Raw genomic sequence first — 60,948 nt, 5'->3', positions numbered from 1 at the left:
TACAAAATTAATTTCAATTATATTTCATGTAATTAAAGTGTTTATCACTTTTTTGGAAAAAGTAATTGATTTACAGCGGGAGAAAAAGGGAATTTGATTGGATGCACTAATACACCTGGTGCATATAAAAATTGTCGTATATAAAATTACAATAGTATAATTAAAATAATAAAGTAATTAATATTATAAGTTTTTTATAGTATATTATATTATATATTATATTAAGTATATTATGTTAAGTTAATATTAATTAAAGTTATATTATATATACGTTATTATATTATAAGGTTATTCGATACAAATAACGATAATAATAACTCGTACAATAATTTTATTTATTTTAGTTATTTATGTGTTATTGGAAATTTGTATTTATTTATACTAGAACTACTAGATTTATACTAAAAATTATATTTATACTAGAACTAAATTCATTAAACAATTATATATACATATAATTATTTTCATTTATACATATAACAATTTTTAAAGATTTTAATTCTCCTTGAAATAACGCGAGTATCTCCGTCGAGAAAAATAAATTACAAACGGAATGCAGCTAATAAGACGTCATGGCAACACATGATCAGATTGATCATTCGAAGTTAGTTACAGTTGCGATCGCTAGCCAGAACACACTACCGCGTTACTTGTCGTTTGATTCAAAGTGCATCATATGAATATCACAAAAAATTGTGTACGAATAGTTGATTTTGAAAAGCATACGTAGTAACACAATTGCATATAGTAACACAATCATACGAACGAATTGTCATAATTACATATTTAATAAAATCAAAGATATAGTAAATATTGATGTGAATTCGATTACACGCTGCGTGTGCTTGAATATGGCTGAAAATGTTACAAGATCTATAATTCTATAACTTTTTTGATTGTTTGTAATTTGATTGTGGGTATTTTTTTATCGACGTTTTTCTACTATAATATTAGTGAAAAAGGAAAGCTGATAATAATTATATTCCTGTGTTCGCTATACAATCAAATGATCATTTTGTATCATTTTGCATTGTCATTTGTTCTCCTAAAGAAAATAGAAATTATTTATTTACCAAGAATTCCCCAATTTAATCTTAAGATATATATTGTTATCGCGACCATAAAGAGAAATCTAAAAACATAATATTAGAAGATAATAACTTACGATTCGTTAAAACTGAGTTTTAAGGAATTTATCGAAAATATATTTATATGTATGAATTAATATCAATTCGATTAACACATCAGAATTAGTAGAGTGAGAAAAACAATTAACTGAGGATTCAACGGGAACTGATTGAGTGCAAACGTTTACGAAAAATGCCAATTATGTTTGGAACAATTTTATGTGTTTTATTGAAAGGTTTAATATTGACAAAGGCAACTATCACGCCGAAGGATTATAGCCCTTCAAACAGTCTCCACAAAGAAAGTGTTTCGATGTATCCGGATTTAAGTTTCACGCAGGTAAAAGATATTTTTCGCTTGATTAAGAAACAATTGAATGTTATTGCAGCTAGTAGTGCGACTAAAAATTTAAGATAATAAATTATATATTTTACCTATAATAAGATGAGATAAAATAAAACAATTCAATATGAAAGAAAAACGTATGTACGATGTTGTAAAGAAAAGATGGATAAAGTTTCGAAATTTTGTTTACAAATGGATGTTATATTAAATTTAATTAAATATTAAATTATTTTAAAATTTGACTGTATTATTTTGTCTCTCTTTCTCTCTCTCTCTCTCTCTCCCTCCATATATATATATATCCCTCCATATATATATATATATATATATATATATAATAATAGTTTCTAAAAATAACAATTTTTAAAATTAATAAAGTTTTCTGTCTACTATCTGCTACATTAATATATACATACGATGGCACTTCAACAGCTTTTTATGTTAATTTTCTTCAATTTTTAAAATTTCTTTATTTTCCTAGATATATATAATAATATTTATTGATATATAGTAAGCTCTATATTAATGTGTATTTTATTTTATGAAATTAATTTAGAAAGTTGGCATCATTTCTTTGTGTTAAGGATAATCATATAACGGAACACAAGAGCTACTAAATATCGAGATAGAAAATCTGTCTAATAAAAAAACCATTCATTAAACATTCTTCAAGTTATATCTATTAACGCTGATATTTCGATCGACAATATATTCAATAACAATCACTAGAATTTATATTAATTTTCATTGTACATATATCCATTTATATACAATTATATCCACATATATTTATCCAGGCATTACCGGTTTATATTATCGGTTTATACTATCATTTCCAGGATTTGTTTGTGTTAAAAATATAACGACAATAGAGAAAAAACTTGTCAAAGTTATAAATAAAAGAATTTATATCATTTCTATGACTTATACTTAATAATTGTAAAGAAACAATATTTTTAACCTTTTTATTCTTGAAGTACACACATTAATATAACTTTAGTAATATCGGCAAACTTTTGAAAAGAAATTTGAGTTACGGTTGAGAAGAGTTGACTAACCTATTGAGAAGAGTTAACTAACCTATCGTGAGAAAGAATCAAATCGTTAAACAAAATTGTTTTAATAATTGCAAAGAGCTACACTTTCGCTTGTACTACTTGCTAAAAGCTGTTATGAATCCTCATTGACTCTCGTTAACCTATTGATTGATTTTATTTTTGACATGAGTAATATTTGATATACAAGATGCCTTAAAAAAAAAATAATAAGTAGATTTTACGATACGAATGAAACTACATCACATTCAATTTATATCATTTAGGAATGGTATATATCAAACCGGTATTATTGAGCAAACAAAAAACAAATTGCAATTTTTCGTTTAATTTTATAATTTATATAATTTAACATTAAAAGCACCAGAAACAACCGCTTCAACGATATTCACCTAATTTTTTTCGTATGTTATACTTTATGAAGGATATTTCAATGTCCGAGAAAAGTCATCACATACTAAATTTCAAATCTGACCGGAGTCATTCTGATAGTACTGCGAGAAATGAGCGAGAAGTCGATGAAGTTACGTTTGCAAATATTTCTATCATTCCAGAATCTATCGGTAAGTTGCAAAAAAATGCATAAAACATTAATAACAAAATCTATGACGAAAAAGTGTAAATACAATTTAAATTGAAGAGAGAGTGGATATCGAATCTAAAAATATCTTCCAGCAGTGAGAAGAATATAAATTCTAATTCCGTCCAAAAGAGAAATAGAAAAGCATAATATAAACATAACATTGTAGGGGAGACCGGGGACAAAAGTAACAGCGTCATGAAAGTAACAAGTTTCCTACTAAACTACACAATATATTGAATAATTTGTACTATATAGCCAAACGCGTACGCCCCGATTCTCTTCCTTTTCAGCTAATTGTTGTAGAACGATCGCGCCGGTTGCACATGCAGGAGTGAAATTAGTGTATTTGCATTATTCACCTAAGTATTTCTTGTTTTAGTTTTTTTGTATTTATGCCTAATTAAAGTGTATATATTGACGTAATTATTTGCCGGTGTATTCTTCTAAAATGTATTCATAAGTCTTTATAGTTGATTTGGCTGAGTCTTGCATCATATTTAAGTTATAATGCTTTTATTGTAAAAAATGTGTTTGGGGACAAAAGTAACACGACATTCTGTGGACGAAAGTAACACGTTTCAATGCTTAAAGTATAAGGGTTGGTCCCATAATAACTGTACCAAAGGCGATTCTTATTACTTATGCCATAATTGTGATTCGGAATAGATACCAATCTCTTTTGTATAAGTAGTTATCATACAATTTTTACATTATTATTTAGAATTAAACTATTATTTAGACTTAAAAAAGTACAAAACTGGTGCGATATTAAGTATAATTATTTTATGATATTACTTGTAATTATTTTGCTTAACAAAGATTATTTCTTTTAAGTTTTTCAAAGATGATAAAAATTAATATTTATTTTATTTTTTATTTTAATATAATATAATACAAATTTATAAAAAAGTTATCTTGCTTAATAAAAGATTATAATAAAAGTTGCCTTAAATTGAAAAAGTCATATTTATTTTATTTTTCCGAAAATAAGAACTGGTACTTTTATCCCCAGACTATGTTACTTTTGTCCCCGGCCCCCAGGATAAAAGTAACGATCAATGTACTTGCGAAAAACTATTGTAGCTCTTTCAATATCTATCATTTGAGATTGAAACATAGGTATAATAATAAAGCAATAAATGGAGTTTTTTTTACATATAATCTTTTTTTTTATATCTCTAACGATAATTAATTAGTGACCTATAATACAAAAAATGTTACTTTCGTTTCCGGTCTCCCCTATGTAAAAATTGTCATCATTTAAGGTAAAGTCAATTTTATTAATTTGATACTCTGTTTTAAAGCAGTCGCAAATATTATATTTCTGATTTCATAAGCTATAGGAATTTTCCGAAGAGTACTTGTCATTTTATTAAAAGTTATTTATTCGTTTTTGCCAACGATTACTTTTCTAAATCTTAAATGACGCAAAAAATTCTTATATTATTTTTTCAAAGGTCAATACTATGCTAATTTCCATATTTTGTGGTTTATATTTATTTTTTGTCTTTCCTTTATTTTCACATTAAATTGCTCTTTCTGATTTACTGAGATAATCCACTTAATCTTATATATAATTATGTTAATATGTACGATCTTAAAATCTCTAGAAAGCAGTTTGAATAAGCCAACATCTCTCAGAGCATTTGTACAATTCGACAGTCAATTCACAGCAAAAGTAAACGACATTTTTGTGACATTGAGGTAAGGAATCTAAATTCTCAGTTTGTATTCTTTCATTTTCCTCTCTTTTTCTTAAATTCAACGACATAAATATGTCAAAATGTTAATTCTGTTATAATTTTGTTAAATATAAAATGGCTAAAATTTTATTTTAATTTATTATTTTAATTTATTTTAATTTTATTTTAATTTATTTTCTAACGACATCTCGAACATTGAAAAGGATCTTGAAAAGATCGGAACGTACGTATGTATTATTTTCTGTTCACTCGAATCAATTTTTTCAGACATATTTTTTGTATCAATCGACGCGATAGCGTCGTGACGCCAAGTACATAAACAGGATCCGAGCATTGAGAGTCACTGCTCTCGACGCTGCGCTACCAAGTACCTTATCCGGAATTTCAAAGTAGAATATTTTTTATGTACTTGGCGTATTTTTTTTTATCTTTGTAAGGTTTTTTTTAGAGGGATTTTTATATCTAACTGATTATTAATATATTATGTCTCTTACTTAGAGTCTTTATTATTTCGACTTTTTTATGCTCTAACATCTTGCGCCACGGTCTTTTAGTCTTCCTTTTTATTTCGTTTTGCTAAAATTTTATGTGTTTACAGATGGAACCAACCTGAATTTACCGATGAAATAATACAAGGGTATACATTGCAATGTTTTTTCATCAAGGACTTAAAAGAGATTCAAACCTGCGACGATAAAAATATCACAACTACAAAATTGGAGCACACGGTGCACAATCTAATATCTAACACGACATATTATTTTCGAGTACGTGCGCATACTAAAATTGTTGCTGGTCCTTACACGGATTTAATCAACGTGTCGACTACACATGAAAATCCAATACCTAAATTATTACTCGCAACGGTAAAAGGTATCGGCATATTGGACGTGGATTTAAACATTACTAATTTCGTAACGTCAACGTACGTATACTGATAAAAAAAATAGTTATAATTATCATAAATTATTTTTAGCATTAACTATAAAATTGAAGTTATTATTATTATGCACAAGTTTATTATTATCAACATTATAGTAGTAATAACTATAAAATTAGAAATCTCAACTATAATTTTTTTACTATACAATTATAGTTGGTTCTTTTTTTTCAGATATGTACGATATGTCGCTTATTCGATACAAGACAATAGAATTTATTGGACCGACAAAATAAATCTAATGACATTAAAGATTAATGAAAATAATATCACAAAGATGGCTAGCTTTGATTATTATCTATTTAATCTTTACATTGACTGGATAGCAAGAAGTCTATATTTCGCCTACGATCATGAGTCAGGCTATTGTATTATAAAGTTCGACTTAACAATGTGGGAAAATGGCATAATTAAATTTGATGAGATTTTCAAACCAAAACATGATATTAAATATTCCAATGTAGCACCGTCTATGGGGTACGTTTACTAACGTTCACCTGAAAAAATAATTTTCCATTAAAGATTTATGCAAATTTCTAATTTTTCTATAATTTTACGTGGTTTTATAATTAAGATCATAAGTAAAAAAAAATAATAAGTTATTATATAATTATAAGAATTTCAAATTGTTATTACATATATAAGTTTCTGTTTTTGTTAAAATAATGTTTTATAATGAGTAAAATAATTACATATTTTTTAGAATTTTATATTTCTTATCACAGAATTTGACGAATAAAGCATATGATATGGTGCAATATAATCTCGATGGAAAAAATGAGCAAATTGTTCAGATAAATTCATCCTCTTGCCTATTTCATTATCTGAGTCCTTTTTATGATATGACAATTGATAACATGAATAATGAGGAACCGTTAATTTACTGGTTATCTCTATATTCCGCAATTGTAACAGACATTAACGTTTCTACGTGCAATAGGATTCTATACAGCGAACACATAAGTTTTTCCATCACTTTCAAACATATAACGATTGACAAAACAAACATTTACATTTCCGCATATGATTGGAATGATTATCATCACAATATATATGTTTTGAAAAAGAAATATGCAAGTCTCAAGAGCGTAAATGCAGCCGAATATGTTCAAAAGATAAGAAGATCAGATATTTTTAGTGAAATTCATGCTTTTGATAAATCTTTACAACCATATCTTCCAATGAGATGCCTGACACCTGACGAAAAAGTTTACAATTTTGAGAATGTGAATGCAACGGCAAACAGCATCGTTGTGAATCTTCCGGAGCCGGTTGTAAAGAGTGGATGCAAAAAATATAATTTACCAACTACTATATATAATATCTCCGTAAGCTGTTTAGACAACAATTTCAACAAGTCTGAGAAATTCAATGTGCAGACGTATGAGCGATATTACGAGATTCAGAACTTAACACCATTTACAGAGTACAAGTTGAAGTTTACTTTAAGCAATTTTTACTTTGATCAATTATCAATAAATCCATTGGATTCGAATGTGACACAAATAAAAACTAAGTCGGGTAAGCTTAATGCACCAGAAAACATAAGTATTCTAGCTTTGACGCCTATTATAGCAGTAGTTCATTGGATGCCACCCAAGAAAGTGAATTGCGTGGTCGTGACCTACGAAGTGCGTTGGAAGTCAGTTACATTAGTGAACGGCACGCAACAAAAGGGCAAACAATTTATCAATGTGCCGAAACGTATGGCAGACGGCAGATTTATCACAAAGATTAACTTGTTGCCACCGGTACAAGATTACTTGATATACGTGCGTGTGTATCCAATTAATTTCAGCGATTTCTACAACGAGAGTTTAAGCAAAATCATTCACATATACTCAGAACCAAACAATATTACTTTGAGCGGGGTCAACATAAATAGCATGAACATTTCATGGATCTCCAACATTAATCTGACGATCTTTTGTACACTAGAGTACAAAGATATTGCAGCAGAAAAGTGGCAAACAATGTATTATTTTAAAATGAATTATAACGATGAAGTAATATACCGTGTCGAAAATTTACAATCGGGAACTTTATACAAGTTTCGCTTGATATTGAGATACCTCGAATATGAGGAGAATTTTATATGGCCGGCTGATGAAAGATTTATTTTTTCAACACGTGGTAAGCAAACGAAGATACCCATACATCACATTAAGGTTGCATGGATATATTGAAGAATAATTTCATTGAAACATTGCAATATTGCAAATCGATTGCGAAATTCTGCTGAGTTATTGTTATAAGATTGTGATGAAGTTAAGCTGTCCACTTTTTGCAATAAAATATTGTAGCATTATTACAGTGTAATATATTGGAAAGAATGCAATGTTATTGCAACCATTTAATAATATTACGTGTAAACTGTTTTTGTTTTTGATGAATGAATATCTTGGAAACATATAATTAAATTAAAAAGCTCGATATAAATAGAAGTTTGCAATACCTAAGATAATCATGTCTAAGATAATATATTGCAGAATTGTATTTAAACATAATCATATAACATAAAATATTACATTTTTATACAAAATTAAACTTTTTTAAATTAAACAAATTTAAACTTTTACTTACGAATCACTTTTATTATTTTAAATGTTTTTTATACTGTTATAATGGGGTGTATATATATATATATATATATATATATATATATATATAAACATTATAGTTATAGAATTAATTAAACATTACTAATTATATTTTTATTTAAAAATTTTAAAGATTCGTTACAATTATATATATTTGCATGTGAAAAATGCATAGAAAAATATAATGATAGATTTAATAGTATGTAAATACTTAATATAATAAAAAGATATATTAAAAGATATATTTGAAGATTAATATTGTAATCGTACATGAAGTGAAAATATATCATAAAATATATTGTAACATTGATATAAAATGTTATCTATATTTTAATAAAAAAAATAGCAATGCTTATCTTTAGCTTAGAATTATATTTACTCGACTGATATTATTTTTGTGTCATTATTTCATTTGATTTCTGCAAAAAAGTAAAATTCATCGCATATATACAAATATAAAAAAAATATATTATTACATTATTTTTATAGATAAATTAAAGAGTGTTATAGTTTTACAATGTTTTCAAAATATAAATATCATATTGCTAATATCTAATTCATATTTTGTTAATTTATATTTCTACAATGTTTCCGTGATGTTGCAATTTGTAATATTGCAACATTGTTGCAAACTAGTTGTAATATTCTGTGCTGCATAGATATCATAATATTATGTGCTGATTTTTTTAGATATGAATAGGCCTAAAATTTAAAAAAATTAAATATTTATAATAAAGTTTTAAGTAAAAATAAATTTTTAAACACACACACGAAGATATTAAAATTATATTTTTGCGTAATATAGGTGATATTCCTGAAATAACAGAGACAAAATATCATCTACCATTGATGTTAAGTTTTATCGTTATAGTTACTATAATCTGCGTCTGCTACTTTTATTATTGTAAGTATATTTGATTTAGGTATAGACTTGAATTGTAGATTATACATATACAGGGTGACCCATTTTAACTTAGGCAGCCAAATAACTCGAAAAATAAGCAAGATAGAGAAAAATGTTTTACACAAAAGTTGTATGGTTTCGAGGGGGCCATAAGATGGTATCATTGGTTTGACCTTGAAGAGTCATTTGAAGGTCACGTGAAGGTCACTTCAATTTTTTTAAATGGAACATCCTATATATTTTTGTACATTCTTGTAGCTCATCTCGAGAGCTTTCCAAAACACTATAATTAAGTACATTTTCGTTAAGTACTTTTTGAGTTATGAGGCTTGAAATAATTTCTTAATTTTACATAAACCGTAAAATATCTTGTAAAATATTCATTTTTCGATTACCTTACCTTAATAGTTTTATGTACAAAATAATGAGAGGAATCAATTGGTGTAAAGAAAACACATAGTTGTTTCGAAGAAAAAATATGTAATTTGCAATTAACAATTCCATATTTTTTCTTAAAAACAACTATGTGTTTTCTTTACACCAATTGATTCCTCTCATTATTTTGTACATAAAAGTATTAAGGTAAGATAATCGAAAAATGAATATTTTACAAGATATTTTACGGTTTATGTAAAATTAAGAAATTATTTCAAGCATCATAACTCAAAAAGTACTTAACGGAAAGGTACTTAATTATAGTGTTTTGGAAAGCTCTCGAAATAAGCTACAAGAATGTACAAAAATATATAGGGTATTCCATTTAAAAAAATTGAAGTGACCTTCACGTGACCTTCAAATGACTCTTCAAGGTCAAACCAATGATACCATCTTATGGCCCCCTCGAAACCATACAACTTTTGTCTAAAACATTTTTCTCTATCTTGCTTATTTTTCGAGTTATTTGGCTGCCTAAGTTAAAATGGGTCACCCTGTATAGCTGATATAATATCTAGAGATTTACTAAAAATAGTAATTTACTTATATAAAACTAAACGAATAAATTTACTAAAAAATAATAGATTTTATAATACATATTATTACATAATTAACTCGAAATTTTATAACAGTGCATCGTCAAAGCAGAGCTAATAACGAACAATTTTTGTCTTCAACAATGACCGATGTAGAGTTGACGATTCTACATGAAGTACCTTATCGAAACACTCAATTCAATATGACTTACAATCCTATGTTACATTATCATCCGGATGAATGTGCGATAACTAAAATCGCACGTAAACAAATTACATTTACAAAATTTCTTGGTAGCGGCGCATTCGGAATGGTAAAAATTAATTTTTTCAAGCAATGTTTCAAATTAATTTCTGGATCAACAAAACAGATATGTATTTTCTAATAAAGATATAAATTACATGAATTTTTATAATAGATTATAAGTAATATAAAATTTAGATGAGACAACAAACATGCACTTTGTTATATATTTTTCATTGAATTATTTAATATAAAGTAAAATATAATATTACTTGACATTAAACTATACATTTTCTAATGAAGTACGCATGTAAATTTGTGTGAAATATTTCGCAGGTGTTTCAAGGAAAGGTGAAGAACTTAGAAAAATCGGGCACAGAGATATCCGTTGCAATAAAAACGCTTCGAAAAGATGCTTCTTCCCTTGAGAAAAAGAAATTATTAAAGGAAGCTAAGGTTATGAATCGTTTTCGACACAAACATATATTAAGATTGTTGGCCGTTTGTTTAGATGGGGATTCTCCGTTACTAGTGTTGGAATTGATGGAAACTGGTGATTTGTTAAAATATTTGAGAGAATGTCGAAATTTGCAAGCGTCAGATTCGCTTGCTCTGCGTTTGCAAGATTTGCTCGCCATGTGCGAAGATGTTGCGCGAGGTTGTTGCTACTTGGAAGAGTTGCGTTTCGTACATAGAGATCTAGCATGTCGCAATTGTTTAGTATCTTCGAGAAATCGCGAGAATCGTGTCATCAAAATTGGAGATTTTGGACTAGCTAGAAATATCTACAAGGATGATTATTATCGCGTGGTAAATATAATTATGAAAAAAATTAAGGATTAAAAAATGAATTCTTTTGAAAATAATTTCCATTTTTTTATCATAATAGTATCCTGCATTGTTTCTTTAAGTAATATAGAATATAAATAGTTTTTATTTATATATAGCAAGAGATAAATGAACATTCTTTATTTTGCACGTATTTTAAAAATGAACAACTCGAAACAGAAAATTAAATTTTTGTTAAACTCAATGTTTTAGAAAGGAGAAGGTTTGTTTCCTATTCGCTGGATGGCACCCGAATCTTTGATGATCAGAATATTTACTTCTCAAAGCGATGTTTGGTCATTTGGGGTATTAATGTGGGAAATTACATCGTTGGATGAGAAACCTTATATTGACAAGACTGATATAGAAGTGATGTACGTGCTGGAGGCAGGTTGTCGATGACTCTTAACTGTCCGTCACTATTGTACCAGTTGATGCTACGTTGCTGGAGTGCAGCGGATGCTAGACCAAATTTCAAATTTTGTCTGAAAAATATTATAGCATTAAGAAAGAACATGGAAGATGCCTTACTGAGTCCAGTCGATACTATTTAGCCGATATAATTAAATTAATGTTCATCTTATTTTCCAAACGATTCAATAAATCTTAATGTAGAAAAAATATTTCTAGGATATTTCTAAATTGATTCTGTTATTTTTAGGTTTAATCTTAATATTACAAGTATCAATGAAAATAAAAGAAATTTTGTAATCTTACCTTCCATAAAGTTTTGATTATTATTAAAAAATATCACATCCGTTTCAATAATTGTACAAATAATATAATTGATCAAATAATATTATGATATATCTAATTTGTGTTTTTGAGTAATCGAAGCGAAATCTAATGATTGCGATTATACATATATATGTATATGTATAAACAATATTGTTTTGAATATGGGAATATAATTAATTTTTGACATTATATATGACCGATAATTACAAACTGATTGTATAATTTATGAGTAAAAGAGGAAATGCAAATAACATCTTCTATAATTAGTTATGAATATATAAATATAATAATATAATTTATTTTTGAATTTATAACAGTTATCATGTATGAATTTTTATATTATTCGGGATAAGTTTATACATATAGTTTATCTTTATATTTAATGACTTACTATATATTCAAATTATATTGATGATTACAAGAGTATGCAGTTGTAAAAATGAATTATACTTATTGCTCTATCTCCACTAACTATATTTAATAAAGCTAATAATGTATAATATTTACACACAATTACGGTCTATCATTTCGAAAGATCACCAAATACTGACAACGTTTTATAGATATGTATGATATTATGCGTTATAGGAAATATTAAATAACATATGAGATTATAAAAACATTTCATAATCGATGCACAGATATAACGACGCAGTAATCTGGCGAGCACATTTTCCCGAATAATTCTAATCTTCGTACTACAGTATACTAATAATCATAAATCTTCAAGTTATAAATTTTAAGTAAAAATAAAGATGGATAGAATTATTGCGCGGAAATCACAAATATTTTAATATTTTAAATAATACTATATATTAAATGAAATAGTAGTACCGCTCACCAGATTTCGCGCCTTATTGGCTGTTATTTGTCAATTTTTAATTGTCTTTAATTATAGAATTGTGTAACACATTGCACATGAAGAGCGCTAAATCATCGAATCGAAATTGGATATCGCTGTTGCGAGTAGGGGAGACCGGGGACAAAAGTAACAACATCATGAAAGTAACAAGCCTCGTAATAAATTACACAATATGTTGAATAATTTGTACTATGTAGTCAAACACGCACCGATTCTCTTTCATTTCAGCTAATTGTTGTAGAACGATCGCGCCGGTTGCACATGCAGGAGTGAAATTAGTGTATTTGCATTATTCACCTAAGTATTTCTTGTTTTAGTTTTTTGTATCTATACATAATTAAAGTGTATATATTGACGTAATTATTTGCCGGTGTATTCTTCTAAAATGTATTCATAAGTTTTTATAGTTGATTTGGCTAAGTCTTGCATGATATTTAGGTTATAATGCTTTTATTCTAAAAAATGTGTTTGGGGACAAAAGTAACACGACATTCTGTGGACGAAAGTAACACGTTTCAATGCTTAAAGTATAAGGGAGCTGGTCCCATAATAACTACCAAAGGCGATTCTTATTACGTATGCCATAATTGTGATTCGGAATAGATACCAATCTCTTTTGTATCAGTAATTATCATACAATTTTTACATTATTATTTAAAATTAAACTATTATTTAGACTTAGAAAAGTACAAAACTGGTGTGATATTAAGTATAATTATTTTATGATATTACTTATAATTATTTTGCTTAACGAAGATGATTTCTTTTAAGTTTTTCAAAGATGATAAAAATAAATATTTGTTTTATTTTTTATTTTAATATAATATAATACAAAAAAACATTTATAATAAAAGTTATCTTGCTTAATAAAAGATTATAATAAAAGTTGCTTTAAATTGAAAAAAGTCATATTTATATTATTTTCCCGAAAATGAGAACTGGTACTTTTACCCCCAGACTATGTTACTTTCGTCCCAGGATAAAAGTAACAATCAACGTACTTGCGAAAATCTATAGTAGCTCTATAAATATCATTTGAGATTGAAATGTAGGTATAATAATAGAGTAATAAATGGAGTTTTATAACATATAATCTTTTTTTTATAGAAAAAAAGATAATATTCTCTAACGATAATTAATTAGTGACCTATAATACAAAAAGATAATGTTCTCTAACGATAATTAATTAGTGACCTATAATACAAAAAATGTTACTTTTGTCCCCGATCTCCCCTATATATTTATATGTACGTATGTATATGTATATGTATGTATATATCTATATATAATTTGAAATTAATAAAAATTAGTTTTTGTTTTGTCTATATTAGAAACGTGAAAAATATGTTTCCTTAAATATTTTAAGGAATTTTTTAAGGAAGTTTTAAAAATGTTTTTATAGAAACGTTTCTTATTAATGTTTTACGAATGAAAAGTATTGGATACGTTTAAGAAACGTATATAAAACGAATGCGTGCTACCTCGGGCATCATAGCATATCTTAAGTTATTTATTGACGACAGCCACATGTCATAAAACGTTGTGTTTCGTCATCTATTGGCAATTGATAATTAAAGGTTAACTGTCCATTTGATATTAATGTTGTTTTGTTACGATGTAGACGAAATTAAATCAAACTTCAAATTTTGTCTCGCAAATATTACAGTTCTAAGAAGTGACGTAGAAGAGATGATATATATTAAATCCAATAAATATTATTTTTATATGTATTATCTAACTGATATAAATAACTTATTGTTAGTTAGTGAAGAAAAAATTGTAGATGCATATGCATGTATTAATACTTGAATGTTTGTTTTCTTACGATACTTATTAGATATTCAACATGTGTACTTTTGTATTTTATATATTATATAAGATCTGCATACTTTTTAATGTAATATTAACTATTCTGTAAATTCATAAATGTTAACACACAATTGTAATTTTCTTTTCAAGTTTTTCTTATATTATGTTTTGGAGCTTATTTCAAACTGTACATATAAATCTTTGTACATATATATATATATATATATATATATATATATATATCATTGCTGTAGAGGGAATAAATTTTTATAAATTTATTAAATATTTGAAAATACGTCCATTATTATGCATGAATTTAAAAAAGAGACCATTTTATAAATACTTGTTTAATTATTCTTAGTTATTCTTAACACATAGAATTATTCTTAATTATTCTTAGCAGAATGTTTCTTTAATAATATAAAAATATTTTTGAAAATAAAAATGTTGTATATCATTTAATATATGAATGGACTGAATAAGTCACAAAAGGAGACCGGAGCATTACAAAATTATTTTCAATTATATTTCATGTAATTAAAGTGTTTATCACTTTTTTGGAAAAAGTTATTAATTTACAGCGGGAGAAAAAGGGAATTTGATTGGATGCACTAATGCACCTGGTGCATATAAAAATTGTCGTATATAAAATTACAATAGTATAATTAAAATAATAAAGTAATTAATATTATAAGTTTTTTATAGTATATTATATTATATATTATATTAAGTATATTATGTTAAGTTAATATTAAGTAAAGTTATATTATATATACGTTATTATATTATATATACGTAATTATATTATAAGGTTATTCGATGCAAATAACGATAATAATAACTCGTACAATAATTTTATTTATTTTCGTTATATATGTGCTATTGGAAGTTTGTATTTATTTATACTAGAACTGCTAGATTTATACTAAAAACGCTACGTATTGATTCAAACTGCATTATATGAATGTCACCGAAAACGTATAAATCACTTTTTTAAATCCATTATTACTTTTCTTATAATCAGAATATCTTTTTATACAGGGTGTCAGTGAAATTTTAGCCCATACGAAGTAAGGAGGTAGATTGGCTCAAATTAAGAAGGAAGGACTTGTACTATTTTGTGATATTCGCAATAATTAACGAAAAATTAAATAAAGAATATCGGCCAATCTGCGTGAGTAGAAGCGCGCGGCGACGAGAGTCGTCACACTGTAATCTTATACTAGGCGCGCGGCGAAGTGATGGGCGGATCGCTCTCCGAGACATGATGGTGGCGTGCGATATATCGCAATACCGCGCCGAAAAATGACCCGTCCTTTTAGTGGCGAGAAAATGATGCGCTATCATTTCCACACCACCTTGCGGTAGATAGCATGGTGCGCTTTTTTTATAGTGGTTTCCCCCATAGGCCTATTCCACTCTCAATTTAAATATTTGTGAAAATTGTTCAAAATGCCGTTACTGTACGCTGAATGTATCGTAAATGTAAAAAATTGATGATGACAGTACCTTTACAAAAATTGATCCGTGGTTGAAAATCCCTCGATAAAATGTGTTACACACGTTGGTAATGATACGGACGTAATCCATTACACGTAAAGCGTGATGTACCGCGTATCGCGAAAAACCAAATTCATGTGCCACATGACGCACGCTAGTTCCAGGATTTTCATAAAATGCTTCAAGAATCCTTTCTTCATCTCGTACACGAAGACGCACTGCTGGACCGGTTATCCCGATATTATGTACGATACCCAGTTTCACATAATTATTGCACAACTCGTAAAACTGTACGTTCACTTGGCTTTCGTGCACGCCCGGAAAATCATTCCACGTAAATTACGGCCGCGCGATAAGTATTTTCTCCCGCTAGCCCCTATGCCACAATCATATCCGTATATTCCTGCAGAGTACACTTCATTTTCACTATTAATTTACTACGCGAACACAAGATTTTTACTAAAACCGTCTGAGCTCTCGCAATCTGTTGCCAGAATGCATACGCCAGCAGCACGCAACTACAGCTGAGCGGACATGCGAGTGTCAGCGTACGTGTGAGCTCGGCGCCTGCGCATTATGATTACAATCACATGTCCGCTCAGCTGTAGTTGCATGCTGCTGGCGTATGCACTCTGGCAACAGCCTGCGACAGCTGAGACAGTTTTAGTAAAAATCATGTGTTCGCGTAGTAAATTAACAGTGAAAATGAAGTGTACTCTGCAGGAATATACGGATATGATTGTGGCATACGGGCTAGCGGGAGAAAATACTTATCGCGCGGCCGCAATTTACGTGGAATGATTTCCCGGGCGAAAACCAAGTGGACGTTTTTACGTGTTGTGCAATAATTATGTGAAACTGGGTGTCGTGCATAATATCGGGATAACCGGTCCAGCAGTGCGTTTTCGTGTACGAGATGAAGAAAGGATTCTGGAAGCATTTTATGAAAATCCTGGAACTAGCGTACGTCATGTGACACACGAATTTTTCGCGTTACGCGGTACATCACGCTTTACGTGTAATGGATTACGTCCGTATCATTACCAACGTGTGTAACACATTTTATCGAGGAATTTTCAACCACGGATCAATTTTTGTGAAGGTACTGTCATCATCAATTTTTTACATTTACGATACATTCAGCGTACAGTAACGGCATTTTGAACAATTTTCACAAATATTTAAATTGATAGTGGAATAGGCCTATGGGGGAAACCACTATAAAAAAAGCGCACCATGCTATCTACCGCAAGGTGGTGTGGAAATGATAGCGCATCATTTTCTCGCCACTAAAAGGACGGGTCATTTTTCGGCGCGGTATTGCGATATATCGCACGCCACCATCATGTCTCGGAGAGCGATCCGCCCATCGCTTCGCCGCGCGCCTAGTATAAGATTACAGTGGGACGACTCTCGTCGCCGCGCGCTTCTACTCACGCAGATTGGCCGATATTCTTTATTTAATTTTTCGTTAATTATTGCGAATATCACAAAACAGTACAAGTCCTTCCTTCTTAATTTGAGCCAATCTACCTCCTTACTTCGTATGGACCAAAATTTTCCTGACACCCTGTATAGTAAACGTGCCTCTTATGTCAAAGAGAAGATACTCAGAAATAAATTAATATAAAAAGTTTATAATAAAATTCATTAAACAATTATATATACATATAATTATTTTTATTTATACATACAACTATTTTTGTTTTATACATATGTAACTTTTTTGTCAAACAATTTTTAAAGATTTTAATTCTCCTTGAAATAACGCGAGTATCTCCGTCGAGAAAAATAAATTACAAACGGAATGCAGCTAATAAGACGTCATGGCAACACATGATCAGATTGATCATTCGAAGTCAGTTACAGTTGCGATCGCTAGCCAGAACACACTACCGCGTTACTTATTGTTTGATTTAAAGTGCATCATATGAATATCACAAAATATTGTGTACGAATAGTGGATTTTGAAAAGCATACGTAGTAACACAATTGCATATAGTAACACAATCATACGAACGAATTGTCATAATTACATATTTAATAAAATCAAAGATATAGTAAATATTTAAGTGAATTCGATTACACGCTGCGTGTGCTTGAATATGGCTGAAAATGTTACAAGATCTATAATTCTATAACTTCTTTGATCGTTTGTAATTTGATTGTGGTTATTTTTTTATCGACGTTTTTCTACTATAATATTAGTGAAAAAGGAAAGCTGATAATAATTATATTCCTGTGTTCGCTACACAATCAAATGATCATTTTGTATCATTTTGCATTGTCATTTGTTCTCCTAAAGAAAATAGAAATTATTTATTTACCAAGAATTCCCTAATTTAATCTTAAGATATATATTGTGATCGCGACCATAAAGAGAAATCTAAAAACATAATATTAGAAGATAATAACTTACGATTCGTTAAAACTGAGTTTTAAGGAATTTATCAAAAATATATTTATATGTATGAATTAATATCAATTCGATTAACACATCAGAATTAGTAGAGTGAGAAAAACAATTAACTGAGGATTCAACGGGAACTGATTGAGTGCAAACGTTTACGAAAAATGCAAATCATGTTTGGAACAATTTTATGTGTTTTATTGAAAGGTTTAGTACTGACAAAGGCAACTATCACGCCGAAGGATTATACCCCTTCAAACAGTCTCCAGAAAGAAAGTGTTTCGATGTATCCGGATTTAAGTTTCACGCAGGTAAGAGATATTTTTCGCTTGATTAAGAAACAATGGAATGTTATTGCAGCTAGTAGTGCGACTAAAAATTTAAGATAATAAATTATATATTTTACCTATAATAAGATGAGATAAAATAAAACAATTCAATATGAAAGAAAAAAGTATGTACGATGTTGTAAAAAAAAGATGGATAAAGTTTCGAAATTTTGTTTACAAATGGATGTTATATTAAATTTAATTAAATATTAAATTATTTTAAAATTTGACTGTATTATTTTGTCTCTCTCACTCTCTCTCTCTCTCTCTCTCTCGCTCTCTCCATATATATATATATATATATATATCCCTCCATATATATATATATATATATATATATATATATATAATAATAGTTTCTAAAAATAACAATTTTTAAAATTAATAAAGTTTTCTGTCTACTATCTGCTACATTAATATATACATACGATGGCACTTCAACAGCTTTTTATGTTAATTTTCTTCAATTTTTAAAATTTCTTTATTTTCCTAGATATATATAATAATATTTATTGATATATAGTAAGCTTTATACTAATGTGTATTTTATTTTATGAAATTAATTTAGAAAGTTAGCATCATTTCTTTGTGTTAAGTATAATTATATAACGGAACACAAGAGCTACTAAATATCGAGATAGAAAATCTGTCTAATAAAAAAACCATTCATTAAACATTCTTCAAGTTGTATCTATTAACGCTGATATTTCGATCGACAATATATTCAATAACAATCACTAGAATTTATATTAATTTTCATTGTACATATATCCATTTATATACAATTATATCCACATATATTTATCCAGGCATTATCGGTTTATATTATCGGTTTATACTATCATTTCCAGGATTTGTTTGTGTTAAAAATATAACGACAATAGAGAAAAAACTTGTCAAAGTTATAAATAAAAGAATTTATATCATTTCTATGACTTATACTTAATAATTGTAAAGAAACAATATTTTTAACCTTTTTATTCTTGAAGTACACACATTAATATAACTTTAGTAATATCGGCAAACTTTTGAAAAGAAATTTGAGTTACGGTTGAGAAGAGTTGACTAACCTATTGAGAAGAGTTAACTAACCTATCGTGAGAAAGAATCAAATCGTTAAACAAAATTGTTTTAATAATTGCAAAGAGCTACACTTTCGCTTGTTCTACTTGCTAAAAGCTGTTATGAATCCTCATTGACTCTCGTTAACCTATTGATTGATTTTATTTTTGACATGAGTTATATTTGATATACAAGATGCCTTAAAAAAAATAAATAATAAGTAGATTTTACGATACGAATGAAACTACATCACATTCAATTTATATCATTTAGGAATGGTATATATCAAACCGGTATTATTGAGCAAACAAAAAACGAATTGCAATTTTTCGTTTAATTTTATAATTTATATAATTTAACATTAAAAGCACCAGAAACAACCGCTTCAACGATATTCACCTAATTTTTTTCGTATGTTATACTTTATGAAGGATATTTCAATGTCCGAGAAAAGTGATCATCATATACTAAATTTCAAATCTGACCGGAGTCATTCTGATAGTACTGCGAGAAATGAGCGAGAAGTCGATGAAGTTACGTTTGCAAATATTTCTATCATCCCAGAATCTATCGGTAAGTTGCAAAAAAATGCATAAAACATTAATAACAAAATCTATGACGAAAAAGTGTAATGTATGCCTAATTAAAGTGTATATATTGACGTAATTATTTGCCGGTGTATTCTTCTAAAATGTATTCATAAGTCTTTATAGTTAATTTGGCTAAGTCTTGCATCATATTTAAGTCATAATGCTCTTATTCTAAAAAATGTGTTTGGGGACAAAAGTAACACGACACTCTGTGGACGATAGTAACACGTTTCAATGCTTAAAGTATAAGGGCTGGTCCCATAATAACTGTACCAAAGGCGATTCTTATTATTTATGCCATAATTGTGATTCGGAATAGATACCAATCTCTTTTGTATAAGTTATCATACAATTTTTATATTATTATTTAGAATTAAACTATTATTTAGACTTAAAAAAGTACAAAACTGGTGCGATATTAAGTATAATTATTTTATGATATTACTTATAATTATTTTGCTTAACGAAGATTATTTCTTTTAAATTTTTCAAAGATGATAAAATTAATATTTATTTTATTTTTTATTTTAATATAATATAATACAAATTTATAAAAAAGTTATCTTGCTTAATAAAAGATTATAATAAAAGTTGCCTTAAATTGAAAAAGTCATATTTATTTTATTTTTCCGAAAATAAGAACTGGTACTTTTATCCCCAGATTATGTTACTTTTGTCCCCGGCCCCCAAGATAAAAGTAACAATCAATGTACTTGCGAAAAACTATTGTAGCCATAATTGTGATTCGGAATAGATACCAAGCTCTTTAAATATCTATCATTTGAGATTGAAACATAGGTATAATAATAAAGCAATAAATGGAGTTTTTTAACATATAATCTTTTTTTTTATATCTCTAACGATAATTAGTTAGTGACCTATAATACAAAAAATGTTACTTTCGTTCCCGGTCTCCCCTATATAAAAATTGTCATAATTTAAGATAAAGTCAATTTTATTAATTTGATACTCTATTTTAAAGCAGTCGCAAATATTATACATACTTCTGATTTCATAAGCTATAGGAATTTTCCGAAAAGTACTTGTCATTTTATTAAAAGTTATTTATTCGTTTTTGCCATGATTTAACGATTACTTTTCTAAATTTTTAATGACGCAAAAAATTCTTATATTATTTTTTCAAAGGTCAATACTGTGCTAATTTCCATATTTTGTAGTTTATATTTATTTTTTGTCTTTCCTTTATTTTCATATTAAATTGTTCTTTCTGATTTACTGAGATAATCCACTTAATCTTATATATAATTATGTTAATATGTACGATCTTAAAATCTCTAGAAAACAGTTTGAATAAGCCAACATCTCTCAGAGCATTTGTACAATTCGACAGTCAATTCACAGAAAAATTAAACGACATTTTTGTGACATTGAGGTAAGGAATCTAAATTCTCAGTTTGTATTCTTTCATTTTTCTCTCTTTTTCTTAAATTCAACGACATAAATATATCAAAATGTTAATTCTGTTATAATTTTGTTAAATATAAAATGGCTAAAATTTTATTTTAATTTATTATTTTAATTTATTTTAATTTTATTTTAATTTATTTTCTAACGACATCTCGAACATTGAAAAGGATCTTGAAAAGATCGGAACGTACGTATGTATTATTTTCTGTTCACTCGAATCAATTTTTTCAGACATATTTTTTGTATCAAGCGACGCGATAGCGTAGTGACGCCAAGTACATAAACAGAATCCGAGCATTGAGAGTCACTGCTCTCGACGCTGCGCTACCAAGTACCTTATCCGGAATTTCAAAGTAGAATATTTTTTATGTACTTGGCGTATTTTTTTTACCTTTGTAAGGTTTTTTTAGAGGGATTTTTATATCTAACTGATTATTAATATATTATGTCTCTTACTTAGAGTCTTTATTATTATTTCGACTTTCTTACGCTCTAACATCTTGCGCCACGGTCTTTTAGTCTTCCTTCTTATTTCGTTTTGCTAAAATTTTATGTTTTTACAGATGGAACCAACCTGAATTTACCGATGAAATAATACAAGGGTATACAGTGCAATGTTTTTTCGTCGAGGACTTAAAAGAGATTCAAACCTGCGACGATAAAAATATCACAACTACAAAATTGGAGCACACGGTGCACAATCTAACATCTAACACGACATATTATTTTCGAGTACGTGCGCATACTAAAATTGTTGTTGGTCCTTACACGGATTTAATCAATGTATCGACTACACATGAAAATCCAATACCTAAATTATTACTCAAAATGGATCTAGGTTTGCAAATATTGGACGTGGATTCAAACATTACTAATTTATTAACGTCAAAGTACGTATACTGAAAAAAAATACTTATAATTATCATAAATTATTTTTCACACTAACTATAAAATTAAAGTTATTATTATTATGCACAAGTTTATTATTATCAACATTATAGCAGTAATAACTATAAAAGAAATCTTAACTAAATAATTTTTTTACTATACAATTATAGTTGGTTCCTTTTTTTCAGATATGTACAATATGTCGCTTATTCGATACAAGACAATAGAATTTATTGGACCGACAAAATAAATCTAATGACATTAAAGATTAATGAAAATAATATCACAAAGATGGCTAGCTTTGATTATTATCTATTTGATCTTTGCATTGACTGGATAGCAAGAAGTCTATATTTCGCCTACGATCATGAGTCAGGCTATTGTATTATAAAGTTCGACTTAACAATGTGGGAAAATGGCATAATTAAATTTGATGAGATTTTAAAATCAAAAATTGGTATTAAATATTTCAATGTAGCACCGTCTATGGGGTACGTTTACTAACGTTCACCTGAAAAAATAATTTTCCATTAAAGATTTATGCAAATTTCTAATTTTTCTATAATTTTACGTGGTTTTATAATTAAGATCATAAGTAAAAAAAATAAGAAGTTATTATATAATTATAAGAATTTCGAATTTTTACTACATATAAGTTTCTGTTTTTGTTAAAATAATGTTTTGTAATGAATAAAATAATTATATATTTTTTAGAATTTTATATGGCATATCATACCGTAGGACGAATGAAAAATATGATATGATGCAATATGATCTCGATGGTAAAAATGAGCAAATTGTTCAGATAAATTCATCCCTTTGCTCATTTCGTCCTAGGATTTATCTTAGTTATAGAATTGATAACACTAATAATGAGGAGCCGTTAATTTACTGGTTAAGTGATGATCACTTATTTGTGACAGACATTAACGTTTCTATGTGCAATACGATTTTACACAAGGAAAACATAAGTGATAACATCCAATTCCGAGCCATGACGATTGACAAAACAAACATTTACATTTTAGCAAGTAAACATTCGTTTGAATTTACTCTCTACGTTTTGAAAAAGAAATATGCAAGTCTCAAGAGCGTAAATGCAGCCGAATATGTTGAAAAAATAATAAGCTCAGATAAGAAAAATATATTTTATAGTATTTACGCTTTTGATAAATCTTTACAACCATATCCTCCAATGAGATGCCTGACACCTGACGAAAAAGTTTACAATTTTGAGAATGTGAATGCAAAGGCAAACAGCATCGTTGTGAATCTTCCGGAGCCGGTTGTAAAGAGTGGATGCAAAAAATATAATTTACCAACTACTATATATACTATCTCCGTAAGCCATTGTTTAGACAACAACCTCAACAAGTCTGAAAAATTCAATGTGCTGCGATATGTGACGTGCGAGCGATATTACGAGATTCAGAACTTAACACCATTTACAGAGTACAAGTTGAAGTTCACTTTAAGCAATTTTTACTTTGATCAATTATCAATAAATCCATTCGATTCGAATGTGATACGAATAAAAACTAATTCGGGCAAGCTTAATGCACCAGAAAACATAAGTGTTCTAGCTTTGACGCCTATTATAGCAGTAGTTCATTGGATGCCACCCAAGAAAGCGAACTGCGTGGCCGTGACCTACGAAGTGCATTGGAAGTCAGTTACATTAGTGAACGGCACGCAACAAAAGAGCAAACAAATTATCAATGTACCGAAACGTATGGCAGACGGCAGATATTTCACAAAGATTAACTTGTCGCTACCAGTACAAGATTACTTGATATACGTGCGTGTGTATCCAATTAATTTCAGCGATTTCTACAACGAGAGTTTAAGCAAAATCATTCACATATACTCAGAACCAAACAATATTACTTTGAGCGGGGTCAACATAAATAGCATGAACATTTCATGGATCTCCAACATTAATCTGACGATCTTTTGTACACTAGAGTACAAAGATATTGCAGCAGAAAAGTGGCAAACAATGTATTATTTTAAAATGAATTATAACGATGAAGTAATATACCGTGTCGAAAATTTACAATCGGGAACTTTATACAAATTTCGCTTGATATTGAGATACCTCGAATATGAGGAGAATTTTATATGGCCGGCTGATGGAAGATTTATTTTTTCAACACGTGGTAAGCAAACGAAGATACCCATACATCACATTAAGGTTGCATGGATATATTGAAGAATAATTTCATTGAAACATTGCAATATTGCAAATCGATTGCGAAATTCTGCTGAGTTATTGTTGTAAGATTGTGATGAAGTTAAGCTGTCCACTTTTTGCAATAAAATATTGTAGCATTATTACAGTGTAATATATTGGAAAGAATGCAATGTTATTGCAACCATTTAATAATATTACGTGTAAATTGTTTTTATTTTTGATGAATGAATATCTTGGAAACATATAATTAAATTAAAAAGCTCGATATAAATAGAAGTTTGCAATACCTAAGATAATCATGTCTAAGATAATATATTGCAGAATTGTATTTAAACATAATCATATAACATAAAATATTACATTTTTATACAAAATTAAACTTTTTTAAATTAAACAAATTTACACTTTTACTTACGAATCACTTTTTTTATTTTAAATGTTTTTTATACTCTTATAATAGGGTGTATATATATATATATATATATATATATATATATATATATATATATATATAAGCATTATAGTTATAGAATTAATTAAACATTACTAATTATATTTTTATTTAAAAATTTTAAAGATCCGTTATAATTATATATATTTGCATGTGAAAAATGCATAGAAAAATATAATGATAGATTTAATAGTATGTAAATACTTAATATAATAAAAAGATATATTAAAAGATATATTTGAAGATTAATATTGTAATCGTACATGAAGTGAAAATATATCATAAAATATATTGTAACATTGATATAAAATGTTATCTATATTTTAATAAAAAAAATAGCAATGCTTATCTTTAGCTTAGAATTATATTTACTCGACTGATATTATTTTTGTGTCATTATTTCATTTGACTTCTGCAAAAAAGTAAAATTCATCGCATATATACAAATATAAAAAAAATATATTATTACATTATTTTTATAGATAAATTAAAGAGTGTTATAGTTTTACAATGTTTTCAAAATATAAATATCATATTGCTAATATCTACTCTCTGAAAGTGAATCAGTGTATTATCACTGAAAAACAGTAAATAGTCACTGATTACAGCAGTTATAAGTACAGCACTGTAAATCAGTGATATTTTATTGAAAGAATCAGTTAATAATTTTGACTGTTTCAATCAGTAATATTTCTCAATATTAGTAATATTTCTTTCGTTATTGTCAGTAATATTAAACTACAATTCATCTCTCTATCTGTTTCATATAAACTTAAAAATTTTATTTATATTTACTAAATATTTATTATATTAAAAATTTTATTTTATTTATATATTACATGCATATTGAACTTGTTATTTTAAATAGATAACGAACGAATAATTTTCATTAAGTCGCCAGACATTTATTTGTCTGACTTACAAAGATCGATTTAATATCTGAAGCCTCTCTATTGAGATTGTATCAAAAATTAAATCGAAGTAATACTTCTAATTTTAAATGTCGCTCTTTGCAAACTTTATATAATTCTTATGACTAAAATTAAATACGAGAGAGATAGCGATCGTAGCGGTAAACGAACGAACTAGCGATTACTGGTTTTGCAGTAAAATTTACTGGTATTACAGTGAATTTTATTTTAACTGACCATAATCAGTGAGATATAAGATAAAATAACAAAAAAGTAAGCGTTTCCACTGAAGATCAGTAAAATACTCACTGATTCTCAGTGAAATCTTATTTTACTGTTTAAATTAGTGATATTTTCACTGATTCACTTTTAGAGAGTAATTCATATTTTGTTAATTTATATTTCTACAATGTTTCCGTGATGTTGCATTGCAATTTGTAATATTGCAACATTGTTGCAAAGTACTTGTAATATTCTGTGCTGCATAGCTCATAATATTATGTGCTGATTTTTTTAGATATGAATAGGCCTAAAATTTAAAAAAATTAAATATTTATAATAAAGTTATAAGTAAAAATAAATTTTTAAACACACACACACACGAAGATATTAAAATTATATTTTTGCGTAATATAGGTGATATTCCTGAAATAACAGAGACAAAATATTATCTACCATTGATGTTAAGTTTTATCGTTATAGTTACTATAATCTGCGTCTGCTACTTTTATTATTGTAAGTATATTTGATTTAGGTATAGACTTGAATTGTAGATTATACATATATAGCCGATATAATATCTAGAGATTTACTGAAAATAGTAATTTACTTATATATAGTATATAGTAATTTACTTAAAACTAAACGAATAAATTTACTAAAAAATAATAGATTTTATAATACATATTATTACATAATTAACTCGAAATTTTATAACAGTGCATCGTCAAAGCAGAGCTAATAACGAACAATTTTTGTCTTCAACAATGACCGATGTAGAGTTGACGATTCTACATGAAGTACCTTATCGAAACACTCAATTCAATATGACTTACAGTCCTATGTTACATTATCATCCGGATGAATGTGCGATAACTAAAATCGCACGTAAACAAATTACATTTACAAAATTTCTTGGTAGCGGCGCATTCGGAATGGTAAAAATTAATTTTTTCAAGCAATGTTTCAAATTAATTTCTGGATCAACAAAACAGATATGTATTTTCTAATAAAGATATAAATTACATGAATTTTTATAATAGATTATAAGTAATATAAAATTTAGATGAGACAACAAACATGCACTTTGTTATATATTTTTCATTGAATTATAATATAAAGTAAAATATAATAGTACTTGACATTAAACTATACGTTTTCTAATAAAGTACGCATGTAAATTTGTGTGAAATATTTCGCAGGTGTTTCAAGGAAAGGTGAAGAACTTAGAAAAATCGGGCACAGAGATATCCGTTGCAATAAAAACGCTTCGAAAAGATGCTTCTTCCCTTGAGAAAAAGAAATTATTAAAGGAAGCCAAGGTTATGAATCGTTTTCGACACAAACATATATTAAGATTGTTGGCCGTTTGTTTAGATGGGGATTCTCCGTTACTAGTGTTGGAATTGATGGAAACTGGTGATCTGTTAAAATATTTGAGAGAATGTCGAAATTTGCAAGCGTCAGATTCGCTTGCTCTGCGTTTGCAAGATTTGCTCGCCATGTGCGAAGATGTTGCGCGAGGTTGTTGCTACTTGGAAGAGTTGCGTTTCGTACATAGAGATCTAGCATGTCGCAATTGTTTAGTATCTTCGAGAAATCGCGAGAATCGTGTCATCAAAATTGGAGATTTTGGACTAGCTAGAAATATCTACAAGGATGATTATTATCGCGTGGTAAATACAATTATGAAAAAAATTAAGGATTAAAAAATGAATTCTTTTGAAAATACTTTCCATTTTTTTATCATAATAGTATCCTGCATTGTTTCTTTAAGTAATATAGAATATAAATAGTTTTTATTTATATATAGCAAGAGATAAATGAACATTCTTTATTTTGCACGTATTCTAAAAATGAACAACTCGAAACAGAAAATTAAATTTTTGTTAAACTCAATGTTTTAGAAAGGAGAAGGTTTGTTTCCTATTCGCTGGATGGCACCCGAATCTTTGATGATCAGAATATTTACTTCTCAAAGCGATGTTTGGTCATTTGGGGTATTAATGTGGGAAATTACATCGTTGGGTGAGAAACCTTATATTGACAAGACTGATATAGAAGTGATAAATTATGTACGTGCTGGAGGCAGGTTGCCGATGACTCTTAACTGTCCGTCACCATTGTACCAGTTGATGCTACGTTGCTGGAGTGCAGCGGATGCTAGACCAGATTTCAAATTTTGTCTGAAAAATATTATAGCATTAAGAAAGAACATGGAAGATGCCTTACTGAGTCCAGTCGATACTATTTAGCCGATATAATTAAATTAATGTTTATCTTATTTTCCAAACGATTCATTAAATCTTAATGTAGAAAAAATATTTCTAGGATGTTTCTAAATTGATTCTGTTATTTTTAGGTTTAATCTTAATATTACATGTCAATGAAAATAAAAGAAATTTTGTAATCTTACTTTCCATAAAATTTTGATTATTATTAAAATATATCACATCTGTTTTCATGATTGTACGAAATAAAATAATATAATGATATATCTAATTTGTGTTTTTGAGTAATCGAAGCGAAATCTAATGATTGCGATTATATATATGTATATGTATAAACAATATTTTTTTGAACATGGGAATATAATTAATTTTCGACATTATATATGACCGATAATTACAAACTGATTGTATAATTTATGAGTGAAAGAGGAAACGCGAATAATATCCTCTATAATTAGTTGTGAATATATAAATATAATAATATAATTATTTTGAATTTATAACAGTTATCTTGTATGAATTTTTACATATATTTTATCTTTATATTTAATGACTTACTATATATTCAAATTATATTGATGATTACAAAAGTATGCAGTTGTAAAAATGAACTATACTTATTGCTCTATCTCTACTAACTATATTTAATAAAGCTAATAATGTATAATATTTACACACAATTACGGTCTATCATTTCGAAAGATCACCAATTATTGACAACGTTTTATAGATACGTATGATATTATGCATTATAAGAAATATTAAATAACATGAGAATATATAAATCATTTCATAATCGATGCACAGATACAACGACGCAGTAATCTGGCGAGCACATTTTCCCGAATAATTCTAATCTTCGTACTACAGTATACTAATAATCATAAATCTACAAGTTATAAATTTTAAATAAAAATAAAGATGGATAGAATTATTGTGCGGAAATCACAAATATTTTCATATTTTAAATAATACTATATATTAAATGAAATAGGAGTACCGCTCACCAGATTCCGCGCATTATTGGCTGTTATTTGTCAATTTTTAATTATCTTTAATTATAGAATTGTGTAACACATTGCACATGACGAGCGCTAAATCATAAAATCGAAGTTGGAAATCACTGTTGCGAGTAGGGGAGACCGGGAACAAAAGTAACAACGTCATGAAAGTAACAAGCCTCGTAATAAACTACACAATATGTTGAATAATTTGTACTATATAGTCAAACGCGTACGCCCCGATTCTCTTTCTTTTCAGCTAATTGTTGTAGAACGATCACGCCGGTTGCACATGCAGGAGTGAAATTAGTGTATTTGCATTATTCACCTAAGTATTTCTTGTTTTAGTTTTTTTGTATCTATGCCTAATTAAAGTGTATATATTGACGTAATTATTTGCCGGTGTATTCTTCTAAAATGTATTCATAAGTTTTTATAGTTGATTTGGCTAAGTTTTGCATCATATTTAGGTTATAATGCTTTTATTCTAAAAAAATGTGTTTAGGGACAAAAGTAACACGACACTCTGTGGACGAAAGTAACACGTTTCAATGCTTAAAGTATAAGGGCTGGTCCCATAATAACTGTACCAAAGGCGATTCTTATTACGTATGCCATAATTGTGATTCGGAATAGATACCAATCTCTTTTGTATCAGTAATTATCATACAATTTTTACATTATTATTTAGAATTAAACTATTATTTAGACTTAAAAAAGTACAAAACTGGTGTGATATTAAGTATAATTATTTTATGATATTACTTATAATTATTTTGCTTAACGAAGATTATTTCTTTTAAGTTTTTCAAAGATGATAAAAATAAATATTTATTTTATTTTTTATTTTAATATAATATAATACAAAAAACATTTATAATAAAAGTTATCTTGCTTAATAAAAGATTATAATAAAAGTTGCCTTAATTTGAAGAAAGTCATATTTATTTTATTTTCCCGAAAATAAGAACTGGTACTTTTATCCTCAGACTATGTTACTTTCGTCCCAGTCAAGAAAAGCTATAATAGCTCTTTAAATATCTATCATTTGAGATTAAAACATAGGAATAATAATAGAGCAATAAATGGAGTTTTTTAACATATAATCTTTTTTTTATATCTCTAACGATAATTAATTAGTGATCTATAATACAAAAAAATGTTACTTTTGTCCCCGGTCTCCCCTATTCTCTGTGTGTGCGTATCCTATCTACATATATAAAATATTCTGTATACTGCGTAGAGAATTAAATATTTCTAGGTATCTCTACATAAGTGTAATTTAAGATATAACTGCTGCACATAAATATATAAATATATAAATATATAAATACATAAATATATAAACAAGCACAAGTTTCTACATTTGATGTTAAATTACATAATTATATCATTTTTAAAGCATTGTTATTTTTATTCTACATGAATATCTGAAATCCCAAAATATTGGGTACGATAAAGATAAAGATTAGAAAGATAGAGAAATATGCGCCTTAGAATAGGTTACCGCGGAAATTGCCCAACCAAACATTATATCCCTGAACTGCCAATAAATAAGCTAAAATGCAAAAAAAAAAACATTATTTACAATATTTATTACATAATCTTATGTCCTTTTATAGAATTGAATATTACATAATATCCTCAATTTAAACTTTTCTTGGACATTTTTTACAATAGAAATGTTAGATTAATGATATGGTTTCTGAAAGGGAAATCTAAAAGATTGTACTTTGCCTTTGCCAAGAATAATCTAATCGGCTAAAAAAGATAAGATTGATCTAAAATTGAAATAAATGAGCGACAAAATGTATATATGGCATTTATTTTTTAAATAATATGTTTTGCATTAAAATATCAATATTTAATAAATGTGAAATTATATAACAATAATAAATAATTATAAAATATTTGAGACAAATAAACATTAATATAGATCAAATAAATATTAATAAATTTAGTTAGACGTGATTATAATTTATAAACAAATCAAATAAACATTAATAAATCTAATTAGACGGAATTATAATTTGTAAAAGCTGTAGAGAGATGTCTTGCAGGATATGATGCTCGGTTAAAATTATTTTAAAAGGATTATTAAATTTTAGAAGATTCATTCCTTTTATGTTTATTTCTTAAAAAGAAAAAAGCTATGAATGCTATTGTAAAAGTAGTTAATGCTAATGTATAATTTTGCATTAAATTTTAATTTCTAATAAAAGAGTTGAACAATCACGTTGTAAGATAAATTTTTAATCATTTTCTGATATTAAAGAATTTTAATCGAAATAATGAAGATTTTAATCCTCGTTTCAATAAATTAAAAAGCACATTTATCGTGCCAAGAATCACATCGGGATTGAATTCGATATTGTTTGGCTCCCTGTGAGTAATCCATTTTATTTTTCTCATGAGCGTGCTTGGCTCCGAGATCACATCTTCCGGTGTCTCATCGAAACGATCGCAAAAAATAGCAAATATAAAATTCCGATTAATCTCAGTGATGAGTGATTCGATAAACGATAAAAAAACAAACTACACGAAATTTTTTCCGGATGAAAAAAAGGAGGAAAAAGAGGAGGAAAAAACAAAAGAAGAAAAAGAAGAAATATCGTGTTATTTTGTCAACCTAAATCTAATCAACAATAGCTAGATAAATCTTAGAAAAATTCGAAACCTTAGTAAGTAGATACCAAACAAATTTTGTTAATCTAAAACTCGTACGAAGCATCGGACACTTCAGATCAATCTTCAGTTTAATCAGTTCAAACCAATTTTTATGTTTTTACATTTCCTTGAAGTATATCATATTGAAAATATTTTCTAAAAGTTTCAAGTTAATCGGATGCAAATTGGCGGCGTTATAAGTGTATGTTTCATGAAGCGCCGGAATGTACAATTTTGTTTAAACACGACTATAAAGCTTCAGCTCTGATGTTTTGAGGACTATCAAGCCAATATATGAAAATTTAAATAAACTAAAATTATATGGGCCCGGAATAGCTGATTGTGTGTAAATTAAAAAATCTACATTTTATTTGAACGTAAACTTGACACAAATCTTAGACGCGTTTTTCTCGAAATCACTTTTTCAAAGTCGGTGAGCAAGATATTTCGAAAATCGTTACACCGATTTGCTTGAAATTTTACATGCTTCTTCTACATATGAAAACCTAGTAGATGAACGAAGGATTTTGTTTTTTAATGAATATTTTTTTTACTTAATAAAAAATGAGCAATTTTTTAATCGAAAAAGAATATCTTAGTGTCATAAGGCTGCCATTTTGTCCTAAACCAATTTTTCGATTAATCCTACGTTCAGCTACTAGAAAATTTCATACCTTAACTACAGCATATCGAATTTTTGATATCAGATGAATCAGCTTCGAATAGCACTCACCGCTCAACGCTTTTTAAAAAACAATATCCGGGAGAATAGTTATAACTTTCACATTTTTCAATATTTTATTAAAAAAAAAATATAATAACATCCATAATATTTGTACTTTTAAATAAAAATTTATTTGTAAAAAAAAAATTATTACACTTTTCAAAAAAATTCTCAAACATCATACTTTTTTCGGTCTGCTGGCCTTGAGTAAAAGGGATTAAATTCCCTTACCGAAAAGGGGACCACCGAACGAACGTTCGAAACAGAATAATAGCGACTCAAGGAGAGTCGTTTACCTGTTTTCAGGACTTAAGGTTCGTTCGAGTCGAGTCCTCTTACTGTGCGATTTCCGGAAAATATCATTGTTACTCCCTTCCCTTGATCCATCCTTCTCCGAGCCTGAACGTAACACTAGCATTAAGAAATGTGTATTTTAGTCTTGTTCACATCGAAGAAGGTTATAAACGCATCTCGAGTGCTAGAAGATAACTTTTGTGCGTTCACATTCGTGATTTGTTATAGATATACATATAACAAGTACATAAACGAAATTAGTTATACGAAAATAAATAACGTGTTGCAAGCTTTTTCGTAATCGTTAAATTTTTCGAGATGACTACGATAACGCATTTGCCCGACGAAGTAATTGTTATCATTTTGAAGAACAAGAGCATTGACATAAAAGATATTTCGAGCTTTAAGTCCACCTGTAAAAGATTAGCACAGATAACACTAAGCAACGAGTTTTGGAAAGAGAAATATTATCAAAGGTATTTTTTCACTCATAAGTTTTTTATATTAATTTTTTGCATTTATTTCACACTTGATCAATATTCATCGCTTAACAAAGCACCTCCTCAAAACAATAGTCGAGAAATAAATTTATATTATTTCTTTATTAATTTAAGTTTTTGTCTATTATTTTATTGCATATTGAACTCGTTAATCTTAATGTGTCTAAAAACTCGAGTCGTAATAAGAATCGTTGATCAGTTTCAAGTTATGCAATTTATAAAAAAAAACGTTTTTACGTTAGTGATTCATGATTCAATGTTATCGTAAATTAGAATTTCAACCTTTCTTTACCTAGAGCCTATTATTAATTTGTAAACATAAAAGTTATCGTGTATCGTTTTTATCATATTATTTATTATTGTTTTTTTATTAATACTTAAGAAAATATTTTTTATATAAATTATTTTAAATCATTTAAAACCTAAGTTCCAAAAAAATTCCTTTCACTGTTGCATTACTAGAATTTTCATTTTTATTATCTCGATTTCCTTTACTGAAATGAAGTACATTTTATAATGTAAAACTTAAAATTATAATGTTGTTGTTATTTTTTAATATTCCAACTTCAAAATATATTATAACACACCAATATGTATAAATGTTTAATTATATATTAATATTCAAATAAGAATTTTTATTTTTACATTTTTATACATATTTGTTTTACTTCTATAATATTTTTTTTACTTTTCATAAATAATTATATCTTTGGAAATTAAACTTAATTATTCTCTTAAAATTTTCTATTTATATTTTATGGTTCGTACAGCTTTATAAAACATTGTGTGCAATCAAATTTATCTCTATTAGCAGCTTGTAAAGATTAAATATTTCTATTCTTTATTCTTCTTTATTACAATATCTTTTCAATTTTTATTTTTATTTTAACGGCATGTGCAGAATCAAAATATCCTTACATATTTAATTTGCTCGCTCGATTTATTATTTAAGTATGATTTAGAATAATAAACTTAATATATTATTTAAGCTGTATATTGCTGATATTATAACGTTAATTTTAATATAATTTTTAAGAATTTTCTATCTGAATTTTAGATGTTCTACTGCTGGGAAAAGGTATACGAAGCTAAAAAAAACTTTTAACCATTTAAATATTGAGGAACAAATAAAATCAGGAATACAGTGTATTAAAAAGCTACGACATTATGTGTTACTAATGTCGGGCAAGAATTTCTCGGAAATTGACTATGAACAATTAAATTGTCTTCTTCATTTCATAGTTGAAAATTCTATAGTTTATTATTTTGTTTGGGACGAGCTAAATAGAAATATTTCTGTAGAATTTTTGCAACAGATACCTCAAATATTCTTTTGGTAAAATTCAATAAACTAGATAGTTATTAATGTTCGAAATTAAAATAATTGTTTTACGATTAATATGAAATTTTTTTCAGCGAGTCCGATTCCAATTATTTGAAAAATAAGTATTACTTTGACCTAATCTTCTTTTGTATAAAACAATATCGATTTCTGTACAAGCAATTCAAATTTCTAAATAAGCCGATGGAAAAGCAGATTGTGGAACGACAACTTCTTATTGTAGCTCAATATTTTGTACCACATGTGCCTTATTCGGTCATAAATACATGGCTGAATGGTATTACCCAAGAAGTATTATCTCGCCTTAAACATAAGTATCCTATGCATTCGATATTCTCGATCCCGTTGGAGCAATTTTCTTTTTGGGGAGATAACAATATCTCTGAAAATTTCTGGAATCCAACAGAAGCATCGCAAATTATACGTATGGTTGAAGAATATATATTTTCTGATTTAAATACTGATAAATTATTTGAATTATTGATGACATCATATCTTGAAGTCGAGTTAAATAAAAGTTGGGTAAGTTTCATTTTGGATTATGTTAAACTACAATAATAATTTTAACTATTACAATTTAAACTATAACTTGAACTATTATTTGAACTATTACAATTTTAATATTTCAAACGTTTATTTCCTAAATGTTGTATAATTTTTTAAATATAATTTCTTACTTTTTATTATTATTTATTACTTTAATTGGTCCAGAGAAAGATAGGGATGTATGTGGGAGGAGGTCGGACGTGTCTTTACGCCCATTTGATCAAACCTTATTTATTACATATTTTAATATAATTTATTTTAATTATAGATTCCAGATTTATACCATAGAATTATATTAATCATTATATATTATATCGTAATCAGAAGATTCGGCATAGAAAACTTCATTCTGAACGTAAAAGTATTTAATTTACTAGAACATTGTTCATTGTATGAGAAGAATGAGTTTGAACTTATATGGCAGCCGAAATAGTAAGCATAATTTTATCTTACAGCTCTTTCAAACTTTCTGGATTTTGTTTATATATTTTCTGAGCAAGTTCATCTTAATAATTTTTAAATATAAATAAAAAATAAATAGATTTATATAAAAAATTACATACAATTGTACATACATATGCATTCAAAGAATTACATGGTTTTACGTTCTTGATGCATCGTTACGCTTGTATAAGAATGCGAGTGCATCAGTCAATTATACTCATTATTTTTTTTTTAAATTAGCAAATATTATATAATAATTGTTTTATAAAAATTATTAAAATTTTATAAAAAATTATATTTTAAATGATAAATACCATTAATTGTTCATAACTATATATTAACATGTATGGAATGATAATATGATATTATATGACGCAGTAACAGATAAGATTTAAACAAAAAATTGTTTAATTAAATAAAAATATATTGTTTGTATATATTTTATTTTTACTTATCGAGAAAAGAGTTTATTGTCTGAAGCCTTTCATATTGAAAAAAAGTTTACTGACTCAAGTCTTTCATAATTCTTAAAAATACGCTTTGCTGAAATAAAAGACTTATGCACAACATTTTCAATCAATTGCAAATGCAGAAATCATGAGTATTAATTATAATAAACATTTTTTCTATATATTTAAACGTATATGTGTATAAATGTATGTATAATATCTTTTTCTATTATTTTCAGTAAAATAAATTGGGATATTGCCGAGTATTTACATACGCAAAAGAAATCCAACTTAAGGTTACATATTGTGAAAAATACATACCGCATTGTCCTATTGCATTCATTTGACTATCGAGGGCAAAACAAATTAAATTTTTGTATTTCTTTTGATCGATAACACAGGCCTGCGAAGTTCAGTTACAAAAAGCAGAGTAGGTGAATTTGATAGATTTTGTGACGCTGAAGAAGAATCTGGCCGCAGAATTTCCCCAGCACGTCAGGTTTTTGAGTAATTTGTAGTTGAATGGCCCAAAAATCGCTATTTTGGCCAATTTCATGAATTTATTGTGGGGAAAATTTTTTGAAATATTTCTGCCAATGGCATTGTATAATATTTACTTTCACTTCTCAAATCCATGTTATGTAACAATTTGTTATGTTATGTAACAATTACATAACATGTAACAGTTATATTGTTGAGTAGAAAATTACAACTAACAATTATATAAATGTTACTTGGTGTTTGCTGGGTCCTTTTTCATTATACATTTTTAATGATATATGCACAAAATCGTACATGTCACAAAATAATATTAATATAATTGCAATCACTGCAAAAGAACGTCAGTGCAACAAGATGTCATGTCAAGAATTTTTGAATTAAAATAAATTACACATAATACAGACGTTTTACAAATATATTGTCAAGAATAAAAGTGTTTTATCAAAAGATAAAATTAAAAATGATAATACAACAAGATAGTAGTAGAGCATCATGATATGATGTCGAATGTACAAATCGAAACGTTTATAATATATAATATATTTCAAAAATTTTGTGTTAAATTTAACATATTTCACATGTCTCAATTTATCCACTCTAATTTTAATGTTAATTTAACAGAAGGCAAATATGTAAATAAATAACACGAGTAATATGTGAAAAATTAACACTTAAAATTATTACATTTTTTAGAAGTAGTTGGTAAAAGATTTGAATAAAATTAAAATGTTAAATTTACATAATCCATGTGTTAAGAATGCTATATTTTAACGCAAAAATTACAAATTAATGTAATGTACCTTTTTAACATTGAATAAAATAATTTGTGTAAAAAGTGTGTTATTTCTTAACAATAAATAATATTAGTATTATTTTCTAACAATAAGTAATATATATCACTGCAACGATAATACTAATAATATATCAATTAAAGTTTTAAAAATGTAACGTTAACATTTTCTTTGCGTTAAAATATAGAATTCTTAACACACGGATTATGTAAATTTAACATTTTAAATCTTTAAACAACTGCTTTTAAAAAAATATAAGAATAACATTTTCTTTTAATTAAATTTAACACTATAAATATGTTAATTTAACGTGAACTTTACTTCCAGATAACGTTCAAGTGTTACATTCTTGTGTTAATTTTTTACATATTACTTGTGTTATTTATTTACATATTTGTCTTCTGTTAAATTAACATTAAAGTTAGAGTGGATAAATTGAGACATATAATATGTTACAATGTAACATGAAATATGTTAAATTTAACACCAAATTTTTTACTGTGATTCGAAATAGAGTAATATCGACTTAAGGAGAATCGTTTACCTGTTTTCGGGTCTTAAGGTTCGTTTCCTAAAGTTCGATCCGAGTCCTCCTGCTGGGGTGCATTCCAAAATCAACTTTAGTCAACCATGGAAGTTGAAGAATGGAGGGGGATGTAGTAAACCAGAGTAAAGGTTGTTTTGGAACAGGTTTTATACATAACACTAATATTGCGCGCTAATGAGTGCCGTCCTTCCATAAGTATAATATTATTTATTGTATCTGATACTGAAATTATTATTCCAATATTGCACCGTTATACCTTTCCCGCGCTTTCACTTCGTAACTGTGCGTAACTCTCACAACCTCTTGGATTTGGAAGGTCATAAAAGTTACCTTCGTTGTTGATCAACTGAGCGTTTTGGAACGATCTCTAAAGTTGATCATAAACCAATCTTAATGATTTTGGAACGACCTAGAAACGAAAGTAGGGTTTTGGAACGTATACCTGTGCGATTTCCGGAAAATATCATTGTTACTCCCTTCCATTGACGCATCCTTCTTCGGGCCTGGACATAACACTAGCATTAAGAAATGTGTATTTTTAGTCTTATCTACATCGAAGAAGGTTATAGACGCAGAGTGCTAGATAGTGCTAGAAGATAACATTTGTGCGTTCATATTTGTGACATGTTATACATATACATATAACATAAACGAAATTAGTGATACAAAAATAAATAACATTCGTTGCAAGCTTTTTCGTAAATCGTTAAATTGTTCGCGATGACTACGATAACATATTTGCCAGACGAAGTAATTGTTATCATTTTGAAGGACAAGAGCATTGACATAAAAGATATTTCGAACTTTAAGTCCACCTGTAAAAGATTAGCACAGATAACGCTAAGCAACGAGTTTTGGAAAGAGAAATATTGTCAAAGGTACTTTTTCGCTCATAAGTTTCTTATATTAATTTTTTGCATTTATTTCACACTTGATCAATATTCATCGCTTAACAAAGCATCTCCTCAAAAACAATAGTCGAGAAGTAAATTTATATTATTTCTTTATTAATTCAAGTTATGTCTATTACTTTATTGCATATTGAACTCGTTAATCTTAATGTGTCTAAAAATTCGAGTCATAATAAGCATCGTCGATCAGTTTCATGTTATGCAATTCATAAAGAAAACATTTTTGCGTTAGTGATTCTTGAGTCATTGTTATCGTAAATTAAAATTTCAACCTTTCTTTACCTAGATCCTATTATAAATTTATGAACATAAAAGTGTGTCTATCGTGTATCTTTTTTATCATCTTATTTATTATTCCTATTGTTTTTGATTAATGCTTAAGAATATATTTTTTATATAAATTATTTTAAATCATTCAAAGCATAAGTTCGAAAAAAATTTTTTTTCACTGTTGCATTACTAGATTTTTCATTTCTATTATTTCGATTTTTTTACTAAAATGAAGTATATCTAATAATGTAAAACTTAAAATTATAATGTTGTTACTATGTTGTTATTTTTTAATATTCAAACTTTAAAATACGTTATAATACACGATTATGTATAAATGATTATTTACATATTAATATTCAAATAAGAATTTTTATTTTTACATTTTTATATATATTTGTTTTATTTCTATAAATTTTTTTTACTTTTCATAAATAATTATATCTTTAGAAAATAATCTTAATTATTCTCTTAAAATTTTCTATTTATATTTTATGGTTCGTACAGCTTTATAAAACATTGTGTGCAATCAAATTTATCTCTATTAGCAGCTTGTAAAGATTAAATATTTCTATTCTTTATTCTTCTTTATTACAATATCTTTTCAATTTTTATTTTTATTTTAACGGCACGTGCAGAATCAAAATATCCTTACATATTTAATTTGCTCGCTCGATTTATTATTTAAGTATGATTTAGAATAATAAACTTAATATATTATTTAAGCTGTATATTGCTGATATTATAACGTTAATTTTAATATAATTTTTAAGAATTTTCTATCTGAATTTTAGATGTTCTACTGCTGGGAAAAGGTATACGAAGCTAAAAAAAACTTTTAACCATTTAAATATTGAGGAACAAATAAAATCAGGAATACAGTGTATTAAAAAGCTACGACATTATGTGTTACTAATGTCGGGCAAGAATTTCTCGGAAACTGACTATGAACAATTAAATTGTCTTCTTCATTTCATAGTTGAAAATTCTATAGTTTATTATTTTGTTTGGGACGAGCTAAATAGAAATATTTCTGTAGAATTTTTGCCACAGATACCTCAAATATTTTTTTGGTAAAATTCAATAAATAGTTAGTTATTAACTAGATAGTTATTAATGTTCGAAATTAAAATAATTGTTTTACGATTAATATGAAATTTTTTTCAGCGAGTTCGATTCCAATTATTTGAAAAATGAGTATTACTTTGACCTAATCTTCTTTTGTATAAAACAATATCGATTTCTGTACAAGCAATTCAAATTTCTAAATTAGCCGATGGAAAAGCAGATTGTGGAACGACAACTTCTTATTGTAGCTCAATATTTTGTACCACATGTGCCTTATTCGGTTATAAATACATGGCTAGATGGTATTACCCAAGAAGTATTATCTCGCCTTAAACATAAGTATCCTATGCATTCGATATTCTCGATCCCGTTGGAGCAATTTTCTTTTTGGGGAGATAACAATATCTCTGAAAATTTCTGGAATCCAACAGAAGCATCGCAAATTATACGTATGGTTGAAGAATATATATTTTCTGATTTAGAGATTTATAAATTATATGAATTATGGATGATATCAAATCTTGAAGAATTAAATTTGGTAAGTTTTGTCTTAGATTATGTTAAACTACAATAATAATTTATATGTGCAAGAACTATTACAATTTTAATATTTTAAACGTTTATTTTCTAAATGTGTAAATTTTTTAAATATAATTTATTACTTTCTATTATTATTTATTATTTTAATATATTTTATTTCAATATTTTTTAATATTAACATTTTAATTTATTTTAATTATAGATTCGAGGTACATACGTTAGAATTGTACTAATTATTATATATCATATCGTAACCAGAAGATTCGGCATAGTAGACTGCATTCTGAAAGTAATATTAATGCATTTTCAAGAATGCTATTCACGTTATGATGCTGAAGAAGAGTTGCCAATGATATGGAAACCAAAATAGTAAGCATAATTTTATCTTACAGCTCTTTCAAACTTTCTGGATTTTGTTTATATATGTATATATTCTGAGGAAGTTTATCTTAATAAATTTTAAATACAAATAATAAAATAAATAGATTTATATAAAAAAAATTATATATAATTGTACATACATATGCATTCAAAGAATTATATGGTTTTACATTTTTTGATGCATGGTTACGCTTATAAGGATGTGAGTGTATCAGACAATTATATTCATTATTTTTTTAAAAAATTAGCATACATTATATAATAATTTGTTTAATAAAAATTATTAAAATTTTATAAGAAATTATATTTTAAATGATAAATACCATTAATTGTAATAACTATATATTAACATGTATGGAATGATAATATGATATTATATGACGCAGTAACAGATAAGATTTAAATAAAAAATTGATTAATTAAATAAAAATATATTGTTTGTATATATTTTATTTTTACTTATCGAGAAAAGAGTTTATTGTCTGAAGCCTTTCATATTGAAAAAAAGTTTACTGACTCAAGTCTTTCATAATTCTTAAAAATACGCTTTGCTGAAATAAAAGACTTATGCACAACATTTTCAATCAATTGCAAATGCAGAAATCATGAGTATTAATTATAATAAACATTTTTTCTATATATTTAAACGTATATGTGTATAAATGTATGTATAATATCTTTTTCTATTATTTTCAGTAAAATAAATTGGGATATTGCCGAGTATTTACATATGCAAGAGGAATCCGACTTAAGGTTATATATTTGGAAAAATATATACCACATTGTCCCATCGCATACATTTGACTATCTAGGGCGAAACAAATTAAATTTTTGTATTTCTTTGGTCGATAACACAGACCTGCGAAGTTCAGTTACAAAAAGCAGAGTAGGTGAATTTGATAGATTTTGTGACGCTGAAGAAGAATCTGGCCGCAGAATTTCCCCAGTACGTCAGGTTTTTGAGTAATTTATAGCTGAAATCTGGCTCAAAAATCGCTATTTTGGCCCATTTCATGAATTTATTGTGGGAAAACAAAATTTTTTGAAATATCTCTGCCAATGGCATTGTATAGTATTCACTTTCACCTCTCAAATCCATGTTATGTAACAATTTGTTATGTTATGTAACAATTACATAACATGTAACAGTTATATTGTTGAGTAGGAAATTACAACTAACAATTATATAAATGTTACTTGGTGTTTGCTGGGTCCTTTTTCATTATACATTTTTAATAATATATGCACAAAATCGTACATGTCACAAAATAATATCAATAATATCAAATAATTGCAATCACTGCAAAAGAAGGTCAGCGCAACAAGATGTCATGCCAAGAATTTTTGAATTAAAATAAATTACACATAATACAGACGTTTTACAAATATATTGTCAAGAATAAAAGTGTTTTATCAAAAGATAAAATTAAAAATGATAATACAACAAGATAATGGTAGAGCCTCGTGATATGATGTCGAATGTACAAATCGAAACGTTTATATTATATAATTTATTTCAAAAATTTTTGACATAAACACTTTGTTGTGAGATGTACATTAATTTTATGTGTAACGAATTCTTTTCGAACATTATTGTTCTTGGTACCATAATTTATATATTATATATTAATACTATACGCTAAACAATACATTACACATTATCCCCTGCAAAAATCACCGTTCGCTTTTAATACATTCTACAAGAAATGTATACGAAACTTTCTTCACGGGTTCATTCATATCAGCTCATCAGATCTGTAAATTACAAATGGCTTTCAATTCAAAATTAAGTCTTATCTTTTTCTATTAGTTATCAAATTTAGTTTTCAGATTTATTATTATATAAGTAGGTTACGTTCTCTTACATCGCCCATCCGCTCGATAACAATATTTTTATATATATATTTTTATGACATTAATATATTATAATTTAAACGTATTTGCTGTGTTATTTTTAGCATCTATGATAAAATTTATGAATTAAAAATCGTGCCGGATTGTTTGAAGTGCGGATATTATTCTATAATTCGCATTTATAATTTTAAATAATACTAAAATATTTCATAGATTTATGTTTCATTGAATTAATTAACGATTACAGTTACCATCGAGCATATCTATTATTAAAGCTTTACATCCATCTATTATTTTGACATAACATTACTCCACCAATGTAACATTTGATGTATTATTTAAGTTCTCTCTTCTTGTCATTTCATAAATTTTTTCATATACGAGTTTTGGCGCGACTCAATCACCACTAACGTTGTTTATTGCAAAACTGTAAGTCAATCTGATCTTTGAGTTATTTCCTTCCCCCCTTCTTTGTTTATAATTTTTATATTTTAAAATCTGACGTTGACTCTTAATGGAATCCTCCTTCTTCCCCTCCATCTTCACACATCCACAATTAACTTTGATTCATTATTTAAAAGAAAAAAATCGTTGTAATCTCCAGTCGAGCATAAATAAAAATAGCGTCAGCCCTTACTCTGTTCGACTGATGACTTCCGAACTTATGTAATACCCGCGAGAAAACACATACACATTATACATGATAGCGTTATTAATTATGAGACATAATTATATTCTTAATCTTTCTTATGTTTAAACTTAATCAGTTATTTTATGAATAAATTTAAGATTTATGATTAATTTTTTCTATTAATTTCCCTGCCCTAATTCCTAATTGTTAAGGATTGCACTTGGTCCCGCGCCGAGTAAAAGGAATTAAATTCCCTTACCAAGGAAAAGGGCATCACCGAACGAACGTTCGAAACAGAGTAATAGCGACTCAAGGAAAGTCGTTTACCTGTTTTCGGGCCTTAAGGTTCGTTCGAGTCGAGTCCTCCTACTGTGCGATTTCCGGAAAATATCATTGTTGCTCCCTTCCCTTGACCTATCCCTTCTCCGGGTCTGGATTACTAACACTAGCATTAAGAAATGTGTATTTTAGTCTTGTTCACATCGAAGAAAGTTATAAACGCATCTCGAGTGCTAGAAGATAACCTTTGTGCGTTCACATTCGTGATTTGTTATAGATAAAAATATAACAAAAGTACATAAACAAAATTAGTGATACGAAAATAAATAACATCCGTTGCAAGCTTTTTCGTAAATCGTTAAATTGTTCGCGATGACTAGGATAACGCATTTGCCTGACGAAGTAATTGTTATCATTTTGAAGAACAAGAGCATTGACATAAAAGATATTTCGAGCTTTAAGTCCACCTGTAAAAGATTAGCACAGATAACGCTAAGCAACGAGTTTTGGAAAGAGAAATATTGTCAAAGGTACTTTTTCGCTCATAAGTTTCTTATATTAATTTTTTGCATTTATTTCACACTTGATCAATATTCATCGCTTAACAAAGCACCTTCTCAAAAACAATAGTCGAGAAGTAAATTTATATTATTTCTTTATTAATTCAAGTTATGTCTAATACTTTATTGCATATTGAACTCGTTAATCTTAATGAGTCTAAAAATTCGAGTCATAATAAGCATCGTCGATCAGTTTCAAGTTATGCAATTCATAAAGAAAACATTTTTGCGTTAGTGATTCTTGAGTCATTGTTATCGTAAATTAAAATTTCAACCTTTCTTTACCTAGATCCTATTATAAATTTATGAACATAAAAGTTATCGTGTATCTTTTTTATCATCTTATTTATTATTACTATTGTTTTTGATTAATGCTTAAGAATATATTTTTCATATAAATTATTTTAAATCATTCAAAGCATAAGTTCGAAAAAAATTTTTTTTCACTGTTGCATTACTAGATTTTTCATTTCTATTATTTCGATTTTTTTTAGTAAAAAGAAGTATATCTAATAATGTAAAACTTAAAATTATAATGTTGTTACTATGTTGTTATTTTTTAATATTCAAACTTTAAAATATGTTATAATACACGATTATGTATAAATGATTATTTACATATTAATATTCAAATAAGAATTTTTATTTTTACATTTTTATATATATTTGTTTTATTTCTATAATATTTTTTTTTACTTTTCATAAAAAATTATATCTTTAGAAAATAATCTTAATTATTCTCTTAAAATTTTCTATTTATATTTTATGGTTCGTACAGCTTTATAAAACATTGTGTGCAATCAAATTTATCTCTATTAACAGCTTTTAAAGACTAAATATTTCTATTCTTTATTCTTCTTTATTACAATATCTTTTCAATTTTTATTTTTATTTTAACGGCATGTGCAGAATCAAAATATCCTTACATATTTAATTTGCTCGCTCGATTTATTATTTAAGTATGATTTAGAATAATATACTTAATATATTATTTAAGCTGTATATTGCTGATATTATAACGTTAATTTTAATATAATTTTTAAGAATTTTCTATCTGAATTTTAGATGTTCTACTGCTGGGAAAAGGTATACGAAGCTAAAAAAAACTTTTAACCATTTAAATATTGAGGAACAAATAAAATCAGGAATACAGTGTATTAAAAAGCTACGACATTATGTGTTAGTAATGTCGGGCAAGAATTCCTCGGAAACTGACTATGAACAATTAAATTGTCTTCTTCATTTCATAGTTGAAAATTCTATAGTTTATTATTTCGTTTGGGACGAGCTAAATAGAATTATTTCTGTAGAATATTTGCCACAGATACCTCAAATATTTTTTTGGTAAAATTCAATAAACTAGATAGTTATTAATGTTAGAAATTAAAATAATTGTTTTACGATTAATATGAAATTTTTTTCAGCGAGTTCGATTCCAATTATTTGAAAAATAAGTATTACTTTGACCTAATCTTCTTTTGTATAAAACAATATCGATTTCTGTACAAGCAATTCAAATTTCTAAATAAGCCGAAAGAAAAGCAGATTGTGGAACGACAACTTCTTATTGTAGCTCAATATTTTGTACCACATGTGCCTTATTCGGTCATAAATACATGGCTAGATGGTATTACCCAAGAAGTATTATCTCGCCTTAAACATAAATATCCTATGCATTCGATATTTTCGATCCCGTTGGAGCAATTTTCTTTTTGGAGAGATAACAATATCTCTGAAAATTTCTGGAATTCAACAGAAGCATCGCAAATTATACGTATGGTTGAAGAATATATATTTTCTGATTTAGAGATTTATAAATTATATGAATTATGGATGATATCAAATCTTAAAATCAATTTAAATGATTCGGTAAGTTTTATTTTGGATTATGTTAAACTACAATAATAATTTTCATTATACGTGCAAGAACTATTACAATTTTAATATTTTAAACGTTTATTTTCTAAATGTTGTATAATTTTTTTAATATAATTTCTTACCTTTTATTATTATTTATTATTTTAATATATTTTAATATAATTTATTTTAATTATAGGTTCGAGCTCCATACCATAGAATTGTATTAACCATTACATATTATATCGTAACCAGAAGACTCGGCATAGAAGACTGCATTCTGAACGTAAAAGTATTACATTTACTAGAAAGTCGCTTATTTCGTAAGGAAAAAGAGCTTCAACTTATATGGAAATCGAAATAGTAAGCATAATTTTATCTTTCAAACTTTCTGGACTTTATATATATATATATATATATATATATATATATATATATATAATATTAATAAATTTTAAATATAAATAATAAAATAAATAAATTTATATAAAAAATTACATACAATTGTACATACATATGCATTCAAAGAATTATATGGTTTTACGTCTTTGATGCATCGTTACGCTTGTGTGAATGCGAGTGCATTAGTCAATTATACTCATTATTTTTTTTTAAATTAGCAAACATTATATAATTATTTGTTTTATAAAAATTATTACAATTTCATAAAAAATTATATTTTAAATGATAAATACCATCAAATGTTCATAACTATATATTAACATGTATGGAAATGATAAAATGATATTATATGACGGAATAACAGATAAGATTTAAATAAAAAATTGTTTAATTAAATAAAAATATATTGTTTATATATATTTTATATTTATTTATCGAAAAAAGAGTTTATTGTCTCAAGCCTTTCATATTGAAAGAAAGTTTATTGCCTGAAGTCTTTCATAATTCTTAAAAATGCGCTTTGCTGAAATAAAAGACTTATGCACAACATTTTCAATCAATTGCAAATGCAGAAATTATGAGTATTAATTATAATAAACATTTTTTCTATATATTTAAACGTATATGTGTATATATATATGTATAATATCTTTTTCTATTATTTTCAGTAAAACATATTCGGATGTTACAAAGTATTTACCTGTAGAACCCAATTTAACGATATCTATTATGAATAATGCATACTACGTTGTCCCATCGCATACATTTGACTATTTAGAACGAAACAAATTAAATTTTTGTATTTTTTTTTATTGATAACACAGGCCTGCGAGGTTCAGTTACAAAAAGCAGAGTAGGTGAATCTGATAGATTTTGTGACGCTGAAGACGAATCTGGCCGCAGAATTTCCCCAGCACGTCAGGTTTTTGAGTAATTTGTAGCTGAATGGCCCAAAAATCTCTATTTTGGCCCATTTCATGAATTTATTGTGGGAAAACAAAATTTTTTGAAATATCTCTGCCAATGGCATTGTATAATATTCACTTTCACCTCTCAAATCCATGTTATGTAACAATTTGTTACGTTATGTAACAATTACATAACATGTAACAGTTATATTGTTGAGTAGAAAATTACAACTAACAATTATATAAAATTAAAACAATTATATAAACTAACAATTATATAAATGTTACTTGGTGTTTGCTGGGTCCTTTTTCATTATACATTTTTAATGATATATGCACAAAATCGTATATGTCACAAAATAATATCAATATAATTGCAATCACTGCAAAAGAACGTCAGTGCAACAAGATGTCATGCCAAGAATTTTTGAATTAAAATAAATTACACATAATACAGACGTTTTACAAATATATTGTCAAGAATAAAAATGTTTTATCGAAAGATAAAATTAAAAATAATAATACAACAAGATAATGGTAGAGCCTCGTGATATGATGTCGAATGTACAAATCGAAACGTTTATATTATATAATTTATTTAAAAAATTTTTGACATAAACATTTTGTTGTGAGATGTACATTAATTTTATGTGTAACGAATTCTTTTCGAACATTATTGTTCTTGGTACCATAATTTATATATTAATACTATACGCTAAACAATACATTACACATTATCCCCTGCAAAAATCACCGTTCGCTTTTAATACATTCTACAAGAAATGTATACGAAACTTTCTTCACGGGTTCATTCATATCAGCTCATCAGATCTGTAAATTACAAATGGCTTTCAATTCAAAATTAAGTCTTATCTTTTTCTATTAGTTATCAAATTTAGTTTTCAGATTTATTATTATATAAGTAGGTTACGTTCTCTTACATCGCCCATCCGCTCGGTAACAATATTTTTATATATATATTTTTATGACATTAATATATTATAATTTAAACGTATTTGCTGTGTTATTTTTAGCATCTATGATAAAATTTATGAATTAAAAATCGTGCCGGATTGTTTGAAGTGCGGATATTATTCTATAATTCGCATTTATAATTTTAAATAATACTAAAATATTTCATAGATTTATGTTTCATTGAATTAATTAACGATTACAGTTACCATCGAGCATATCTATTATTAAAACTTTACATCCATCTATTATTTTAACATAACATTACTCCACCGATGTAACATTTGATGTATTATTTAAGTTCTCTCTTCTTGTCATTTTATAAATTTTTTCATATACGAGTTTTGGCGCGACTCAATCACCACTAACGTTGTTTATTGCAAAACTGTAAGTAAATCTGATCTTTGAGTTATTTCCTTTCCCCCTTCTTTGCTTATAATTTTTATATTTTAAAATCTGACGTTGACTCTTAATGGAATCCTCCTTCTTCCCCTCCATCTTCACACATCCACAATTAACTTCGATTTATTATTTAAAAGAAAAAAGAATCGTTGTAATCTCCAGTCCAGCATAAATAAAAATAGCGTCAGCCCTTACTCTGTTCGACTGATGACTTCCGGACTTATGTAATACCCGCGAGAAAACACATACACATTACACATGATAGCGTTATTAATTATAAGACATAATTATATTCTTAATCTTTCTTATGTTTAAACTTAATCAGTTATTTTATGAATAAATTTAAGATTTATGATTAACTTTTTCTATTAATTTCCCTGCTCTAATTCCTAATTGTTAAGGATTGCGCTTGGTCCCGCGCCGAGTAAAAGGAATTAAATTCCCTTACCAAGGAAAAGGGCATCACCGAACGAACGTTCGAAACAGAATAATAGCGACTCTAGGAAAGTCGTTTACCTGTTTTCGGGCCTTAAGGTTCGTTCGAGTCGAGTCCTCCTACTGTGCGATTTCCGGAAAATATCATTGTTGCTCCCTTCCCTTGACCTATCCCTTCTCCGGGTCTGGATTACTAACACTAGCATTAAGAAATGTGTATTTTAGTCTTGTTCACATCGAAGAAAGTTATAAACGCATCTCGAGTGCTAGAAGATAACCTTTGTGCGTTCACATTCGTGATTTGTTATAGATAAAAATATAACAAGTACATAAACAAAATTAGTGATACGAAAATAAATAACATCCGTTGCAAGCTTTTTCGTAAATCGTTAAATTGTTCGCGATGACTAAGATAACGCATTTGCCTGACGAAGTAATTGTTATCATTTTGAAGGACAAGAGCATTGACATAAAAGATATTTGGAGCTTTAAGTCCACCTGTAAAAGATTAGCACAGATAACGCTAAGCAATGAGTTTTGGAAAGAGAAATATTGTCAAAGGTACTTTTTCACTCATAAGTTTCTTATATAAATTTTTTGCATTTATTTCACACTTGATTAATATTCATCGCTTAACAAAGCACCCCCTCAAAAACAATAGTCGAGAAGTAAATTTATATTATTTCTTTATTAATTTGTTATGTCTATTACTTTATTGCATATTGAACTCGTTAATCTTAATGAGTCTAAAAATTCGAGTCATAATAAGCATCGCCGATCATTTCAAGTTATGCAATTCATAAAAAAAAAACATTTTTGCGTCAATGATTCATGACTCATTGTTATCGTAAATTAAAATTTCAACCTCTCTTTACCTAGATATTATTACTAATTTGTGAACATAAAAGTTATCGTGTATCTTTTTATTATCTTTATTATTATTCTTGCTTTTTCTTAATGCTTAAGAATACATTTTTTATATAAATTATTTTAAATCATTCAAAGCATAAGTTCGAAAAAAATTTTTTTTCACTGTTGCATTACTAGATTTTTCATTTTTATTATTTCGATTTCTTTTAATAAAAAGAAGTATATGTTAGAATGTAAAATTTAAAATTATAACGTTGTTATATGTTGTTGTTATTTCTTAATATTCCAACTTCAAAATATGTTATAATACACGATTATGTATAAATGTTTATTTATATATTAATTTTCAAATAAGAATTTTTATTTCTTTACATTTTTATATATATTTGTTTTATATTTCTATGATATTTTTTTACTTATCATAAATAATTATATCTTTAGAAAATAATCTTAATTATTTACTTAAAATTTTCTATTCATATTTTATGGTTCGTATAGCTTTATAAAACATTGGGTGCAATCAAATTTATCTCTATTTGCAGCTTGTAAAGATTAAATATTTCTATTCTTTATTCTACAATGTCTTTTTAATTTTTATTTTTATTTTAATGGCATGTGTAGAATTAAGATATCCTTACACATATAATTTGCCTGCATAATTTATTATTTAAATATATTGTAGAATAATAAACTTAACATATTATTTAAGCTTTATATTGCTGATATAACTTTAATTTTAATATAATTTTTAAGAATTTTAATAATAATTAATAATTTTAATATAATTTTAATATAATTTTTAAGAATTTTTTGTCTGAATTTTAGATGTTCTACCGCTGCGAAAAGGTATAAGAAGCTGAAAAAAACTTTTAACCATTTAAATATTGAGGAACAAGTAAAATCAGGAATACAGTGTATTAAAAAGCTACGACAATATGTGTTACTAATGTTGGGCGAGAATTTATCGGATACTGACAAAGAACAATTAAATTGTCTTCTATATTTCATAGTTGAAAATTCTATAGTTTATTATTTTGTTTGGGACGAGCTAAATACAATTATTTCTGTAGAATTATTGGACATGTAATGTCAAGAATTATTTTGATATAAAAATTCAATAAACTAAATAGTTATTAATATTACAAATTAAAATAATTGTTTTACGATTAATATGACATTTTTTTCAGCAAATTCAATTTCGACAATTGGGAAAATAGGAATTACTTTGACCTAATTTTCTTTTGTCTAAAACAATATCGACTTCTGTACAAGCTATTCAAATTTGTAAATAAGCCGAAGGAAAAGCAGATTGTGGAACGACGACTTCTTATTATAGCTCAACATTTTCTACCACATATGCCTTATTCGGTCGTAAATACATGGCTGGATGGTATTACCCAAAAAGTATTATCTCGCCTTAAACATAAATATCCTATGCATTCGATATTCTCGATCCCGTTGGAGCAATTTTCTTTTTGGGGAGATAACAATATCTCTGAAAATTTCTGGAATCCAACAGAAACTTCGCAAATTATACGTATAGTTGAAGAATATATATTTTCTGATTTAGAGATTCATAAATTATACGAATTATTGATGATGTCAAATCTTGAAGAATTAAATTCGGTAAGTTTTGTCTTAGATTATGTTAAACTACAATAATAATTTATATGTGCAAGAACTATTACAATTTTAATATTTTAAACGTTTATTTTCTAAATGTGTAAATTTTTTAAATATAATTTATTACTTTCTATTATTATTTATTATTTTAATATATTTTATTTCAATATATTTTAAAATATTAACATTTTAATTTATTTTAATTATAGATTCCAGGTTCATACGATAGAATTGTACTAATTATTATATATCATATCGTAACCAGAAGATTCGGCATAGAAGACTGCATTCTGAATGTAATAGTAACGCATTTTCAAGAATGCTATCCACGTCATGATGCTGAAGAAGAGTTGCCAATGATATGGAAACCGAAATAGTAAGCATAATTTTATCTTACAGCTCTTTCAAACTTTCTGGATTTTGTTTATATATGTATATATTCTGAGGAAGTTTATCTTAATAAATTTTAAATACAAATAATAAAATAAATAGATTTATATAAAAAAAATTATATATAATTGTACATACATATGCATTCAAAGAATTATATGGTTTTACATTTTTTGATGCATGGTTACGCTTATAAGGATGTGAGTGTATCAGACAATTATATTCATTATTTTTTTTTTAAATTAGCATACATTATATAATAATTTGTTTAATAAAAATTATTAAAATTTCATAAAAAATTATATTTTAAATGATAAATACCATTAATTTTTCATAATGATATGTTAACATGTATGGAACGATAAAATGACATTATATGACGGAATAATAGATATGATTTAAATAAAAAATTGTTTAATTTAAAAAAAATATATTGTTTGTATATATTTTATTTTTACTTATCGAAAAAAGAGTTTATTGTCTCAGGCCTTTCATATTGAAAAAAAATTTACTGCCTCAAGTCTTTCATAATTTTTAAAAATGCGCTTTGCTGAAATAAAAGACATGCACAACATTTACAATTAATTGCAAATGCTCCAGAGGAATCACAAATGTTAATTATAATAAACATTCTTTGTATATATTTAAACGTATATGTATAATATCTTTTTCTATTATTTTCAGTAAAATACATTGGGATGTTGACGAGTATTTACGTATGCTAGAGGATTCCGATTTAAGGTGTATGTTATATATTAATGAAGATACACACGAATTTGTAATCACATCGCAGACATTTGGTAACACTCTACGGCAAAGAAAATTAGATTTTTGTATTTATTTTGATCGTTTTTTTTATACTTAATAAAAATAGCATTCAATTTTATAAGGTTGAATAATTCATTAAATCAACGAGTAAATACATTTTATAATAAATGAGTAAAAAAAATAAATTTTATTTATATTTTCATGCCAAGAATCGAAATTTTGTTTACTATATCCGTTTTGTTTTTTAGATAATACTAGGATAATACAAAGCGTGCGCTTTGCGCGCGCCACTTATTCTTTTTCATTATACATTTTTAATGATATATGCATGAAATAATATACAAAATAATATCAATATAATGGCAATCACTGCAAAAGAACGTCAATGCAACAAGATGTCAGGAATTTTTGAATTAAAGTAAATTATATAATACAAACGCTTAACAAATATAATAATGTCAAGAATAAAAACGTTTCAAAAGATAAAATAAAAAATGATGACACAAGAAGCTAATGGTAAAGCATCATGATGTCGAATGTACAAATCGAAACGTTTATATTATATAATTTATTTCAAAAATTTTTGACAAAAACACTTTGTTGTGATATATTAACTTTATATGTAACAAATTCCTTTCGAACATTATCGTTCTTGGTATCATAATTTATATATTATATATTAATACTATACGCTAAACAACGCTACATTACACATTATCCCCTGCAAAAATCACCGTTCGCTTTTAATACATTCTACAAGAAATGTATACGAAACTTTCTTCACGCGTTCATTCACATCAGCTCATCATATCTGTAAATTACAAATTACTTTCAATTCAAAATTAAGTCTTATCTTTTTCTATTAGTTATCAAATTTATTTTTTAGATTTATTATTATATAAGTAGGTTACGTTCTTCCACATCGCCCATCCGTTCGGTAACAATATTTTTATACATATATATTTTTTTATAACATTAATATATTATAATTTAAACGTTTGCTGCTTTATTTTTAGCATCTGTGGCAAAATCTATGAATACAAAATCGTGCCGGATTGCTTGAAATGCGGATATTATTTTACAATTTGCATTTATAATTTTAAATAATACTAAAATATTTCATAGATTTATGTTTCATTGAATTAATTAATGATTACAGTTACCATCGATCATGTCTATTATTAAAACTTTACATCCATCTATTATTTTAAGATAACATTACTCCATCGATGTAACATTTGATGTGTTATTTAAGTTCTCTCTTCTTGTCATTTTATAAATTTTTTCATATACGAGTTTTGGCGCATCCTTTACCCATATATAATCTAATAGGGACTAAATGGAATACGGTTTTCAATTTCATTCACTGCAGTGACCAGTGCACGGTACAACTTCTTCAGATCCTTGAAAAAATATTTTTATAAGTTATTGTACTCGATGTTCGACCTCCTTTATTATGTAAATTGAAATTTAATCTGTATACAGCCGAATCACTCTCTATATTATTATTTTAATAGCTATGTTTTCGTTATCTACCTTTTAGAGAATAATAAATAAATCTGATGCTTTATAAAAAATATTTTAAAAATCAATTTTATTACACGTGAAAATAACAAGGTCATGTGATCATTTCTTTTGACAAACATTAAAGATCTTTCATTGACAGAAATAATAAAGATTTTAATCCTCGTTTCTATAGATGAATATACTGTCGAATTGATGACACTGTCAAGATTGAATCCGTTGTTAATCATTTCAGTAGTGTTTATGAGTGTTTTTGACGTTACAGCTACCGGCGTCGCAATGAGATGTCCGCAAAGTAATAACAGATATAAAATTCCCATTAATCTCATCCAGGAATGATTCAGTAACGAAACAGATAACTCGAGAGCTAGCTTTGGAGTAGCGGAATATACAGGGTGTCCGATTCGTGAGGGACCAAACGAAAAGTGATGATAGATTGGGTCAAACTAAGAAGAAAAGTCCTTTACCATTTTGCAAAATTCGCAATAATTATTAAGTAATAAGCAAAAATGTCCCGGCGCATGAGAAATAGTAAACCGCTTGTAGTGTGTGATTATTAAGTGATCAAACGAAAAGTGGTGATAGATTGGGTCAAACTGAAAAGAAAAGTTCTCTACCATATTGCAAAATTCGCAATAATTATTAAGTTATGGGCAAAAATGTCTCAGCGCATGAGAAGCGATCTGTCTATCGCTTCTTATACTCTGAGACATTTTTGCCTATAACTTAATAATTATTGCGAATTTTGCAATATGGTAGAGAACTTTTCTTTTCAGTTTGACCCAATCTATCACCACTTTTCGTTTGATCACTTAATAATCACACACTACAAGCGGTTTACCGCTTCTCATGCGCCGGGACATTTTTGCTTATTACTTAATAATTATTGCGAATTTTGCAAAATGGTAGAGGACTTTTCTTCTTAGTTTGACCCAATCTATCATCACTTTTCGTTTGGTCCCTCACGAATCGGACACCCTGTATATGTTAACGACGAAGAGAAGCAAAATACGCGAGAACATATGCGTACAACTGCATTTTATATCCTATTTATATTATTATATTAGAATGAATTGTCATTATTTTACGATTATTTTTATTAACTGGAAGAAAAAGATACGGAAAAAAGACTCATGAAAGTTGGATGTTACACATTTTAATAACATATACCTTCAGTAATATATACGATTGATGGTGATTATTATTTTGACGTAACATTTGACGTAATATTTAAATTCTCTCTCTTCATGATCTTGAGAACTCTTTCGTATACGAGTTTTGGCGCATCCTTGGCCCATAAAAAGTCTACGTGATTAAACTTGGGCCACGATACTTCATACATATCCACTACGTTGGGCAGTAAATGGTACAATCTCCTTACATCCTTGAAAAAATATTTTTCTAAGCGATTCTCCTTAATCTATCTTCCCCGATTATACGCACAAAAATTGATACGCAGCCGAATCATTCTTTACTTTATACATTTTCATTATCTAAAAACACCCACTTACCTCTGTACTGATTAACCAGTCATTGGCGGAGTAGAGCAACGCGATTGGTACAGTGATGTTCGTTAAATTGTAGCTCGGAGGTTCCACCGAGTTATAGATCAATAGATTTTTCGCGCGACCGTAATCATATTTGCGAAACTTGCCTGTTTGAAGTCCCTGAACATAGTGTGCTATCATCTTAACCGAAGTGCCAGCGGGATCGTGACTCATGATGACAGGCTCTAGGGCCTAAGAAGAAATAACAAGGATATACAAAGATTGATCTGAAGCGTAATCGTGCGAATTGGAATGTACCCAGCAAACACCAAATAACAGTTATATAACATGTTATGTAACTGTTACATGTTATGTAACAGTTATATTGTTAAGTGGAAAATTACAACTAACAGTTTACATAATATATAACAGTTATATACATGTTATGTAACAGTTACATAACATGTAACAGTTATATACATGTTATGTAACAGTTATATTGTTAAGTGGAAAATTACAACTAACAGTTTACATAATATATAACAATTATATACATGTTATGTAATAGTTACATAACATGTAACAGTTATATACATGTTATGTAACAGTTATATTGTTAAGTGGAAAATTACAACTAACAGTTTACATAATATATAGCAATTATATACATGTTATGTAACAGTTACATAACATGTAACAGTTATATTGCTGAGCGGAAAATTACAAATAACAATTATATAAATGTTACTTCGTGTTTACTGGGTAACCTTCCAGATTTTGATTGTGACGGAATTCTGCGACCAAAACTTTTGCTGAATTATTATAAATATATATTATATATGTTACTCACGTAATTAAATTGCTTGTAGTCGTAACCGAATATCGTAAAAATTATATTGGCGCAGATACTCTTGGTGAAATCGTGGGTGCAGCCATACTTCGCAAGTAATCTTACAAAATCGCTCCTCAGAAATTCACCATGAAAGAAAAACTGCATCATTCTCTGCAATTGAAGCTCTCTCTTAATTATAATATAATTTCCTTTTAATTATTTGATTGTAAAATTTATTTTACAAGAGATTTTTAGAAGATTAGTGTTTTGAGGATTAAAGAATTAATATCTTTTTTCTTGATTTATATTGTTTATGTTATATTAATACTAATATAACATAATATGTTATATTAAAATATAATAAATTATTAATATTAATTTATAATATATTATTTATATTAATGCAATACATCAATTAATATATTAATTTACAATAATTATTATCATATATCAATTAAATATATTAAATTTATTGTTTTATATATATTTTATATTATATTAATTTTCATGTAAAATTATTAAAAAAAAAATGAATCTCATGTGTTTCACATATAATTTATCATAGAATTATATAATAGCATTATAAAATTTTTTTTCGTTTCAACACGAAAGGATATTATTTTAAAATTATTTTACATCAATAAATTATTCTTTAATAGTATTCGTATAAATTACTGTACCTTAAGTCCTTTCCAAAAGGGAACCAAGAATCGTATCGGGCTTTGCATGTGGCTTACAAAGGCTGTCGGCGCGAGGCTAATCATCATTTGCACCATTCGAGCGATTTCCGGACGTTCTGATACCATCACGTAAAAAGTAGTTGTGCCCATAGAATGACCAATGTACGTGTGCAACGGTTGCGATCTCATGTTTGTGATAAATGTAATCATCGCGGGTAAATCGTAGATGCCCAGTTCGTTAAAGCTGGTTAAAAATTCAATCGATATATCACAAAATATGTAAAATATATAAATAATATATAAAATATATGAATATATAAAATATATAAAATATATAAAATATATAAATATGTACTCGATCACACATACACGCACAAAGAAAATAAATATATTATATACATATGCATATAATACATATATAAAGTGTTTCATAAAAGCAGAAACTGAAATTTTGCACAAAGAATTATTTACATCAACGATCAAGAAAAATAAAAAAAACATACATTATATTGGCGCAATAAAATGTAAGATATTTTTAATGATGCACATTTTCGAAAAAATAAGTTAATATATATAAATTTTAATTAAAAAACAAACCCTTGCGTCTTACGTCAAATTAAAACAAATATTGTAACAATTATTATTATCTTATTTTTATAATACCATTATTCCTCTGCCAGTACCTAAAATCCCAAAATGTCGAATTCGACGGAGATAGGGAAATGTGCGCCCTAGAGTAGGTATTACCACGAAAATTTCCCAACCAGACATCGTACCCTTGGTCCGCTAATAGATAAACTAAAATTCGGAAGAAGAGAAACATCCTTTGCAATATTTATAATATTTTTTCAATCAATAAATAGGACTTTCAATAATGTAATATAATATAAACATTAAAACAAACTAAATAAATAATAATCACGTGATAAAAAGACGAAGATAAAGACAATTGAAAAGTTCATTTATTTTATTGTATTTTTTTCATGTAACATATAATTTCAAATAATAAATAAAATTATAACATATAATATAATATTAAATTTCAGATTTTCTCTGTAGCATTTTCGCAATCAAAGTGAAGTGGTCTCGAGAATCTCTCAATTAAAAATGATTGATTAAAAGGTTGATTAAATTCGTACCGAGAGCTTTGCCTTTGCCAAGAATAACCCAATCGGCGGAGCTGCCTAAAAGACCGTGCTGTAGCAGTACTGGTACAGAATCGTTTCTACCTGGGATACGATGTAATGTCAAAAGATAGCCGTCCTCCGTCATTATAACATGAGCCTCTGCGGGATAACCTGCTCTTCTAATCATCTCCAGCTATAGAAAAAATATAAAATTGAGTTAATAAATTTTATTAAAATAAATTTATGCGACAAAATTGCACGAGATATTTAATTTCTAAATAATAGACCGTCTTTTGTGCATTAAATATAAAATTTTTATCTCTTGCTCTTGCTCTCTCTTTCTCTTTCTAATAAATAAATATGGGAAATAATTATAATAAAAATAATAAATAATAATAAAATATTTCGAACAAAATTAAATAATTCAAATAAGACACACGATTGTAATTTGCAGAAACTACAGAGCAAAATTTCTTACAATTAGCATAATAACTTTATAAATTTATAAAATTTGTTTTGAAATATTTAAATTTTGAAAGGATCTTTCTTCTTATGTTTTTATATTTATTTTTTAAACCACTGAACTTGAAATAGTTGTAATAATTTTATTATATAGATAGAACTAACAATAGAATTTTAAATTTTAAAAAGCAAAAAAAAGACAAACACTACATGTTAACGGCGATATATAATTTTGTGAAATTTATATTTTAACTTTAATCTAAGAGCGTCAATAAAATAGCGTAATATAAGATCGTTTTTAATCATTCCTTGACAATATTAATGAGAGCTAGTCGAAATAAGAAAAATTTTAATCCTCATTTCAATAAATTATAAAGATACACTTACCGTGTTAAGAATAACATCAGGATTAAATTTGGCATTGTCCGATCGTTTCCAATTAGGCAATATTAATCCCTTCATGAGCGTAATTGGATCAAAGGCCATATCTGCCGGCATCGCACCGAGATAACCGCAAAAATATAGCAAATATACGATTCCGATCAACCTCATTGTATCGAAGAGAGATTCAATAAATAGTAAAAAGAGAGATGATATGAGAGCCTTTCACGGCATTTACTGCTGGAATGAATCATTCTTCTATTCAAGATCACTTTTTATCAGCTGAAAAAAGAAGCACTATCACGTTATTAGTCACACGATTATAGGACATTACAAAATACATATGTTGAAGATAGATTGTCCAAAGTATAGCGTAAAACAAAAGGCGTATAAAAGTAACGCTATACAATAATCCCGTAATATTTTTAATCGTTTCAATTAAATTTTTATCTGCTGTTTTATATAAAGTTGTCGCTAACTCTTTATCTAGTCCAGAGAAATAAATCCTCCTCTCTGTTTAAACATTTTTCTTTCTATGTCTGTTTTACTCCATTATTCGAAAATTTCTTCAAAGACTGAAAAGTGAATGTTAGTGTCCAAAACAA

General features: G+C 27.2%; 1 protein-coding gene and 2 pseudogenes across 3 annotated transcripts in view; 2 read left to right on the top strand and 1 right to left on the bottom strand.

Moving 5' to 3' along the window:
* The first annotated feature begins 629 nt into the window (after window positions 1–629).
* Window positions 630–12,003, top strand: LOC145964950 (proto-oncogene tyrosine-protein kinase ROS-like; annotated as a pseudogene). Its single transcript, XR_014436572.1, has 10 exons — window positions 630–1,467; window positions 2,953–3,091; window positions 4,722–4,815; window positions 5,413–5,739; window positions 5,929–6,231; window positions 6,458–7,887; window positions 9,160–9,258; window positions 10,326–10,543; window positions 10,810–11,283; window positions 11,515–12,003. The product of XR_014436572.1 is annotated as a proto-oncogene tyrosine-protein kinase ROS-like (transcript).
* Window positions 12,004–18,735: 6,732 nt separating this feature from the next.
* On the top strand, window positions 18,736–29,102 carry LOC145964949 (proto-oncogene tyrosine-protein kinase ROS-like). The gene is made up of 10 exons (XM_083088098.1): window positions 18,736–18,931; window positions 20,443–20,584; window positions 21,901–21,994; window positions 22,593–22,919; window positions 23,106–23,408; window positions 23,632–25,076; window positions 27,110–27,208; window positions 27,413–27,630; window positions 27,895–28,368; window positions 28,600–29,102. The coding sequence occupies exons 1-10, from the start codon at window positions 18,785–18,787 to the stop codon at window positions 28,945–28,947; spliced, it is 3,597 nt and encodes a 1,198-aa protein (XP_082944224.1). The 5' UTR covers window positions 18,736–18,784; the 3' UTR covers window positions 28,948–29,102.
* Window positions 29,103–54,018: 24,916 nt separating this feature from the next.
* LOC145965329 (lipase 3-like) overlaps window positions 54,019–60,948 on the bottom strand; it is a 21,770-nt pseudogene continuing 14,840 nt past the window's right edge. Inside the window, exons 7-13 of the transcript XR_014436669.1 lie at window positions 59,513–59,693; window positions 59,057–59,171; window positions 58,374–58,617; window positions 57,712–57,864; window positions 56,886–57,113; window positions 56,545–56,758; window positions 54,019–55,253 (exon numbers count right to left, since the gene is read on the bottom strand). The product of XR_014436669.1 is annotated as a lipase 3-like (transcript). The remainder of the gene's footprint in view (window positions 55,254–56,544; window positions 56,759–56,885; window positions 57,114–57,711; window positions 57,865–58,373; window positions 58,618–59,056; window positions 59,172–59,512; window positions 59,694–60,948) is intronic.

This window comes from Camponotus vicinus, unplaced genomic scaffold (genome assembly GCF_025532165.1).
Source record: "Camponotus vicinus isolate PSW18456_S1 unplaced genomic scaffold, iyCamVici1.0 SCAF_14, whole genome shotgun sequence".
Taxonomy (NCBI): domain Eukaryota; kingdom Metazoa; phylum Arthropoda; class Insecta; order Hymenoptera; family Formicidae; genus Camponotus; species Camponotus vicinus.
This window is presented reverse-complemented; position numbering and strand designations above follow the sequence as displayed.

Excerpts from the sequence above, each read along its gene's own strand:
- LOC145964949 (XM_083088098.1), top strand. The coding sequence starts at position 18,785 with ATGCAAATCATGTTTGGAACAATTTTATGTGTTTTATTGAAAGGTTTA. Across the intron at positions 18,932-20,442 it reads CGGATTTAAGTTTCACGCAG|GATATTTCAATGTCCGAGAA; the intron begins GTAAGAGATATT and ends TACTTTATGAAG. Across the intron at positions 27,631-27,894 it reads GTAGCGGCGCATTCGGAATG|GTGTTTCAAGGAAAGGTGAA; the intron begins GTAAAAATTAAT and ends AATATTTCGCAG.